At 40.1% G+C, this 51,285-nt stretch overlaps 2 protein-coding genes across 2 annotated transcripts; one reads left to right on the plus strand and one right to left on the minus strand.

Annotated features, from left to right (window-relative positions):
• Positions 1 to 8,855: 8,855 nt before the first annotated feature.
• myl9b (myosin, light chain 9b, regulatory) lies at positions 8,856 to 23,059 on the plus strand. The gene is made up of 4 exons (XM_079582230.1): positions 8,856 to 8,987; positions 16,694 to 16,889; positions 18,995 to 19,156; positions 22,500 to 23,059. The coding sequence occupies exons 2-4, from the start codon at positions 16,706 to 16,708 to the stop codon at positions 22,673 to 22,675; spliced, it is 522 nt and encodes a 173-aa protein (XP_079438356.1). The 5' UTR covers positions 8,856 to 8,987; positions 16,694 to 16,705; the 3' UTR covers positions 22,676 to 23,059.
• Positions 23,060 to 33,780: 10,721 nt separating this feature from the next.
• Positions 33,781 to 44,107, minus strand: tgif2 (TGFB-induced factor homeobox 2; the record flags this gene model as incomplete). Its single annotated transcript, XM_079582378.1, has 4 exons — positions 44,005 to 44,107; positions 36,558 to 36,784; positions 35,884 to 36,453; positions 33,781 to 34,275 (listed from the first exon to the last, which is right to left on the minus strand). Exons 1-4 carry the CDS (start codon positions 44,021 to 44,023, stop codon positions 33,781 to 33,783), a joined length of 1,311 nt encoding a protein of 436 aa, XP_079438504.1. The 5' UTR covers positions 44,024 to 44,107.
• Between the last annotated feature and the right edge of the window lie 7,178 nt (positions 44,108 to 51,285).

The raw sequence follows: 51,285 nt of genomic DNA on the forward strand, positions 1-51,285 counted from the left end.
CTTTCTGTAGCGGTTCCAGAAACAAGAAACAACAGGTTCTTCGCTCACCTCAACCCTTTAAAACACGTTCAATAGGGTTCCTTTCTTCTGGGGCCAGGACTCCCCTGAAAATGAGGTCCTGAAATATCTTTTTCATAGTCGCTTCAGTTCTGTCGGTCTTTTGTGTTGGAAACTAAGCTTTCAAACTAAGCTTTCAAACGATCCCTCCCTGGTCCTTTTGCGTCCTTGGGGAGGTGCGGAGCACATGTTCTGATTGTTTTTAATGAATAGATAATCATATTATAATATAACAATGAAAATCAAAGTAAAATAAAAACAAGCGTTCTCCATATCCAAAGTGTGTCCAAACGGATTTGGAAAAAATGCAAAAGTTCAGTCCCTGGTCACATCATATTGTGTATGAATCACACTGATACTGGAGTCATATTCCATTAAGAGGCTACAAATGGTCCAAAACGCAGCGGCCCGCTTGCTGACCGGCACCTGGCGACGTGAGCACATTACACCTGTGCTCGCCCGTCTGCACTGGCTTCCTGTCTGTCACAGAATCAATTTTAAGATTCTTTTAATTGTTTTTAAATGTTTAAATGGCTTGGCACCTTTGTATCTGTCTGAGCTACTCTCTGTCCATGCCCCGTCCAGAGCACTTTGCTCAGCTGACCTGCTCCTTCTGGATGTGCCCAAAACACACATGAAAACCAGAGGAGACAGAGCTTTTTCTGCTGCTGCCCCCCGACTGTGGAACGGTCTGCCCCTCAACATCCGTTTGGCCCAGACTCTAAGCAGTTTAAAACCCACCTCTTTACACAGGCTTTTTAATATGTTCAACTTTCTCCATTGTATTTTTGTTTAAATTGATTTTGACGTAAAGTTTATTATGCCTTGTTTATATTTGTATTCATAGTTTTTATCATCTGTTTGTGTTGTGAAGCACTTTGGGCAGCCGTGGTTGTTGTAAATGTGCTATAGAAATAACCTTGACCTTGACCTATTTAGACTCTGGAGTCAGAATGGAGACTAATGCTAATGCTACACTTGGCTACACAGCAACATTAACATTTAGGTGCTTAACAAATGAAAATGAAGCTTCTCTGTTGCTTGCGCACAAGAGGCGACACTGGTGCAGGTGGTAGAGCGGGTCTCCTCATGGTCAAAAGGTTGGGATTTGAAACACAGCTCCTGAAGATGCTCACTGTGGTTGTGTCCTTGTGCAAGACACTTCACCCGCCTTGCCTCCAGTGTCTGTGTACACTGGTGTATGAATGAGAGTGAGGGGTTGCTTTGCTGTAAAGCGCTTTGGGCCTAATGGAGGTAGAAAAGTTTTTAAGTTGAGACCATTTGCCATTGCATCTTTACATGGAAAGACCCAGGCTTTGCGTCTTGGATGAACTTCAGGGATCAACACAGACACAGACAGCAGCAAGTTGACCATCAAGGGTCTTTTTTTTCACCGCAGGACCTTTCACTAAAGTACATAATGCAGTCCGAGTGGTTAAAATAGGGCTGCTCGATTATTGAAGAAATAATAAAAACGATTATTTTTGTCATAATTGAAATCACGATTATTCAAACGATTATTTGCTGCCTTTAAAAAAAAATGTCTTTCTTTTCTTTTATTTATACATTTATTAATTAAAAAAACTATGCTGAATATTTTCTGTTTTCTGAACAGTCGTAAAAGTACAAATGATTTTCAAGTTTGCCTCGATTAAGGAGAGGTCTCTGTTTCACACCTGCCCCCTGCTGGCCAGCCCTCACACCTGCGCAAGCAAACTGAGCAGCGCGGCCTGATGACATCATCACACAGCGCTGTTTGTTTTTATCAGGCAAAAGCACGAGCCACAGCACGTGAAAAGCAAAGGGAAAATAATCCCAGCGCCATGAAAAATGCAAGTCTTTGAAAAAAATAAAATAAAAAATAAAAAGATTTATTTCAATTATGCTAATTTTGCAATCGTTTAGCGTAATAATCGAAATTGTAATCAAATTTCGATTAATTGCACAGCCCTAGGTTAAAAGTGCCCCAGCTCTGAATGGATGCTGGGTCGGAATTAATCAGAATACAGAAAGGCAAACATTGAAAACATTTGGTTACTCATTCCGCCGCGCGTAAATCTCTAAGTGACAAAAGCCGCATGTTGCAATACAAAAGTGCAACACATTTGAACACATTTAAACTTCAATAGAGTTCGGGAATGTGACGTCATATCGCTAAGCATTATGGGATTAGCAGCCATTGTAAACTAATGGAGATTTTAAAAGTTAAAATACTGGAGTTATTGTTCACATTAAAACACTTGGACACCGCAGTGAGTTAAACGGAGTCGTTCCACTGGTTTTTTCTCCACTTTTTATACTGTTTTTAGCTAATGTTAGTCTATGGAAATGTATGCTAACAGCTGCAAAGATGGCGGATCTCCATGGTAACTGTGGACATTCCCGAACTCTATTACTTATCTTGTACTGCGTCTTCAAAATCGTTTATTTTATCTCATTTTTATGGCACATTCTTTGTGTATACCGCATCATTTTAAGTTATTTTTCCATTTTTTGTGTCCTTTTGGGTCAACATCAAAACGTAAATAGAGCAAAGAGCAAAAGAAAAAGACAGGCTAAAGAGATCATTCAAAAAGCGACAAGATAAAAAAAATAAAAAACGTACTTCAAAATAGAGAACGTACAGCTTGTTTGCATGACGTGCTTTTCTCCGGACTACTTTACGTGATAACTATGTCATAAACAACAGGCTGTGGGTACATGTGAGCCAAGAAAAGGCTTAAATCCGTGCCAAATTCCTTCTTTTGACAATACTGGCGCTTTATCGAGTCCCAACAACAACACGTTCAAACCTGTCACCGCCGCTTTACAACTTCCGCACTTCATTTTAACATGGCAAAAGCGGATCCAACTCCACCAGTCCAAACTTACTCAAAAACATCTCTGCCTTGTTCATTTTAAGACTGGATCTGACCTTTTTTTTTACTTAAAAAGACTGAGAAAGCAGGACGCGTAGCTTACTCTGCTTCAAAAAGGACGAACTGAAGTGATCGCAACAACAAAATCATCGACTTAAAAATAAAAAAAAGTGCTACATCTTTAGCACGCGCTAGATAGATATGTGTGGGTTTTCTTTACTTTTATGGCGATTTAATGGTTTAAAAACGGGCTTACCGTTCGCGTTAACTTTCAGGGCTGGATTCTGTAGAAAACAATTGATGCTCCGTCGCTTCCTGGTCTGACGCACAGGCCAACTGTCATTCACCTCGACAGCCAATCACGTGCGAGGGGGGAAGGATTACGGGCCAATTGTGTTTGAGCAAAGGGTGTAAGTCCCGCCTTTGTGTCAAAAGTAAACAAAAGCGTAGAATACCTGTTTGTACCTGTTTTTGGGGGCGATGTAAGTCTGTTATTATTAATTCTATTATTAATTTATATCATGTATAAAAATTTCAGATTTTTTTACGGTCTCATGAGAAATGTGCACCCCCAGGGACACTTTTGCAGTCGAACATATTTATGCTAAATTATGTAAGACATGTGGCCAGCGGCTGCTACTGGAGGCTGACATATTTTAGAACTGTCATGTCAGTGAATTATTGACATTTACTTACCATGAACATATTTAAAGCCACGCAAAATGTGGAATTTCATCCAATAAATGAAATTGAAATACTAGCGTTTATTTTATGATAGATATTTTCATCACTGAAAAATCCCTCATTAAAGGAATAGGCCACCGTTTTTACATACTGAGATATGTTCTTACCTTAGCGAACTACTCCTGGTATTATTACGCCCACTTTCAGCCCACTGAGCCATGTCCAGGAGAGTTTGATTTACTTTCTCTACCATTAGAGGGAGCTGTTGGGATGCAACAAACAGTGTAGAGTCATCAGCATGAAGCAGACCAACATTTACAGGGCCTGGTTTGCTTGATGACTGAGTTTCACCAGCAGGGGTGGACTGGGACTGAAAAACAGCCCTGGAGTCTGACCAGCCTGGCCCAAATTAACGTAATTGTGACACTTCCACAAATACATATTTCAACCTCTTACCACCCGCCTAAACCAAATGCATTCTGTCCTCTTTTGGCTGTGTAACACCTCATTTGAAAGCTAAGACCCACAAAACGGACCTTCTTCCTCGAGCTGTTGCTTTGTTGTGTCACCTTTTGTATGTTTTTTTTCTTCTTTTTTTTTTCATTTTTGTCACATTTTGGTTGAGCTTTTTGTCACTTTTTGTAGAATTTTTGTATTTTTTTTGTTGAGTTTTTGTCACATTTTTGTTGAGTTTTTGTCACATTTTTGTTGAATTTTTGTCATTCTTTGGTTGAGTTTTTGTTACATTTTTGTCACATTTTTGTTGATTTTTTGTTGAATTTTTGTTGAGCTTTTTGTAATTTTTTTTTTTAGTTTTTGTCACTCTTTGGTTGAGTTTTTGTTACATTTTTGTTGAGTTTTTGTCACATTTTTGTTGAGTTTTTGTCACATTTTTGTAGAATTTTTGTCACTCTTTGGTTGAGTTTTTGTTACATTTTTGTTACCTTTTTGTTGTGTTTTTGTCACATTTTTGTTGAATTTTTGTCACTCTGGTTGACTTTTTAATTATTTTTCTATCATTTTTTGTTGTGTGTTTTTGTCCGTGTTTTTCTCATGTTTTCATCCTCTTTTTCTCGCTATTTTGATGCTTTTCTTTTTAGCTTTTAGATTTGGGTAAAGCTCGGTTGAGGCGGGACTGGTGGCCCTCGAGCCAGTGGCCCTTCTGTGCTCTTCCAGAATGGACATATGGCCAGTCCGCCCCTGCCACCAGGAATCATTCATGAACAGTACAAACAAAGTGGGAGCCAGCGCGCTTCCTTGAGGCACGCCTGATCGGACAGGACGCATTTCTGAAAAAACATGGTTGATTTCAGTAAGGTCATTTACAATCCAACTAAAAAGATTTAAACAGATTCCATACGATGGGAGCTTTTGAATTATTGCAGGATGCGGTATGGAATCAAACGGAGCTGCCAGGTCTAAAAAAAAGCACAGCATGATTTTCACTACGTTTCATGTTATTGAAAATGGCCGATCTGTGTCACGTGTGCTGGTGTCCAGGCTTTGGGCATAACAGTTTGAATAGAATGTGCAGAGGTTTTGCTAAATATTCGTGGCAGTTTATCAAAACCATGTTGGTTATTCCATCTGGTCCATCTGGATCAGTAGATTTTGAGGGATCCAGCATGGCTAATGCATTAATGCCTTAATTTGTACATTTTTGTCAAACTGGACGTTGGAGAGATCTTTGGATGTGCTGAGTAGTAGAGGTGGGAACAAGATGTTAGACTTGGGCTTTTGTCCTTCAAACGTAAAATAGTTGTAAAGAGATGTTGCTTTTGTAAGGTTACAAGAGGCAGAAGCAGGGGCGGACTGGCCATATGTCCATTCTGGAAGAGCGCAGAAGGGCCACTGGCTCTCGGGCCACCAGTCTGGCCTCTTAATTTTAATAATAATGCATCGGTTTTATATAGCGCTTTTCTGGACACTCAAAGACGCTTTACATTGCACTGTTCATTCACTTCAATACTTGGTGGTGGTAAGCTACTATTGTAGTCACAGCTGCCCTGGGGTAGACTGACGGAAGCGAGGCAACCAGTCTGCGCCATCGGCCCCTCCGACCACGACCAACCACTCACTCACTCACTACATTCGCTAGGCTTCCTGGTGTTACTAAACGGTCTCCCATCCAAGTACCGACCAGGCCCTTCCCTGCTTAGCTTCCAAGGTCTGACGGGATTGGGCAGAGCAAAGGCGGTATGGCCACAATTTTCTCCTTAACCCCCCACCTTAACCGAGCTTTACCCAAATCTACAAGCTCAAAAGAGAAGCATTGAAATAGCGACAAAAACGAGGTTGAAAAGCAACAAAAAAGTGACAAAAACGTTCCGAAAACATGACGACGTAGCAATGAAAAAAGCGATGGAAAAGGAATAAAAAGCGTTAAAAAAAAAGTTACAAAATCACGCCAAAAAGCCACAAAAAAGTAATGAAAACGCAACAAAAAACAACATAACATGTGACAAAAACACAGCGATCACTTTTGTAGGCTTGGCTTTCAAATTAATCGTTACACCGTTGCCGTTTTTCAGTCCCAGTCCGCCTCTGGGCAGAAGCATCTGTATTGTAGGGATGGGATCAGTTACTTAGTACACACATCAAGCTTTCTCACCAATTTGTGCCATTTTTTGGAAGTATTAACTGAGTGTGCCATTTTATGCCATTGTTTTGTTGACATCCTTCCTTTTTGTTTCTTGCAGATGTACTTGAACTTTTCCGATATATGTTGTGAATGCCTGTGAGGTTTTAGAGAGCGTACAGTCTTTCCAAGCTCTTTCTTAGATTTGAGTTCGGCATAGGTTTTATCACGACATAAAAAGTTTTTCATGAAAGTCTGAGTGACTGGTATTATCTTAGCTCATACATTCAAAAGCGAGAAATAGGTTCCAATGAAACTTTCCCAGTCGTTCTCAATAGAATCACTGTTAAGTAAAGATTTCCCGTCCACATTATTAAAGATCATTGAGTTCTGTACAATTTGTTACATGACGAGTGAGTCCAGTGGATCGAGTTGCACTGCTGAGTTGATTATTATTCGGCAGGCAGAGAGATAAGTACGGTAGAATGATCCGAATAGCAGGTGGTACTAGTGCTCTGTCAAATTGAATGAATGAAGGACTAGTAGTAAAAACTCGGGCCAGGCAGGATTGTGATGTCGGGGTGATTCTGGTGGGGACATCAACCATTTCATTCATATTGAAGTCAGACAAAAAATCATCAAAATGCGCTGTTGTGATACTACAAATGTGTTTGGAAAGTTTGGGATGAGTTTGGACCACCATTTAATTTACTGGCTCCCTCTTTTTTTTCCATTATCATTCATTAATTGGAATACTTCATCATCATCATCATCAACCTTTATTGCAGACTCGAGGTCCAGTTAAAAACAAAAACAAAAATAAACACACAACATTTAGAGCAGACAACTGTACCAGTGTCGCCACAGTTCAGACTGGCAGCGCGTGGCACTGACTTTGATGTTTGTCAAGCTCATAATGATCGTATTGGCACAGCTGTTGAGCCGACAAATAAATCTGTACATTAAATTTCTCAAAACAGCATGAAAAGTTCTGATGCAGAAACGAATAAGTGGCTGGCCCTCTCCCATCGAGGTCTTTTCAGCAAAATTCTTAGACAGTCGTTATATGCCACGTTAAGTTTTCGTATGCTCGAACGTTTATAGTTTGACCACAGTTGTGCCGTACTTGATAAAGATATTTCATAATTGCAATATTTGATAAGCGTCATAGTTGATTATTATTGTTATATTTGGTAATTGCGATATTTGATAATAGAAGTATTTATATTACTATTATTGGACACTGACAGGAAGTGACACATATAGAGGTAAACATTTTTAAAGGGACTATACAGAGTTTAAAAATGCATTTAATAAAAATTCATATATAACAGTATTTTCCTCTCCTACACGTCCTAATGTGTAGAGACCTGTTCACCACCATTGCCTCTAAACTCCTGCACTGTCACTCAAAAAGTTGTTACTTCGGGTCTGAAGCGCCGTCATGCACGAGCTTAAGATAAGATAAGATAATCCTTTATAGATACAGACGGGATCTCTGGAATCACCCATATATGGTCATTTTTGAAAACAGTTAAAGCAGTACTAAGTAACTCTTCCCCCTAGAGGCCATAAGCGCAACTGCAGGTGTAGTAGCAAGTTACGATTTTTTAATTTATTAATTGTCTTGGAGAGTAAATACTACGCTGACAGGAAAGGCGAAGGGAGAGAGGGTTACTATGCATCCAATTATACAACGGAAATATTTTTTTTCACTTAAACTTGGCTGTAAATACTGTTTAAAGTGACGTTAGCCCGCAGTTAGCTTTGCCCGTTAGCCTGTTAGCTTCTTCTTCGTGATTCCATTAGTGTGTATTGCTTTCTCCGGACCGGTGGCAGTCAAGTTGCAAACATGGTTTTCTGGCCAGAGACACCAGGGGGAGATGAAAGACCCTCCAATCATCCCATAAACACTTGTATTACCCCCACAGGGACTACGGAGAGGATTTATTAAGGTAAATAAGTTACTTAGTACTGCTTTAAGGGGGAAAACAATTTTGAAAAAATGTAAATTTTCTCTAATTATTCAAAAACTACTTTAACAAACGCTGAAATATGAACATAGTTTTCTACTAAATAAAGATACAAAGACATGGGGCGGAGCAAAGTGGTTCAACAGCCCATAAATACATAAATAACGGAGAATGCTAACTTGATGCTACATGTTAGCATCGGGCTAATGCTAACGGTTAGCATGAAATAAGACGATGATTATTACTTGATTATTACTTACGACATCTAACCATATTACCGAAGGATTCAAACCTGTCATATAGGCTACACTTTAAAGATAAGAGGCTTTATTGTAAAGTAAACGAGCAGCCAAGGAATGTAGCGGATATCTTTATTGCCCCATTTCCCCATCCTCCTCATGTCTATTTATGGAAATCCATAGGCCTATTCTGTATAACTGCATCTCTCTCCCTCTCCCTCTCTCTCTCACGCTCGTTCCTCCAGCGCGTGTGTTTGGCGTCGCCTTCTCTAAATAAGGCAGAATAATCGTGCCTCCTGTTGCCTCCTTAGACAATCCCCCTCCTCCCTCCAGACATCCCCGGGCCGAGGCGAGAGGAGCGGGCCCACGGCGGCCGGAGCGCATTCCTTCACCTTGTATGGAGAAGCGCTCCGAGGTTCGGTCAGCCTTTGTGTCGGACAGAGGAGGCTCTCCATTGGCCCGGGCGCGCGGAGTGGGAGGGGACCAAAGCGGAATTCTCTAAACAAACTTTCGCGAGTGCAGACGGCCCAGCTCCTGCGCCACGGCTGCTGCGTCTGGACTGAGGGAGTTTGACAAGTCTCTGTTGTCTGTGCTGAAGGTAAGGCTGTTCTCTCTGATCGTAGCCCGGATTTCACCCGGTTTTAGGCGACAAGAGAGGAGAAGAGGTGAGGAATGATTTGGAATGAGGGGAGAGAGGATGGAGAGAGATGACATTTTCTACATAGATTTTGGCAACAACAAAAAAAATACAAACAACAACAAAGAAACCATAGTGTGTTTTCATGTCTGAGAATTTAAGTTGATGACATTTCATGCATCCACGAGACTACTACTACTGCTACTACTACTACTACAGGGCTACTATTTCTACTTAGGCGAGACACTGCAGGTGAATAGGGGAAAAAATGTATATTCACAGATATAAATTTGAAGCTTTTGCTGTCGATCACTGGCATAATTGTGAGAAAAAAATACATGGCAAGTTTTCTGTCATTTTATCTTTTCATATAAGAACAAGGTGTTTTATGCCTAAAAATGCCCCAAATTTCCCATCTTTTCGGCGACGAAATCTGAATAATTTATAAAGCTACATTCAAATGTATGGTTTCATTTTATTGATGAATGAGTTACCAAGACTTTTTCAGAGGGGATTTTGGATTTCTTGTTTAGTTTTAAAATAAGCTGTTTTTTAGTGTAAAAAATTGTAAAAATAAAATTTTCGCCTTATTTTTTGACATTTAAAACTCAATAAATGGGGCTTAGGGATTAGATAATAAAAAATCCCTCTGAAAAAATCTTCCAAATATTGTTCAGTCCAAGGCTGGAAAATTTGAAGTCTTTAGGTCCGACTGACGTGGACATAGTGTCGCCACAATGACAGAAAAATGTGTTTTGAGAAAAAGGCCCTTGAAATTGCATTCTCCCATATAAGTCTATGGGGGAACATTGAATCAGCGCAATGTTTAAACATGTTATTGTGAAGATTAGGCATATTTTCTGTTTCCGGGTGAAAGCTTATATGTTCAGAGACCAATTTGGCCCAAAACCTGAAAACTGAAAAAATTTAGTTTTGCCTGTAGTGTCTCCCCTTAAAATATCCAAAGTCTGAAGTTTTCCGTGGGACAGAATGGGAATATATATATAGGGATAAACAGGGAATTAACATAGTCCAACATATGGAGGTGAGGGACAGGAGGGTGTTAGCCAAGGACAACACCTCCCACCCACTGCACGGGACTGTAGAAGAGCTGAGCAGCTCTCTCAGTGGAAGACTGAGACACCCTCAGTGCAGGACAGAGCGCTACCGCAAAGCCTTCATCCCCACGGCTGTCAGACTGTGCAATAAGACTGTGAAGTAACATGTGCAATAATCTCTGTATCAGCTGCACTTTATTCCCTGTACCAGCATCACTTATTGGCATCCTGCACTAGGACTGTAACTTTACACCCCGATATTTTACTTATGTGACCTGTTCTAGTTTTTATGTAGTAGTAGTAGTAGTAGTTTATTCGGTCAGTTCATTCCTTTAAACGTAAATACATTTCCAATTCTTTGTGTACAACACGACCGAAAGGGTTTAGGCTGAAGTGAAAACTTATAACGCCTAACCCAGTTTACAGACTTCCACGAGAGAAAAAACAAAACAAAACACAAACATTAATAACGAACAATATCAAGTGTTAAACAGAAGAGAAAAAAACATGTATCTGAAGTTAGTAACATAAATTTCAATATTCCAACAAATATGTATACATACATTTGTTTTAAGTTAATTTAGTTGAAACCAAATCATGTCATCATTATTATTTTGTATTTCTTTTTCTTACTTTATTCATCCTAAGCTTATATAGTCTTGAATTTTAGTCGCTTTAAACAACTTTTTGAAAGCTTTGACTGTTTGGGACAGTTTTAACTGATCTTCCAGGTCGTTCCACAGATTAACACCTCTTACAGAAATAAATCCACTCTTTTTATTCTTTTTAGCTTTTGCTTTTTTGAAAATAGCAGTTCCTCGGAGGTTATACTGACTTTTCCTGTGTTCGAAAAGCTTTATCCTATTTTTATTGTTGTTGCTCACCTATTGTTGTATTTCTGCTTTGCTTGTTGTTCATGGGATTCCTCGTGTTTATTCTATTTAACTGGTTGCACATTTTCCTGTCTGTTTTTGCACAACTCTGAGTGATCTTCTTGAACGCCGACTGTAACAAGTGAATTTCTCCATTGTGAGATCAATAAAGGATTATCTTATCTTATCTTATTTTCATAGAGATACAGTGGGGCAAAAAAAGTATTTGGTCATAGACTTCCTAGTCCCATTATGTTCCCTTTCCAGAAGAAGAATAGCATTTTGTCCTCCGGTTTTCTGAGGGTTTCTACAGTAAAATGTGAATACAGAGAGTGGACATGATGAGGAATAATGATCCAGTGAGAGTTTGGCATCACATCACACGGCTTTGTTATAATCTTTCCCCCTGCACTTTGCTCAATGTGTTTTGTCAAGTGCTCTATAAATAAAGTTGGATCGGATTGGATTTCCAAAAGGAGCACATATGGCATTCTGTATGAGCACATGTAGAGGCAACTGTGTCCTCAAATTGCAATATTTAATGATTGCGATATTTAATAATTGTGATCTTCGATAATTAATAATTGATCATCGTAATATTTGATATACGATATTTGTTAATCGTGATATTTGATAGTTGCGATATTTGATAATCACAATATTTGACAATCGCGATATTTGGTAATCGAGACATTTTGATAATTGCAATATTTGAAAATTGCAGTGTTTGATGATTGGAATACTTGATAATAGGAATATTTGATAATTGCAATCTGATAATCGTAATATTGGATAATTGTTTTATTTGGTAATTGCGATATTTGATAATCGTAATATTTGATCATTGTTATATTTGATCATTGTTATATTTGATAATTGCGATATTTGATAATCACAATATTTGACAATCGCGATATTTGGTAATCGAGACATTTTAATAATAGCAATGTTTGATAATTGCAGTGTTTGATGATTGGAATACTTGATAATAGAAATATTTAATAATTGCAATCTTTGATAATCGTAATATTTGATCATTGTTATATTTGGCAATTGCGATATTTGATAATCACAATATTTGACAATCGCGATATTTGGTAATCGAGACATTTTAATAATTGCAATATTTGAAAATTGCCATGTTTGATGATTGGAATACTTGATAATAGAAATATTTAATAATTGCAATCTTTGATAATCGGAATATTTGATAATTGTTATATTTGGCAATTGCGATATTTGATAATAGCAATGTTTGATAATTACAGTTTTTGATGATTAGAATACTTGATAATAGAGATATTCAATAATTGCAAATTTGATAACTGAACTTTAATATCGCAATATATTGGTCCATTGAACTCTCACATTCTCTTTTTTTTGGTTTCTCTAAAAATAAGGCCAAAATGTATTTTAACAAAGAACAAAACGTGACTAAAAGTACCCATGTGTTTTAGCTTCAGATTGTGATATTGATATTGTCTCACCTGATGTTGCAATAACAATACTTTGGCGATGTACTACTGCTCATGACTAATCCACTGCTCCTGGTGTTACTGTTGTTACGAGCTGTTGAGACATGCCCTTTGCAAACTTACTTATTCACTGATAATAGCAATGTCACTAATAAGATCAGGGACAACAGTTGTGGATGTTCCTTTTGGATATGGGCGAATGGAGACGGGCTCCTTACTCCTGCTGAGGGAGGCGCTCACTCCGTTCTACCGTCGGGACATTTACAGTGCATTGAAATGAAATGACGTAACCCTGAACTGTGCTATCAGGGAGCTAACCGGAGCTCTCAGGGAACACAGGGCCTTTGTCAGTCACAAACAAATGGCGTTGGCAGAGAAGGAGAAGTGTGATACTGCAAACACAGACAGCAGGGAAATACTGTATGACAGGGGCGGGACTGGGACTGGGAAAACAGCCCCGGACTCTGGTCAGCCTGGCCCAAATTAGCGTAAATGCGACACTTCCACAAATACATATGTTAAACCTCTGACCGAGAGCATTTTCTCCAGTTCGACTTTACCCAAATCTAAAGGCTTCTTGACTGGAGAGCAACACTGTAACGCCTCATTTGAAAGCTAAAATCTAGAAAAGCCATGGTAGCTTTTTGTCACGTTGTTGCTGCATTTTTGTCATGTTTTTGTTGCTTTTTCATTACTTTTTTGTGGCTTTTTGGCGTGTTTTCGTTACTTTTTTGTCACTTTTCTGTCACTTTTTTGTCACTTTTTCGGTGTGTTTCCGTCTCTTGTTTTTCGGGTTTTTTTTTCATGTTTTTGTTGCTTTTTCATTACTTTTTTTGTGGCTTTTTGGCGTGTTTTCGTTACTTTTTTGTCACTTTTCTGTCACTTTTTTGTCACTTTTTCGGTGTGTTTTCGTCTCTTGTTTTTCGGGGGGGTTTTTTCGTGTTATTGTTGTTTTCTCATCGCTTTTTTCATTGCTTTGCCGTCACGTTTTCGTCACATTTTGTTGTGTTTTTGTCACTTTTTTGTTGCTTTTCCAGCACATTTTTGTTCTTGGATGCTTTTCTTTTAAGCTTTTAGATTTGGGTAAAGCTCGGTTACGCCCAGGTGTAAGGGTATGAGAATGGACATATGGCCAGTCCGCCCCTGCTGTATGATGGTTTCTGTTATGAACGATAAGGTGTGCATGTTTTTGATGACGTTGCTTGGAAACGAACACAGTTTAGCTTTTCATTATGTAGGAGCCTACTTTTGGATGTGACTAAACTGGAATCATCCAAAGGGATTAGTCATAGATATGTTGACCTAGTTTACTCCTGCTTCAGTCCTGGTCTAGTCCTGGTTTAGTCCCGGTTTAGTCCCAGTTTAGTCCCGGTTTCATCCTGGTTTTAATTCCTAGTTTCGCCCAGTTTAAGTCCTGGTTTGCACCTGGTTTGTTCTTATTCCATGCTCAAGTGTTTTTGAGCTCCATGATCTTCCAGGGACCGCCTTTGTGCCATTGAAACAGAATGTTATCAGAGGAACTGACCTTTTCCGGGCTCCATATTATTGTTCCTAGTTTCAGACTTCTTCTAAATCTGGCACCAAACTCAGTGTATTTATCTAGGGAATTTGGCTTCATGTAATTGTAGCTTTCTCGACACGGTGGCGTAGCAGCTTACTTCCTCCCAGCAAAAAGGTCTACTGTTTAATCCCGGGCCTGGAGGGAGTGTGGAGTTTGGAAGTTGATTGTCCCTGAGTCTGCAGGTGTTGGTATCCTCTGGGTGCTTGGAAAGATCTTTAGATGCAGCTCTGTAGAGAACAGTTTTCTTCATGAAATCATCAATGTCAATTCCACTATTATGATTATGCACAGAGTTTGATCAAAATAAGTGCCCACTGTGTATCTTCGATTTAGATTGAGCCATGACAGAGTGGAACATTAATTGAACAGCCAGAACAGCTCTTGCAGCTTTGTTTTGATCATCATGTAACTTTCAGAGGGTTCTGAGAGGCAGAGTACAACACTTAAAGGCACACCGTGTAGAATTTTGCTTATAAATAAAATAGAAATACTCGCATTTGTTTTATGGTAGATCATTCATCATTGAAAAATTACCTCATAAATTATTATTTAGTTTTTATTTTATTATTATTGCTATTATCATTTTGTTTGATTTGATTGCATCTACTCTGCTGTTTTCTGTTCTGTTTTTCTTGGACATTTTGAGGACCCCCATGAAAACGAGATGATTCATCTCTTGGGGCTGATCCTCTAATAAAATGTTCATAAATAAATAAATGTACAAACAAACATGTGTTTTTGCTCAGCTCTCCTATATAAGACATGACTGTAACTTTATCAGGAGTGGGTAAGTCTCCAGCTCGTCTCCATGGAGATGTGACTAAAGTCAGTGGAATTTGAGATTAAAATACGTCCTCATCTAAACCCATTCTTTGATTATTCCCTGCAGTAATAGTATTTTTCTGTGTCGAGCTGGTCAATAGGAGCATGTTTTGCACTAATGGCAACCGTATAGTCCTAAATGTTACGCAGTGTCACTTTAAGAACAATATGGTGACATTGTTTTGACACAGCAATGGCACGTCCAAACTGTATTTCTAAACAAGGCTATATATAAAATTAGCACATACTTACAACACACTCCAGAGCAGCAGGCGGCGCTGTGTGCAGGTGTACGGTCAATGCCGCTGACTCACCGCAAGGAAGAATCTTTGTCCCTGTTGTTTTGCCTCACATGCAGGTGGGACAAGTTCAAATCAACAGCACCAAACATTAAAATGACTGGTGCTTTCGGCTTAGCGATGGGATTCATGGCTCTTTAATGGGAGCCGATGGGAACAACCAACTCTCTCAGTCGATTTTCCCGTTTATTTTTTATTTGTCGGTTAACGATTATTTATTGAGAGAAGATATGACCCTAAAGAAAGTGAGGTTTGTTTCATGGCGAGGGTTTAAGCTAACAGTTGCATTATTGAAGGATTACATTTTGTTTTTGTCTTGTCTCAGTGTCTCTGAGAGTGAATGTCTGGTGGTGATCATTGAACTGTTTGGTTTGGAGCAGTATCCAAACACACGCCGCAGAAACCCCATGTATGGCACTGGGGCAGAAACACAGGCTGACAGGGCCGTTATTACTGCGCAGATAAGCAACACAACCCAGAGCTGTTTTACATGGAGCGCTCTCTTTATATGGACAGGCTTTGAATACTGCGCTCGGACGGAGATGTATCATATATGAGCGGGAGGAGGGGCGGGAGCGCAGAAACAAGCTTGTAAACATGAGTGAATGCAATTTGTCTTCTCGCCGTGTGAGTGTTTGGCACGTCCATGAGCACTAATGTCTTCAGAACTTCAGAACATGTTTGTAGAGATCTAAACTACAGGGTTAGCGGCTTTTACACTGAATGGAGACGCCTGAGGATTCCAGATGCAGAGGACAGTTTATCACTAAACACTGGAGACCTAACTACAAATGCAGTGTTGTGTAACATTGTATACACTGTGGACACATCCTGCAAAATAAAATAAAATAAAGTCAAATAGGGCTGCTCGATTATTGAAAAAATAATAATCACGATTATTTTTGTCATAATTGAAATCACGATTATTCAAACGATTATTTGTTGCCTTTAAAAAAAAGTATATCTTTATTTTATTTATTTATTAATCAAAACACTATGATGATATTTTATGTTTTTCTGGACAGTCATAAAAGTACAAATGATTTCAAGTACGCGTTGATTAAGGAGAGGTCCCTGTTTCACACCTGCCCCCTGCTGGCCGGCCCTCACACCTGCGCAAGCAAACTGAGCAGCGCGGCCTGATGACATCATCACACAGCAGTGTTTGTTTTTATGTTATATATATATTAAAAGCTTGAGCCATGGGACGTGAAAAGCGAAGGAAAAATAATCCCAGCGGCCTGAAATAACGCAAGTCTGTTTTACAAGAAAAAATTGAAAAAAAATTGAAAAAGAAAAAAATAATATTGAGCAAAAAATATATATATTATAATCGATTTTTTGCGATTATGCTAATTTTGTAATCGTTCACTGTTGTAATCGAAATCGTTATCGAATTTCGATTAATTGCACAGCCCTAAAGTCAAATTAGTTGGGTAAAAGTTTAGGTAGCACTGGTCAAACAAAAGTCCAATACAAGTAAAAGTAGCGCAGTAAAACTACTACTTAAGTTAAAGTACGGAAGTATTTGCCTGTAAAAATTCAAGTGAATGAATATGAATGTCCTCTTTTGCCCACAGTAAACCGCCATCATGTCGAGCAAACGCGCCAAGGGGAAGACCACGAAGAAGCGCCCGCAGCGCGCCACCTCCAACGTGTTCGCCATGTTCGACCAGTCCCAGATCCAGGAGTTTAAAGAGGCTTTCAACATGATCGACCAGAACAGAGACGGCTTCATCGACAAGGAGGACCTGCACGACATGCTCGCCTCGCTGGGTATGTACTACTACTGCTACTACTACTACTACTGCTACTACTACTACTACTACTACTGTTGTGGCCACTACAACTACTGATCATTGACTATAAATAACGAATCCGGAGGTTCCTTGCTCTAAGTCAGGGGTGTCCAAAGTGCGGCCCGGGGGCCAAATGCGGCCCTCAGACCAATTTTTGGTGGCCCTCTGCCTTTTTGCTGAATCGGGACACATCATCAGAGATAGTCCTTTTTATTTGAAATGTAATAATTCCACACAATTCTAACCTAACAACTAACCTTTTACTGTGAGACTGAGCTGGCATGAAGGTTTTGAGCAGAAACAAAGGTGTGGGGCGCAATTTAAACCTCTGCTAGTCAAAGGTTTTGCGGCACTGACCACCGATCTATGGCCCTTCACCCTGTGTACGCTTCAGTATGCGGCCCCACAGGAAAAAAGTTTGGACACAGACTTGTCATTCTGATGTTGTTCCTTTCATAATTCATAGCTTTATATTTATGAATGAAGTTATTTAATAATGAAGTTGGATACAAAAACCATGACAACAACGTTACTATCATAGAATTCTTACCTGTCACCTGCCTCAACTTTAAAGTATTGCTGGGTTTCAGGTGACATCACAGCGTTCTAAAGACCCATGACATTATAAAGAGGCAAAATTACTTTATATTTGAGGACATTTTTGGTCTTGTACAGGGAGATCATGTACCCAATGACTGATATTAATGATAATTGTTGTAATTCATAAATTTTCTTTATAGATACCACTTGTGAAAGTGTAATAGAGTTAATAAGAAACACTGGCTCCTGCCCCCACTAGGTCCTGTGACATCCAGTGTTAAATTTGACAACATATTTTATTTTAGTTTTAGTCTTAGTCTTTTGACTAAAATGTAATTTAATTTTAGTTGAGATTTAGTCAAAAAAATCTTTTCAATTTTAGTCTAGTTTTAGTCGCCTAAAATTGCATGTAAATTTAGTCGACAAAAATTAAGACTAATTTAGTCGTCTTTGAATTTATAATATTCATTATAATCATATTTAATCTTGTTCCTCTGCTTCATGGAGCTGCTCCACATGAACAAAGCTCAGACCTGTTCATTTGGCAGTGAATTTAAATGATCTGAGGCTCTTTCAGACGCTCAATAGAAGTTTGGATGATTTTAGTCTCTCCATTTTAATTTAGTCTTATTTTAGTCGAATAAAATATCTGGACATAGTTTTAGTCTCATAAGAAACTTTTAATTTAGTTTTAGTCCAATTTTAGTCGTCAAAAATATCACTTTGACTAAAATTAAGACTAAATATTACAGTCGACAAAATTAACACTGGCGACATCATCACAATCGAGAACCTGGAACTCAGCGATCGGCTCTTTAGAATGTTATGATGTACGGTTAAGAATTCCATCATAGTAACTATGCTAACCGTCAAAATGTTGATTTCTTTCATTTGGGTTTTTGGCTGATATATCCATCATTACTGGAAGAATCCACACAAAGCGGATACGCTCACAAAGTTCAGGGTCTTCTCTGTCAGCACGTATGAACTAAGGTGAAATTATTTTCCTATAAAAGTGTCCAAAAGTGGTGACAATATTCAAAAACATTTGTGTTATGTTGTTCAGTAGAAAGGACTTCCAGCCACTAGATGAATGTGGCAGGTTTGTGAATCCAATCAATATCAATTAAGGATCAATTTCAACATTTGTCAATTTTCCTTTTGGACATTTCTTCCAAAAACGGTTCTCTCATAGAGCTGTACTGGCCCCTGCCCTCCATCTGACACTACCAAATTCTAGAACGTGAACCCAACCTATTAGCTTAATAAACAAGCAAAAAAAGACAACACCTCTCACACGTGTTCTAGACTAATTGTTGTGAATCCGCTGCAAACAGCAGAGGGCGCTGTGACTGTTCTGGAGGCACTGTGCCCCTTTGGTCAGTAGCTTTAGTGGATGATATGCCTCCCTTATCCTTTTGTATTTCACATGCCTCTGCTTTACTGACAAGTCCCAAAGAGATCGTTCTGTGACTGGTGGTCTATTGCTGCTTCTCTGTCGTATACAAGGTGTCTGACTGTGACTGTGTTGTGTGAGTGCAGGTAAGAACCCCTCAGATGAGTACTTGGAGGGCATGATGAGCGAGGCCCCGGGCCCCATCAACTTCACCATGTTCCTGACCATGTTCGGGGAACGGCTCAACGGCACCGACCCGGAGGACGTCATCCGGAACGCCTTCGCCTGCTTCGACGAGGAGGGCTCCGGTCAGTCTGCTGCGGGAACACACACACATGCAACAACAAGTGCTAAAGTTAAGGCGCCATACGTAGACCACAACCCTCCTCTCCCTCGCCCCTCATGAGGAAATACTGAAATACTCTACGACTGAGCCCGAGCGTTTCCAGACCCTCCCGTAGATCCCGATTGTTCACTTGAGTTCATTAGACGCTCGTCTCGGTCGGAGTTCATAGCGAGACAGAGTTGAGACATTCTTCTTCTTCTTCTTCTTCTTCTTCTTCTTCTTCTTCTTCTTCTTCTTCTTCTTCTTCTTCTTCTTCTTCTTCCCCTCCTTCTCCTCCTCCTCCTCCTCCAGCTCCTTCTTCTCCTTCTCCTCCTCCTCCTTCTTCTTCTTCTTCTTCTCCTTCTTCTTCTTCTTCTCCTCCTCCTCCTCCTTCTTCTTCTTCTTCTTCTTCTTCTCCTCCTCCTCCTCCTTCTTCTTCTTCTTCTTCTTCTCCTCCTCCTCCTCCTTCTTCTTCTTCTCCTCCTCCTCCTCCTTCTTCTTCTCCTTCTTCTCCTCCTCCTTCTTCTCCTCCTCCTTCTTCTTCTTCTCCTTCTTCTTCTTCTTCTTCTTCTTCTCCTTCTTCTTCTTCTTCTTCTTCTTCTTCTTCTTCTTCTTCTCCTCCTCCTCCTCCTTCTTCTTCTCCTTCTTCTCCTCCTCCTTCTTCTCCTCCTCCTTCTTCTCCTCCTCCTTCTTCTTCTTCTCCTTCTTCTTCTTCTTCTTCTTCTTCTCCTTCTTCTCCTCCTCCTCCTCCTCCTCCTCCTCCTCCTCCTCCTTCTTCTTCTTCTTCTTCTTCTTCTCTTCTCTTCTCTGGCCTGTTACACCGGGACAGTCCAAGTTTTGAAGCCTGTGCCCATCTCCCCTTAGATTTCTCCAAAACCATTGATCTGTCCCAGTTTAATACATGGTCTGTCCCACTTGTCCCAGTTTTTCACCAGTGCAACACCGGAAGCAGCGTTGTTTTTACTTGAAACTGACTTCTGGTCATGTTTGATGCACGCATGACATTAAGGTTCCAAAGCTCAAAAGTCCATGGACAGTTCTACCATTCATTTTGGGGAGAGTCCATTGTGTCCTGGTTTTTATTGTGGAATATCTGGTCACCCTAGATGAGAACATGGCGGATCGCCGATGCTAACACTGCTAACCCTGACCTTCTGACACAACTGTTGCATTTTAAATGTAGATGGTGACAAATGAAGTTTAACGTCTTAACCCCCGCCTTAACCAAGCTCATTTTCTCCAGTTCGGCTTTACCCAAATCTAAAAGCTTCTCCGTTGGAGAGTTTTACAGCCTCTAGGCCAGTGTTAATTTCGTCGACTAAAATATTTAGTCTTAATTTTAGTCAAAGTGATGTTTTTGACGACTAAAATTGGACAAAAACTAAATTAAAAGTTTTTTCATGAGACTAAAACTATGACTAAAATGTCCTGATGTTTTAGTCGACTAAAATAAGACTAAAAAAAAATGAAAGGGAGAGACTAAAATCATCCAAGCTTCAATTCATAGTCTGAAAGAGCCTCAGATCATGTAAATTCTCTGCTAAAGGATCAGCTCTGAGCTTTGTTCATGTGGAAGCAGCTCCATGAAGCAGAAGAGCTTTATTAAATATGATTATAATACATATTATAAAAGCAAAGCCGACTAAATTAGTCTTAAATTTAGTCGACTAAAACTAGACTAAAATTGAAAAGATTTTTTTGACTAAATCTAAAATCGACTAAAATTAAACTACATTTTAGTCAAAAGAATAAAACTAAATTAAAATATGTTGTCAAAATGAACACTGCTCTAGGCCAGTGCACTGCCTCATTTGAAAGCCTACAAAACCTACAGACCTACAAAACTGATAATAAAATAATATTTTTTGTTGAGTTATCGTCACTCTCGTCATTACTTTTTTGCTTTTTCACCGCTTTTTGTTGCGTTTTAGTAACTTTTTTTGTTGCGTTGTGTTTTTTTTAACTTTTTTTTTTATCACTAACTAATTACTAAACTAAGCTATTTTTTGGTCATTTTTATCACGTTTTTGTCACTCTTTTGGAACTTTTTGTTTTTTCGTTTTCATCCTCATTATCATTGCTCTGTTGATGCTTTTTGTGAAGAACTTTTAGATTTGGGTAATCGCCGAACTGGAGAAAATGTGTTGGGTTAGGGTGGGGGTCAGGGCTGGACTGGCACAAAAAATCGGCCCGGGGTCATATTCAATGCAATAGTCGAGGTGATGAGCAAAACAATAAACCCTTGGCTTGAACTAAAACAGTATAAGCTACAAATCGAGGACAATAGTTGCATTTTGTTTCTGCCGAATTCAAGCTAACACCTCACAGCACTCAACACTGTAATCTTGTCATTTATAACTTGACGGAACTTTTGTAAAATGACTTAACAATCTTAAAATGGGCGTTCCGTTAATGAAGTTCCACTCGCGACTGCAACACAAATAAACTTCTCAAAACCAACCAAATGATCCCACTGTAGATGAAGATGAAAAGGTAAAACTCACCACAGAGTTACAGAGGTGTGGAGTGAGAATAGAAGTCCCAAAAAGGCCAAACATTGTAAATCCTTTCAATGGAAACTAGAAGATTTACAAACTGCACTGACGACGAGGGGCAAGACAGAGTCACCTGACAACTCCCAGCATGCACTTCTTTGCGAACATTTGTCTAAAATGTATAAAAAAATAGAGGTCTAAGGTTCTGTGGGTCCTGGAGGGAGTTACAATAAACTATTTCCTCTTATATTCACAATGTGAGGGGCATGAGTGTTATGTCCCAGAGGCCCATTGCTCATTATACAAGATTATCTGGGAACCATGACTCAAGAAAGCGTGTCACTAGAGGGGTATAAAAGGCGTCACATCCCTCTAGTGGAGAAGTTGTGTAATTACATAAATGTAATGATAGAGATTCTGAAGGCTTTTGTTAATTGTGGGCCGGTGTCAGGTATTATGGGCCTTATTTCGGTGTGATTGGCCTATCCGGCCCGAAAGTGCGTCGGCCCACCGGGAAAACTCCCGAATCTCCCGATGGCCAGTCCAGCCCTGGTGGGGGTTAAGGGGTTAATCTGCTATAGGAAAATAAACTTATTGCCGCAGCTTTAAACAGCTCAGTGCTACCTCCACGGCACTGCCAGGAAATGGATCGATAAGCGCTCACAGTGCTTTTCGATCAAACGAGTGTGAAACATCTATTTAAGCTTGTCCGGACCAATCACGACGGGATTAGACCAGATTTTCCACATTACTGACCATGAAGGTGGTGGGTTCGAGTCCAGAAGAAGAGATTTCTCTCCTCTTAAAAAAAAAAAACGTTTTCTTTGGCAGGAGTCATCCACGAGGACCACCTGAGGGAGCTGCTGACCACCATGGGGGACCGCTTCACGGACGAGGAGGTGGACGAGCTGTTCAGGGAGGCGCCCATCGACAAGAAGGGCAACTTCAACTACGCCGAGTTCACGCGGATCCTCAAGCACGGCGCCAAAGACAAGGACGACGAGTGAGGAGAGCCCGGAACGGCGCCCCCTGGAGTCGCTGCACTCGGGCGCAGCTGCAGATTCACAAACCTCACATGCGCATAAGCCCGGCGCGTTTCCAAACAGCGCCGTCTGTCTAACCGAGAGCCTTCAAACCCACAAACCGCTTAAGCTCACCCTTAATTCTACCCGAACCTTTGACAGTGAAGGTTTGATTTAAATTCAAAATCAGCGCACAAAAAGAGTATGTTTTAGGTTGTTTTCTACAGTAGGAATAGATAGAAACAGCTAGACAATCAGTGAAATCTTTCAATCATTCAATTGGCGGTCCGCGGGCCAGATCCGGCCCACCAAGTAATCTTGTCGGGCCCAAATTTCAGAGGGGGGTAGAGTAGCCAAAACATTTACTAAAGTAAGAGAAATGACACTTTAAAAATCACATCTTCTCAAGCAGAAGTAAAAAGAAGTGGCCCAAATAAATGCTTGAATTTCAATTTTAGTAACAATATTCTGACAAAAATGATCAAATTACTTTTTCCATATACAATAAAGGCTTGCTTTGAATATAAACATATCTTCCTTTCGTCTGGAGAACTGGTGAGATTTATTCAGATTCAGACAAAGTTGCAGGTTTTGCTGTGTTTGTCTATGGAACTCTCAACCGTTTTGATCAGTTGGCTGTGGTTCAAGCTCATTTCTAACATCCCAGCTTGTGAAAAATATATTTAACTGTGATCCTCTTGTGTGTACTAATTCCTGTTGAAGGTGCACTGCAAAAAGTACCCTAATAAAAGGGGAAAAAATCTTAAAATAAGACGTTTTGTCTTGTTTTAAGGAAAAAATTCTGCCAATGGGGTCAGCATTTTTTTCTTGCCAAGAATTCTTTTTTCTAGAATATTTTTCTTATCATAAAACAAGAAAGAAACACTAAATTTAAGCAAATAAATCGCTAGAATTAAGCAAAATGTCATCAGGAAATGGAATAATTTAAGGAAAACATTCTTATTTAGTGAAAAATTGTGGGTATTTTACTTTAATGTTGCTTGATTTAAGTAAAATTTTCTAAATTACACACATTTTTTAACAAAATGTTCTTAATAAATACTAATATTTATACCCATCTCCATGATGTGGAGCCAGGCTGATGGTCAGAATCTGGAGGATTGAGGCTGGAGGATTCCCCTATTGTACATGTTTTTAGTGGTAGACTCAGGGAGAACATGCTCCACACAGAAAGGCCCCGTCCTGGTGGGAATTGAACCCAGGACCTGTGACCTGTGAAGCTGAGGCTCTAACCGCTGTGCCACCGAGCCGCCCACTTTAAAGAATGGAATGTATTATCTCTCTGTGAGAATCAGTTCTTACATTAAGAGTGGTTGTGTCTTATTTTTTCTTAAAATAAGAAAAAATATTCTTTGTCTAAAACTGAAGAAGATTCAAAAAGTTTTTCCTTCTCGTTACAAGAAAAATTAGCATGTTTGTTTTTAGCAAATACGTATATCTGAACAAGAAATGGCTAGATTTTATTTCCTAAAATAAGATTTTTTTTCAAGAAAACTTTGCTCGGCAAAACATTATTACTTTTTAGGGAAAAAATAAAAACTTATTTCTTAAAGTAAGACATTTTTTACTTGCTTAGAATCCACTTTTTGCAGTGTGCCAACACAATGGACGAGACTGCCAGCAGAATCCGATCGAAAAGGGTTATTCTTTTGGGATGGAGGAACAGTTGGGGGTTACTTGCTTGGGCTGGAGGTATGGTGGGCCGTATGGGGAAGCACAGAGCGAGGATAAATCAAGAAGTGAGAACATTTCAGAAGTAGCAAGAAAGTTGAAGGGGATTGTTTTGTGTCACCTGGAAAGTGGGATGGCCGTGGGCTTTCGCTGAACGAAGGTGGATTACTCGACTCTGGGTGGTGCCAGGTAGAGGCTGAAGGAGGTCCAAAACAGGTGGGGAAAAGTGGGAGGGACCTAAAGGAGGGCGAGTAGAGGATTTGAGCCCTTTTTCCCCCAATGGCCGTGTTTGACAAGCGTATATCAACCAAAAGTCGGGCATGACGCAAACAGATTGAGAACCATCGTTGTCGTTTTCGATCATCCCTCGGTCCAGACTCTACACGCAAGGTTTTCTGGTTCTATGTGAAATATTTGACCGATATCGAAAGAAATTGAACGGTTCCCTAGCCCTACGCGGGAGATTGTAGCAGGTAGCAAAGTTCCTAGACGGTCCAGGAGTGGGTACCTGGCAAATTACGAGTCCGAAAAATGACAAAATCATGCGAAAACTGGGAGTAATCCACGCTCACCACAATTGGAGAAACACTACTATGAAAAAAATACAGTAAAACATAGAAATGATTCAGTCTTTCAGGCCGGCGCTGTTTCGAAAACCCAGGGTCCCCACGTCTGCGGCGCTTGTGAATCTGGGGCTGCGAATCCGGACTCAGACAAACGTCCCTCTGCTGCCCCCCAGAGCCTCTGCGCACACACTGCACACATACGCCCTCTGCTAGAAAAAAAAACATTTAAGACATGCATGGTATTGAAAGTGCTGACAGTTATTGATGACAGTGGTTTTGGTTGAAATATTTTGCTGTAAGAATATGATTTTCTTTTTTTTTTTTACATATATTTATTCCCTCCATTTTCATTACGCTCCTCATCTATTATCATTATTATTGTCATCATTATCAACTATTTATCAACTGCTATGTTTCCCGAAGCAACAAAGAGTCATTTTTATGCAACAGTCTTTGAGATACTGTCTTTATTACGAGCAAAGTCCTATAAATATATGAATAAAACCACACAATGTTTCGAGTCTCATGTGTTCATTATAGGCACGGTGTCCATTGTATCCAGTTTCATAAAAGCGGTGATGTTTTTGTTGTTCATTTATGAAACTTAAACTGGGCCCATGGTCAGTTTTCTTGGAAGGAGTTACACAAATCAAATATACTTGTTTCAACAAAGCTTGACTTCATTCTAGATTACCTTTGACCTTTGTGAGACATGAATAAATGTGTTTTAGTCATGTAAATTTATGAACAGTGTTAATTTTGACAACATATTTTATTTTAGTTTTAGTCTTTGTCTTTTGACTAAAAAGTAATTTAATTTCAAGATGTCAAGATTTAGTCAAAAAAAAGTTTCAATTTTAGTCTAGTTTTAGTCGACTAAAATAGGTTGTGTTCATGTGACATCACAACATTCTAAAGAGCCCATAGTTTAACATTGAGGTGGAGGTCAACTGACGGTAACTATGGTAACGGTGGTAACTGACAAAATGCATATTTTTATGTCTTTGTTTTTTGGCTCATATCTCAGTCATTGCTGGAGGAATCCACATGAAACAAAAACTGTCACAAAGTTCATCGTCTCCTCTGTCGGCTCATATGAACTAATGTACAATTATTATCTCTAAAAAATGTCAAAAAGTGGTGACAATATGCGAAAACATGACCATGATGTTGTCCAATAGAAAGGACTTTCAAAATAAAAATAATATCACAGGTTTGTGAATCCAATCACGATCAAAAACTGAAGAGGAAAAACATTTGTCAATTTTCGTTTTGAAGATTTCTAACAAAAACTGCATTTCTCCCATAGAGTTGTACTGGCCCTGCCCTCCACCTGACATTATGACATCATCACATTCTAGATCGTGAACGCCACCTATGTCAATTTAGTCGACTAAAATTAAGACTAATTTAGTCGACTTTGCATTTATAATATTCATTATAATCATATTTCATGGAGCTGCTCCACATGAATAAAGCACAAACCTGTTCATTTGGCAGAGAATTTACATGATCTGAGGCTCTTTCAGACGGTCAATAGAAGTTTGGATGATTTTAGTCTCTCCTTTTCATTTTTATTTAGTCTAATTTTAGTCGACTAAAATATCTGGACATTTTAGTCATAGTTTTAGTCTCATGAGAAACTTTTAATTTGGTTTTAGTCCAATTTTAGTCGTCAAAAATAACACTTTGACTAAAATTAAGAGCAGTAACAAAGCTTTACTACCTGAATCAAACCATGAAAGTTGTGTAGGTAGTTGAGAAGACAAAGACAATGCACTAAACCATAGGTGTCAAACTCTGGCAATGTAATTATATTTGGCCCGCGAGGCTATACCAAATGACTACTCGAGCTGGCCCACCGGCATTATACTTTTTTTTTCAGATTGTGCATATCTGGACTATTAAGTTACATAGTGTATAGTAATAAGTGTTGCTTGTTCCATATTCAATGTTAAAGCAAATCTTGTTTGGGTCCATATTAAAAGGTTCATTTGTTCAATGGTGGCCCGCGACTTTGTTCAAGTTTTACATTTTGGCCCACTGTGTATTTGAGTTTGACACCCCTGCACTAAAGGTTGTTGGGAGGGACGAGAGGAGCAGCTGATGAAGACAAACTATCGTCTGGATCCTGCTTCAGCCTGAGCCGCCAAAATCCTATTAACACGCCAAAAATGTGCCGCATTTTCCCTCTCTCTTGCAACAATGACCTACGTGTCTTATTTTATTTCATGAAAAACGGATGAGTCACATGTTTAAAGCGCTGCACGGCCCATGTGTGTTGACGAGGCACACGGATGCGTTGGCCTTTAGTTTTATCTTGTAAACTAGTGGTGCAGGTCCAACATGGTTCTGCACCCCTACTGTGTTTAAGAAGTACATTTACACAGCTAACGTTGGCCTGCATAATTATAGACCTAATATTCACCTTAAAGTGAGCTTCCTAAAAGGACATCTTTGGTCGTTTTTAGTCACACAAAAAGACCAAAGATGTTGTTAGCATTTGGCCTCTCCCAATGTATTCCTATAGCTCCAAACGGGGTGAAGTTGGAAACCACGCTCTTTCACGGGCACAAAGACCAGACAGGTACGTATCAACTCGTCTAATCTCTACTTTTCGAGCCTGAACAGCGGCTCATTCATTTCCATTATTCGAGTGTAACCAAGGCCGTGGGAACCCAGGGTGCTGAGGGCGCTGCAGCACCCCCTGGTGGATAGTTTGTGAACTGCAGGCAATATTAACCCCCTCCCACCTGAACCGAGCACATTTTCTCCAGCTTTACCCCAGTCCAAAAGCTTCTGGAAAAAAGGTGTGAAAATAGCAACAAAACTGAGACGAAAACAAGGATGAAAATGTGAAAAAAGTGAGAAAACTTTGACGAAAAAGTGACAAAAAATGTACAAAAAATGACAAAAATGGACAAAAATTTGACAAAAAAGTGAGAAAAATTTGACGAAAAAATGGACGAAAAAGTGATAAGAATTTGACAAAAAAAAAAACGAATCATTTGACGAAAAAGTGACAAAAAATTTACGAAAAATGACAAAAATGGACAAAAAATTGAGAAAAATTTGACGAAAAATTGAGAACAAATGGACAAAAAAGTCACGAAAAAGTCACGAAAATTTGACAAAAATGAGACGACTGCCCAACAAAAAAAGTGATGAAAAAAAATCTGATGTGAGGAAAAAGATCCATTTAGTTTTGTAGCTCTTTCAAATGAGGTGTTACAGTGCTGCCCTCTGCTGTCCTGTATTGCACCCGTATTGCAATTACAAAAGTAGTAAATATTTATGAATAATCAAAAATATCACCTAAAAGAAGTGTTAGTTGGAAAGATTTAAACTTCGGCTGGTTCGAATTAAGATGGAGACATTATGGTGCACATTCCGGTCAGGTTGTTCCAGGCAGGGTAAGAGTTGACTCCCACCACGAAAGACATCAACAAGACGTTTTCCTACTTCAACCTGGGCCTTACAGGCGATGAGAGGGAGGAGAGGTGCAACTTTAATAATTAACTGAGCCCATTTTCTCCAGTTTGGCATTACCCAAAATCTGAAAAGCTTGTCGACTGGAGCGTACAGCGCGGTCTCACTCTTTCATTGTATTTTTTTCACGGCTTTGGCACGTTTTTGTGGCCTTTATGCAGCGTTTGTGTCGTCTGTCGTGTTGCTTTTTCATTATCTTTCGCGTTTTTTTCCACGCTATTTAGATTTGGGAAAAGTCAAACCGAAGCGCATTTTACCTAGTTTGGCAATACCCAAATATCGTCAAATCTTAAAGTTTCTTGAGTGGAGTTTACAGCCTATAGGCCAGTGTAAGAGACCTATACTGGTCCAAACTTTTTTTTGTCGCATTGCACGTTGTTGCCGCGCTTCTTCCACGTTTTGTCGCATTGTCAATACATTTCTCTTTTTGTCTCTTTTTTGTGGCTTTTTCGTGTTTTTTGTTACGCTTTTGGTCGCGTATTTGCAAGGCCATGGGAACCCAGGGTGCTGAGGGTGCTGCAGCATCCCCTGGTGGGTGGGTTGTGCACTGCAGGCAATAATAACAAATAGGAAATAAGCTCAGAAAAAGCATTTTTAGGGGCAATCATGTCCCTCTGCGCTCCCTCACCAAATGTTCCCATGGCTCTGTGTCATCGTAGTGTTTTTGTCGCTTTTTTGTCATGTTTTTGTTGTGTTTTTGGAGGCGAATGAGCTACGTTCTTCTAGTTTGCGAAAATATGTGTGGAACAGCTTGATACCATCTAACCTCACGCCTGTTTGGAGCTATTGGAATATGCTGGGAGAGGACAAATAGCAGACAGTTACACATCAACTCGTCTAAGCTCAGGTAAGAACATATCTCAGTATGTAAACACGGTGGCCTGTTCCTTAAAGGACATTGGGCTAGTGGTGCCTAATCTTAATACATCGACGTTCCCACCACTTCTATTACTTCTATAAGACTAAAACCCACATTTTCCAGGGAACAATACTGAGTAACTGCTTGAGCGTAAATGTCTGACTTATGTTTCAGTTTTAACTTGAAAATTCTAATATTTCCAAAGAAAATAAACTGTGTATTTCTGAAAGGGAGCACAAAACACAAAATACACTTATTTTAGGTCGACGTGAAGCTTTTGTGACTTCAAACTTTACTCACATTGGACACAAGTAACTTTCTTTTTTAACTCCAGAAAGATGACATATTTCACTACAACATTATTCAAGTAGAAGTAAAAAGTGCCGAATGATAGAACTACTTTAATAAAACAGAATCTCACTTATGTTTGAGAGTTTCTTCCACATATTATTATTACAAAAGTTTATCGTTTCTGCCAGAATTTCCGTAATCAAAACACGCCAGACTGATGTACAAAAAGGTTTTTTTTATTGTCTGAAGAATACAAAACAGATTTGAGGCGTATATTGCACTGTTTCTATTGAGAAGTTTGATCATAAAAAAAAAAAAGAGACATCCATGGATTTAAGGCACAACACTCAGTCCTATACTGCAACGAACTGACCATGACGTTTGGATTTGGCTAAAGACGCTTCAGAACTTCATGCCAACGCTACAAGAAAACAATTATTTACACACATTATTCAGTCAAATGAACAACCGCAGTTCATAAACGGGCTAGCTGACATGATTCGGCCACTAGAGGCGCTGTGGCAGTAATCGGACATCCACCGCTGAGGTATACGGAAAAACAGTTGTCTTTATAAAAACAATACTGGCCAAAACGACGGGGGGGAAAAGTCCCTTCGCGAGCAGAAACGTGGACTGGATTGTGCTTAGGAAACCGCTAGTCATTAGAGTTTTAGAAAGATGAGTGAAAGTAGCACAAACGGAGCACAACGAAGTCAGTTCTTCCCCATGGATTTTTTACTGAAATTGTGAAGAGTTTAAGGCTAGACGCTGCAGGTGAGTAGAAAATAAGATAATGCATAAAAATGACCGATATTTCTGTAAAAATCTGCAATATTTCATCTTTTTTTTTTGATGCAAAGTTCAATAAGTCAAGCATGAACTAGATATTAAAGATTCCCAGTGAAAAACCTTCAGATATGATTAAGTCCCAGCCAGGAAAGTGTGGAGGACTTTCTGCATCTCTAAAGGGAGATTTTGTTGTAAAATACATTAAAAAAACATTTTGACTTTTGTAGTGTCTGCACATGCGCCTCTATGTTTCTCCCGTCTTTAGACTCCCACAAAGGAAATGACCATATTTGGATTACAGCTACATCGGAGTCTGAATAAGCGTGGAAAAAGTCCATAGCGGTCGCGGTTGTAGTCACTACCTGGAATTCAAAACGTCCCAAAAACAAGCAAGGGTGAGTTTGGTCTTTGTCATATTCTGACATTAAAAATAAGATGTTAAAGTTAAACTAAGACGTTCATACCTGAAGGGAGAAAACTAGCAAAAAAATAATAATCTATGGACTATTGAGCTGAACAAAAATGACTACGGTTCATAAAACCCTGGACAGTTGTTTTAACACAGTAAATGACTGATGCTTATTATAGATACTGGAATGTTTTAGCAAAGATACAGACTGTGTGTTTGGAATTGGCCATCGATAGTCATATTAAAGCCATGGGGAATTTTTTTTCCCCCCATTTCTCCACCATTACTTTAACAAATGCTCAATTAAGAATATATTTTTCTGCTAAATAAAGATACAGAGACATGGTGAGGAGCAATGTGGTTCAACAGCCCATAAATACTTGCTATAAATGCTAACCAGGAAGTGTATGTTCCCCCACTTCTATTGACGGGGGTACGGCATCATTTAAAAAAATAAAAACAAATGCTTGCCATTTAGCCAACTCTTTTAGAACTACAATTAGGCTATAAGTTTCAATATGTCCTGTGAACAGAAGCATTTCCACATGCGCTAATCAAAGGCTAAAAGCCAATAAACACTGGTGAACATTATTTATGCTATGTCCTTTTTTTTTTAAATCGCATTTGTATCTTGTGCATAATGATGTTCCTCGTTTGCCTTTTGCTAATAAAAAAGTAATTTAGCCTTTCGTTTGTAGCCAACTCTCTGCTGAACAATGAAACAATACTTAGACGGAACACCCGAGCAGGGGAACGTAGGGTTGACCCGCAGGAAGCTAACGAACCTAGCGTTAGCTTCATGCTACGTTAGCGGCAAGTGCAGCTTTTCGCTTCTACTGAACAATTTGCTGTGAAAAAAAACTTTATTTGTGTGGATATGTTTATAGTCTGCTAGAAAAAGGCTAAAAAAGAGTGAAAAAATCCATGGGGAAAATGAATGGTAACCGACTGTTGTGCTCCATGATAAAAACCAAAGAAAAAAAAGGCATCAGTTTCATGGAAACTACAAGAACATGGCGCTCAAATCGATCAAATAAAAATAATAAAAATAAAAAAAAGAGTTGAAACACAGGGCTGCTACAACTGCTTAGAAACGCTGAGGTTACTTTGTTCATAGAAAATACAATTCTGACACTTCAAGCGAGACGTTTTAGAGAAAAGTTTCCAGATTGATCTGTGGGAAGGAGGCGGAGGTTTGGAGCTGCCAGGAGGAAGACCAGAGACAGGAGAGGACTCGAACATCAAAATGCACTGACCGAGATGGAAATCCTCCCAAAGAAACAACATGTAAACAGCAGATCATTTAAAAAGAAAAAAAAACTGTATTAAACACATGACATTATGAAACATTCGGAACTCTGAAATAAACTTTTTGGTTTACATTTACATCGTCTTTTCAAAATCACTGGTTTTTAAATGCAGGACCGACCAGAAGGTGCGAGTTTGTGGAAAGAATACATTTGATAGAGTTTTGGGAGAAAGACTAGTTTTCTCTACATTCACTGTTACTGAAGCTGCTGGTGCTAAGTGACGGAGACTTGGAGACATGAGAACGGTCACAAAAACCTTAAAAAAATGATTGTGTCTTTAGTAAAATGGTTGATTGTTGGTCAAAAGGTCAAATCATAGAAGCATTTTTTGGCTAAAGTATAAGACATTCCTACATGGGCTGCGACAGAGGCCGTTAAAATGATAAGAACATTTTGGCGAAACAAATGTTTATCAAAATCTTACAAAAATGTCTAAAAAAAAAAAAGGGGGGGAAAAATTCACCGCATCGAAAGAAAGTTTTTTTCGTACATTCATTCAATTCATCGGATAAAGCTGCCCCGTGTTTGAACGTCCAAGGGTCAAAGTTGAAACGATACGGAAATGAATGTTTTGAAGTAATTCCCATTTGTGATCGTTTTAGTCTAGTTTGTGCCGACAAACCTCAAAAGGTCTGAGTCTAGTTTTGGTCAATTTCATTAAAGGAACAGGCCACCCTTTTTTACACACCGAGATATGTTCTTCCCTGAGCTTAGACGAGTTGATACGTACCTGTCTGGTCTCCGTGTGTGCCCTCAGTCACGCATTATGACTAAAGATATTGCTAGCATTTGGCCTCTCCCAGTATATCCCTATAGCTCCAAACGGGGGTGACGTTGGACGCTACCACGCTCTTCCGCGGGCACAAAGACCAGACAGGTATCAACTCGTCTAATCTCAGGTAAGAACATCTCACAGTATGAAAGGACTGTTTGCAAAAGACCAAAGCTGTTGTTAGCATTAGCATCTCCCAGCATATTCCTATGGCTCCAAACGGGGGTGACGTTGGAAGCTACCATGCTCTACAACAGGCAAACACACAGACCAGACTGGTACACGTCAACTCGTCTAAGCTCAGGTAAGAACATATCCATATCACAGTATGGAAATGCGGTGGCCTGTTCCTTTAGTAGTATTTGTGTTTTGGATACAGACGTGTCCTCCTTGTGAGCCGGGCTTTTCCTACAGCGGCCGCTCTGATAATTTGCTTCCAGGTTAATGCTTAACGTTCACACTGTTCAGCTTTTCATTGGGGGAAAAGCTCCCGATAAAAGAAAAGTCTGTTCCGCGGCTCCGACAAACCGACTTCGAAACCTCACAAAGTTCTCGTCATGTTTTAGTCACTTTTCAGCTCGTCGCCGCTTTGTTATCATCATTAAAAAGAAGAAAAAAAAAAGATGTGAAAACAACACGGATGGAAACAAACAGAACCAAAATAGTAACAAACCTGAATATTTCTTAAAGAGATTTTAAAAATACATTTATCCAGCTTTTAGGATTCCCCCAAAAAATGAAAAGTGAGTTGTCTACATTCAGTTGTTCTCTGCTGCGGAAATGTGCTGGTGCCAAAAGTTAAAAAGCGTCTCCAAAAAAAGTCCGTAAGCCTGAAGTCGGCTCCGAAGGCGTGTCCTCAGTACATTCCACTATTTACAAAGTCTTTCCGCTGAAGGACGCCGACGCGCGCTCTTCAGTTGACGATCTCCTGGTGCAGGCTGTGCTTGTTGGGGGCCCACACGGCGGCGATGGGCGCCTGCACCACCTTGAGCGCCCCGTTCTGCCGGCCGTCCGGGTGCACCACGCCCCACACGCTGGCCTGTCTGTTCGAAGCCTGCGTGACCATGCGCACGGGCGCCACGGTCACGGCGTGGCCCGCGCTCGCCGCCGCCGACGGGCAGGAGACGGTGTATTTGTGGACGGGGAGGAACACGGGGAGGCTCAGGGGCGCGGAGACCAGGGCCACGGTGGGAGCGGGCTTGGAGGGGGCGCCTGAGGGAGGGAGGGGGGGCGGCGAGTCCGAGCTGGCGCTGGCTTTGTCTTTCTCCAGGGCGCTCCAGATGACTTTGGTGAGCGTGGGGGCGGCCAGGGCCAGCGGCGAGGGGGGCGGGGCGTGGGCTGGCATCGTGGGGACGGGCGGAGACATGGCCTTCTCCATCAAGATCTGAGCCTGGGACGGGGCCAGCACCTGCAGCAAAGGAACACCAACAAGTTTAGTACTTTCTTACCCGAGTCATGTGCGTTTTCTCAAGAAGACAAAGAAAAAAATGCAACAAAAAAGATACATCGTTATGGAATCGATATCGAGAAAGCAAGATATAAACAATATAGATTTTCATCAATAAAGATGTATATATCTGGCATGAATATTGAGATATGAAATTGGCTTGTTGCACGGTATGGCTATGCTAGTTCCTACTTCCTGTCTGTTTTCTTTTCCTGGAATAATAATCATATTGTCTAAAGATTATGTTGTGGGCAGTGAGTTCCCGGTAGATGATCATTTACTGTGTGTTCAAATCTTGATGTAATGAGTTCAGATCGGAGACACCTGTGATCATAAAGGATTGGTAGTTTGTCTTGAAGCTAAAGGCTAACATGCTATGAATAAAAGGCACTATTTCAAATTGTATAACGCATGAAATTAATGTTAGCCTTTAGCCTTCACACTGTACAGCAACTCGTTCACCTGCAGGAAGTGATCATCAACCAGGAACTCACTGTCCGCCACAGATTCTTTAGGAAATACGATGATTTGAATTGGTCTAAGCCAGGGGTCACCAACGTGGTGCCCGCGGGCACCCAGGGGCCCTTTGGGGCATGTCCAGTAGCCCTTGGGACTTTTTCTAAAGTGTAAAACACTTCATTTTCTTGAATCTAATTCTTAAAATTACAGTTATTTCGGTTCTTGTGACTCAGTATGAGTTTAAAATAAAGCTATTTTAATATAATATGGGGTCAATATCCTATAAGTGAACAGTGTACGTTTAAGTCTTTAGGATTTGTTTTTATCTGGTAGCCCTTGAACAACTTAATGCTCTTAAAGTAGCCCTCAGCTGAAATAAGGTTGGTGACCCCTGGTCTAAGCTAATCTTAATGGAAATTAATACGAACAGGAAGTACTAGCGCCCACAACCTCAGCTCAGAGGAACTAGCGTAGCCACATTGTGCAACAAGCCAATTGTGTCCATATCGTTCAGTCCTGATTGGATTGGTGTGTCACGTTTTTCGCATGTGATCGGTAAAGGCAGGAGCAGTTCAAGATGTGTGTTTGTGAAGGCACCGATCTCGCCAGAACTGAGCTTGCAGACAAACTGCCTGTAAGTCAAAAGTACAAATTATAGGTACTTCTACTTTACTCAATGATGAATACTTTATACTTTCTACGTTTTAGAGCCTGTATGTGTCCTCTCTCTCTTTCTCCCCCTTTAAATTGGGTTAAAAGTCATTTTAATTTTTAAGTATTTTACAAATGCAATGAAAAAAAAAATCTATGTAAAAAACACTGCAAATAAATAAGAAAACGCAACAATAAAGAGAGTCAAAAAAGCTGTAAAAAGCAACACAATACGTAAAAAACAGACAAAAAAACAGCAAAAAAACAAAACAAAACTGCAAAACTAACAACAAAAATGCAGTGGTAATGCAACAAAAAAGTTTGGATTCGTTTTGTAAGTCTTAGCTTTCAAATGAGGCTGTGAGCTCCAGTCAAGGAGCTTTTAGATTTGGGTGATGCTGAACTGGAGAGACTGTGCTGGGTGAAAGAGGACGTGTGAGCGAAGTCGCCGTGACTCACCTGCTGACTGTCCTCAGGAGGTGGCGTGGATCCCATGTTTCTGCTCTCCTCCAAATCCTTGTGCCGCTTCTTCTCCTCCTCCTCCTCCTCCTCCTTCCTCTTCTGGCTCTCCTGCTCGGCCGCCCTCTGCAGCGCCGCGTCCACCAGCAGCCTCAGGTCGCTGAAGTCGTGCGAGGGCAGCAGCTCCGGCGGCGTGGGCGGCGGCGTGTTGAAGACGTGGTTTTGGTTTTGCTGCTGCTGCTGCTGCTCCTCCTCCGCCTCCCTCAGCAGACTCTGCGTGTCCAGCCTCAGCAGCGCCTCTTTGCCCCGGAAGCCGCTGAGGATGGCGGCGGCCGTGTTCCCCAGCGCGGCCAGGTCCAGCGTGGGGCCGGAGCGGATGACGGAGGCCCGGGGGAGCTGGGGGCAGGACGGGGAGGCGGAGGTGGGGTGGAGGAGGCGCTCCGGAGACGCGCAGGGCTCGGCTTTGAGGCCCACTTTGCGGGAGATGGTGAACTTGGTGGGGTCTTTGCCGTCCTTGCGCAGCAGGTCAGGCAGGAGGCGCCGGCGAGCGTTGATGAACCAGTTACAGATCTGAGAGAAAGAGAAAAAAGAATAAAATCAGCGTTATAGCTCCATGACTTTTCCAGAATATTTGGCTCATTTAATGTTTGATTATTTTGGCTCGCCGCGCTCACCTGCAGCACGGAGAGGTTGGTGCGCGCCGACAGGCTGAGCTTCTCCTGCTCCGACGGGTAGGCGTTGAAGCGGTGGTCGTAGAGCCAGTCCCGGAGGATCTGCACGGCCTCTTTGGGCAGGTTCCCGCGGCGCTTGCGCTTGGCGGCCGCCCCCGACAGGTCCAGGGGGAAGCCGTCGTCGCTGTCCGAGAGCGCGGAGGAGACGGAGGCGTCCTCGTGGTCCGGGCCTGGGGGCAGAGAGGGGAGACGAGTGAGATCACTGAGAGACTGAGGGGCAGAAGAGCAACCAGAGGAGAAGAAATGTGGCTTTTGTCATCGCCGTTTTATTCGTTTTGTTCAAGTGCCACCTGACCTAGATCTAGGACTGGGTACTTTGTAATGTATGTTAAATAGAACCATAAAACAGATTAATAGTGTTAATTTATTACTTTATTTCTTTTACATTTAGATCTTTTTGCGGTGAAACAACCAAGAAACATCCCTTTAACACTTTTACACTTTTCTTATTATTATTATATTATATATTATTATATACTGGTAGTAGCTAACCCTTTTTCCCCCCCAATACCAGACTAGTATCGTTTAAAGGTAGCTCTACCCAAATCAAGATGAAATTAGGACTTTTGGCCAATATCTCCACAATCCACATGGGCATGAACTAGGGCTGCTCGATTATTGAAAAAATAATAATCACGATTATTTTTGTCATAATTGAAATCACGATTATTCAAACGATTATTTGTTGCCTTTAAAAAGAAAAAGTGTATCATTATTTTATTCATTTATTTATCAAAACACTACATTTAATGTTTTCTTGGCCGGTCGTAAAAGTACAAATGATTTCAAGTTTGCCTTGATTAAAGAGAGGTCCCCGTTTCACACCTGCCCCCTGCTGGCCGGCCCTCACACCTGCGCAAGCAAACTGAGCAGCGCGGCCTGATGACATCATCACACAGCGCCGTTTGTCAGACAAAAGCACGAGCCATGGCACGAGAAAAGCGAAGGGAAAATAATCCCAGCGGCCTGAAATAACGCAAGTCTGCTTTGCAAAAAAAAAAAATGGCCAAAGAATTTTTTTTGTTGAAAAAAAAAATATATATATATATATATAGAAATAATCGATTTTTTGCGATTATGCTAATTTTGTAATAGTTTACTGTTGTAATCGAAATCGTTATCGAATTTCAATTAATTGCACAGCCCTAGCATGACCTGTAGATTATAGACGGCGGTACAGATATCTTGTCTGGTTGGGACAATATTAAAAAATAAAAGCGTGATGTTGGCGAGTACCAAGGACTTTCTACAATTAAAAGGAATATGGCAGGTAACTGATTATGGCATCATCAAATTCTAGAACAGTAACACTACTTGGATGATGGAGGGCAGAGACCGATACACATCTATGGGACAGAAAGAGATTTGGAAAGAAATCAGACTGAGAATTGTCTCGGATCCACAAACCTGTCATATTCATCTCTTATACCTGAAAGCCTTTTCTACCGCCCATCACGCAAATGTTTTGGAATACTGTCACCACTTTTGGACACCTTTCAGAGAAAGTAATCGGATCAAAGTTAGAACGTACTGACACAGAAAACACTGAACGCGATGACCATTTTTGTTTCCTGCAAATTGTCCCAGGAATGACATTTGAGATGAGATTTTCGCCAAAAAGCCCAAACAAGAAATCGGCAGATTGACAGCAACCACAATCGATTGTGTCTGTAGAAAGAGTTTCCCGTCTTTGCGGTCAGAGTGAGGAAGATGGGAGCAAAAGTGATGCAAAATTGTTGTTCGGAAGGAAAATGTGCAGACTTACAATATTGAGTTTATCTCCAATGTCAAGAAATGGAGGAAAAATATGGTTCAAAAACAGGAAACAGGAAAATTATTTTGGGCAATGCATGTTTAGCAGCACATTTTACATGTTTCTAATTGCTATGTTGCTATACCATAGTTAGAGATTGGCTTACAAGTTACCCTTAATGGAGCTGTGTGTTAGTAAAACAGCAATAGATACACGGCATCTCGTCATAGAAGGGGGCGTGGCTTCGCCGAGGGGGAAAATAGAATCTTTAGAGAAACACAATTTTCCACTATTTTTTGCCATTTTCTGGTGGAATATCAACTTATTTATCACATATAAATAAAGTCAAGTGTAAATTGGGCCCATATGGATATTTTCTCACAGCAGATTGTTCAGTAGAAGTGAAAAAACGGCAGTTGTAGCAAGCGCTAGCTAACCGCTAGCATTAGCCCGATGCTAACATGTAGCATCAAGTTAGCATTCTCCGTTATTCATGTATTTATGGGCTGTTGAACCACTTTGCTCCTCCCCATGTCTTTGTATCATTATTTAGTAGAAACTATATTCATAATTCACCGTTTGTTACAGTAGTTTTTGAAAAATGTGAGAAAATTGTCATTTTTGCAAAATTGTTTTCCCCTTAACTGTTTTCAAAAATGACCATATATGGGCGATTCCAGAGATCTATATTCAAGCAATTAACACAAATATTTCCACATATCCTGCAGCCCTCGATGAAAGGATTCAAAACACCAACAGCAAAACAGATCACATTTCAGTGAACAAACCTATCTGCAAAAATCCATGTTCCTTCCCTCTTTTCAGCCAATGTGGAGCTGGAGATGTTCCCCTAGGTGCTGCCATTAGCATAAGCCTAATTCATTTAGCGCCATCCCTCCGACAGTAACACAGCAGGGGTGGGGGGCAGAGGAGAGCTGTTCTTATGGAAATCACAGACGCCTCATTGTTTTCTGCCAAAGTCTCCACGTGTCGAGGTGCGCACGAGAGAAAGCAACAACACTCTTCTGCTCAAGAGGCCACTGCGTACGATTACACAGTGTCAGATGCCCTTCCGTCCCATTGGGGCTGCGCAGTGTATTGCCAAATGTTGCAATATCCATAATCACCAGACATTCTCGCTGAGAAATTTTTTTCAGAATCTAAATTCAACATTTATCCCCATAGTGTGCAGCCCTTGTCTTGAATATGACAATATACCATAGCAGGGTTTATACAGGCATTTTGAATCCAACTTAGTGCCAGTGTTAATTTTGACAACATATTTTATTTTAGTTTTAGTCTTAGTCTTTTGACTAAAATGTAATTTAATTTTAGTCGAGATTTAGTCGACTAAAATTGCATGTCAATTTAGTCGACTAAATTTAACACTAATTTAGTCGACTTTGCATTGATAATATTCATTATAATCATATTTAATCTTGTTCCTCTGCTTCATGGAGCTGCTTCCACGTGAATAAAGCACAAACCTGTTCATTTGGCAGTGAATTTACATGATCTGAGGCTCTTTCAGACGGTCAATAGAAGTTTGGATGATTTTAGTCTCTCCTTTTTTCATTTTTATTTAGTCTTATTTAAGTCGACTAAAATAGTCATAGTTTTAGTCTCATGAGAAACTTTTAATTTAGTTTTAGTCCAATTTTAGTCGTCAAAAATATCACTTTGACTAAAATTAAGACTAAATATTTTAGTCGACGAAGTTAACACTGCTTAATGCCTTGATTTTGGCACAATGTAACTTAAATGACAGGGTTTCCAAAGAGCATTAAAAGGTAGTGGAAATAGTACCAGTCAGAGAGGAGCAGCATTAGTAGCACTCCTTCCGACAGTTGAAGTAATAGACGCAGTATTTGTTTTTGGTGATTAGCCTGGCCCCGGGGTCGTCTTTACCCCAGAGCGAGCGCCTCTCTTTGGGGGCAGAGGTGTAACCCGAGCCCCCTCTGCTCCGCCGGCTCTCTCCACAAAGAGGGATTAATGTGTGTGTGAGTGTGTGCGCATATCATCAGCATCACAGCACCCCAGCCAACAGCGCTGACAGAGAGGGGCAGCGAAACAGGCCACAAGACGTCATTTATCAAAGGGTCACCGCAAAATAACGCGCCCCGAGTGGAAATGCACTATCTGGCGGACATACGAGTCTACCGCTTGCTGAAATAGGAGGGGAGATTGAAACATTCAGGACACAAGAGGCAAAACAATCCACATTCCAACCACTAGGGGCACCGCAATTTGCATCAATCACACGCACTGACATTGTCAAACGATAGAGCTCACACTAAAAAGGCCCGACACCCGATTCTGTCCCTGTCATTTTAAACGATTAACTCCAAAATCATTTATAAATGTACAAATGCACTAATAACATCACAATTCTTTATTTTTTTTGTGAGTTTATAAGCATATTTCACAGCTTTTAAGGAGCAACACTGTCACGCGGTAACCTAGCTAACAACAACACCAGCTGCTAGTTCACCTGTACACACATGACGCTACATGACATTGCTTCAACAAATGAGCACGTGTTGGTGTGCTTTGTCCTATTCATGGCATTTATATCATTTTAGTGGTTTCTTTATCATTAACGTGTTATAAAGATGAAGTTAAGCGGCCACTGGATGTGTATCCGACCGCACAAAAAGCAGAAATTTGACTGAATACAAGCTAGCATGTAGCTCAGAGGAAAAGCTAAAGTAACATTTCAAAAGGTCTGTACATACATTAATGATTTCTAATAGAGTTCGGGAATGTGATGTCATATCGCTGAGCATCATGGGATTAGCAACAATTGTAAACTAATGGAGATTTTAAACGTTAAAATGGAGTTATTGTTCACATTAAAACACTTGGACACCGCAGTGAGTTAGATGTATTTACCAGCAGTAACTCAGCAGCTAGCGGAGTTGTTCCACGGCTATTTTCTCCACTTCTTATACTGTTTTTAGCTAATGGAATGTATGCTAACAGCTGCAAAGATGGCGGATCTCCATGGTAACTGTGGAATTTCTCGAACTCTATTAGGCTTTGACATCACTTAAATGTTTGACAACAGCCGAAAACATCCGGAGTGTTCATCATTTGTGATGGCTAATGCTAACGGCTACAGGAATAATACATAGAGTAGGCTAACGTAAAAGGTTACCGGATTAGCCGACTTGCTAATAACTGTCCGCATACGTAAGGATCAAACACAGCGTCTCCTGTTATTTCTATGGTCTGACTAATGGAACAATGTGGGACAAAAACTTCGACATTAAGCATTAGCGTAGCATTTTTCTTATACACAAGCTCACGAACTGGCAAAACCAGACAGCGAAGATGAATCAATCACTCAAGAGCAGCGCCCTTCATATAAAAAAAAAGGCATAAATAACTGGTCGCCTTGACCCCACTTAAAGCCCAAAACAGGGGAGCCATCACTTTGGCCATTGACAGGGAGGTGCTGAAACAAACACCCGACATTCCAGCCACAGGGGGCATCGCATTTACATCCACTCATCTCAGTGAACACAATGACTTCCTGCAGAGACAGAGCCCGAAATGTGGAAAACAAAACAGATTTAAAAAAAAAGAACTTCTGATGCTGTTGTTGGGATGTTTTAGTGTGTTCAGCGGAGAGTATGGAATGTCAAAAACAGGAGGAAAGCAGCCCAAAACTTAAAATACAAATCATGCAGGGTTTAGAAAGCTGCAAAAAGTATTAAATCGAGGTTGAATGGACAGAGCACATAAACTCGTCCAGGAGCAGCAACATCAGAGGCAATGTTGCAAAAATAAATAAAAACAATAGATGTAAAGGAAAAATAATTCTAGGTATAGACCGGCCTACGCAACAAGACTACTCTGGCATTGAAACCCCCAGATTTCTCTCCTCACTCACTGTCGCGTGTCCCCGTTTGGCACCTCGGCCCGACGTTTGGAAGCCCCAGACATGCAAACACACGGGCAAATGCTTGAGTCTGTTTACAGCTATTTATGGGGAGGATTCTGCAGAGAACAACAACAACAACAATCTACATCCAAAAGGTTTGAGTCCTAAGACATACAGCGTAACTCCACAAACGTCAATTAGTTTACAGCGTCCTCACTCCGCCACGAAAGCTGAGACATGTGTATAAGTTTAAAGACTTTTTAAAGAAGCTAAATGTTGTGTTTCTTTGGTATACAATTGTAAAAAAGACCTTCGGGCTATGAAAATCCATTCAAAAACCTTTTTAAATGGATGATGAACTAGCTACAAGCCGCGTCGGGGTCCAAACGTGGAAAAAAAAGTATTATTAGCATTGACTTTTTGAGTCAGTCAGTCACGGCGCCGGCTAATCAGCTACGCGCTAACTCACATACATGAAACATACAAGGTAAAGATTTGGCTAACGTTATAAACCGCGACATTATAAAACTAAGTTTCAAGTATTGATTGTTTCTGGTAAAACACCCGTGCAAGTGTCGGTAGCTAGCACATAGCTGATTAGCCGGCGTCGCGCCATTAAACTCTTAATAATTGACTTTTACGAAAAGTTGACGCTAAAAATAAATGAGGATTTTTTTGTGACCGGGAGTGGGCGGGACTATGGAGCCCTGTGCTCTCTGAAAGTTGTAATAAATGCTTATAAACGCAACACCGTGATGAGATCGGACGTTACAAATGTTAGGACACAACCGTTTAACCCCTTGCCTTGACTGGGTGAAGGTACGGCTTTACCCCAATCTAAAAGCTTCTTGAAAAAAACGCAACAAAAGTAATAGAAAAGTGAAAAAAGTGCTGAAAACACAACAAAAAAAGGCAAAAATGTCAAAGGCGCGGAAAAAATATCACTTAAGATGAATTTTGTAGGTCTTAGCTTTCAAATGAGGCGTCCCACTGAGGCTGTAACCTTTCAGATTTGGGTAAAGCTGAACTGGAGAAATGCACTTGGGTTTAGGCGGGGGTTACGAGGTTACGCACGCTCCTTCTTCCATTGTTTGTAAATAATAATAATTTAATTAAAAAAACGGGTATAGCGCCTTTACGCGGTCAACACGCAGGCCTACGTAGCCCATCAACAACTGTTATCAATTTAAACCATCCTCGCTACCCTTTAAAGAAAAGAAAAACCCAACACCTGGTCACAATTTAGGGGGAAACCTTCAACAAGCGTAACTTCTCTTTTCTTTTTCTTTTTTTTTGAAGTTCGCGACGTCTCAGTGTTTTTTTGTTGACATCACAATGACAAACTCTTTGTCCGCGAGAGGAATAACGTCATGCGCCGGAGCAACACGATTCACTCACGCGCAAAGTGAACAAAACCAAAACACACAAAAAAGACGAGAGATGTTGGAAGATCGAAGAGCACACAAAGAGCGAGCAGGGGAAGAAGAAGAAGAAGAAGAAGCGGAGTGCGTGCACGTCCCGCATGTCCTCCCCTCCGCCAGATGGACAACACGCCACCAAAATTAGCCCCCCAGACTTTAGCCGTACGCGTGTCCCTCCAAATTCAAACCCAAACACGCATCTGTGCACAATGAAAAACACGCCGACGGGGAAAGGCAAGGGACGCGGGGTTACGCTAACGACACGCGGCGATCTAAATGACGGGGAAATAAGATCGGTTTTGTTTTTTCTTTGTGTTAAACGCGGCTCACCTCGTTTGAAGGCTTTCATTGTGCGGCTGTTGATGGCTGGGCTTGGACTCGGCGCAGCAGCTGTCCAAGTTACCTCTGCTACCAAAAAAAAACAGCGTGCTCGGGAGCCAGATCGTCGCCTCCTCTCGCTCTCTTGTCAAGAGAAGCAAAAACACGTCGCGTTTTCTCCCGTAAAAAAAAAAAATTCTCTCGGGGGAATCGTGTGTTAAAAGCGGGGTTTTTTTTTGGTTTAAAAGGAACGGGCTCCTTCCATCACGCGTGGTGGAAATGTTTCGCGTTTGTTGCTCTTCTTTGCCTCTCCTTTTTACCTGCACTCTCCGCCGCTCTTGACAGACGCAGACGAGTTTCGCCCCGCCCCCCTCGGTTACCCGGCGGGCCAATCGGCGCGCGCGGGCCCGCCCCTCCGAGCGCGCTTGGACCAATCAGAGGGCGGCTCCTCCGGACAGATCCAGCGTTGTGAGTGACTGACGCGACGAGTCCCTTTCATTCAAAAAAAAAGAAAAGATATCGCTCATTCAATATTTTTTTTTTTTTTTTTTTTTTTTACACACAAACATTACAGTTACGAAGGAGAACGAGAGCGTTACCGTAAGTTTGACGTAAGTTTGGAGCCCATACCGCTGAGCCCGTACCGCTGCGTTTACATAACTGAGGGAATGTCAACGTTACATAAATCAGAAAACGTGGGAAGAACGTAGCGTAAACGAAAAAATGAATAAAAAATACAAGGAAGGAAAAACGTTGCCTATATAACATGTATCCTAATAAAAATATAGTTACGCGATAATTTAACTAAATAAGCATAGCTAAAATTAAAATAAACAGATGAATAAATAATAGCCTATTGCAGTGGTTCTGGTTTGATGTGGAGAATCAACATCGGGACCCGAGTAAAAATAACTTTTCCAACTTTTTCAAACATCTTGCAGTTGGAATCTGCTATACTATTGTATTTCCCTGCACATAATGTTTGTACCAAGGGTGCAATACTTAATAATTTTAAGGGGGAGACACAACAGGCACATTTTTAATTTTTAAATGTTCAGGTTTTGGGCCGGAGGGGTCTCGTTACATATAAACATTGACCTGGGAACAAACAAAGACCTAATCTTCAGAATAGCATGTTTAATTATTACACTGTTTCAATGTTTCTCTACAGTTTTGTATGAAAAGTGGGGGTTCGTTTCTCCACATCAGCCTTGGACTGAACAATGTTTTTGAAAGTCTGATTTATTGAGTTTTGAATGCCAAAAGACAAGGCGAAATTTAAATCTTTACAGATTTTTCCACTGAAAAACAGTACAATCCCCAGTAGTGAATGTAACTATAATAAAGGAAGGGAGTGAGAGAGAAAGAAAGAGAGAAAGAAGAAAGAAAGAAAGAAAGAAAGAAAGAAAGAAAGAAAGAAAGAAAGAAAGAAAGGAGGGAGGGAGATATACAGTATTTACTACTTTTCCAGTAAAAAAAACTTATTTCAAAATTAAACGAGATCCACAATCACCAAAGAAAAAGTATTTGTTACTATTATATCAACAAAACAAAAGCATATTAAACCTGGCCTGATCCATTTTTCTGATTTCATCACTGAAAACAAGGGAAATTTAGGGCACTTTTAGGCTTAAAAGGCATTATTTGATAAGAAAACATAAAATGACAGAAATCTTGCAACACCTTTTCCCCTCATATTTATACAGCAGAAGTTCCACATTTTTTTGTCACACATTTTTTTCCAAAGAAGCTTTTCAATTCAAAACCAAACTGGAGAAAATGTGCTCAGTCCAGGAGGGAGGGAGAGAAAGAAACAAGAAGGAAGGAAGGATTGAAGGGAGGGAGAAAGAAAGAAAGAAAGAAAGAAAGAAAGAAAGAAAGAAAGAAAGAAAGAAAGAAAGAAAGAAAGAAAGAAAGAAAGAAAGAAAGTTTCTCCATTGAGTCCAGGTTAGTTTTGAATATCAACATTTCCCTTCATTCCCCTGTTTGTTTGAATGTTTCTGAATTATACCTTTAATATATAGTATATAGGCTTTACAAAGCATTATATTGGACTTGCTGTCACCTGTAGAAACATGTATTTTCTTGTAAATGTTTGTATCATGTATTTGAGCTGCAACATCCTTTCATTTTGAGATGATTGGTTTAGGAGCACAGTGGCTTTGTCCCGTGGACGTGTCGGACTGAAGGCGCTGACGGGGCCGTTGGGGGGCCCTCGCGGTCCTCAGGTGTGTCTCTGTTCAGATGCGGATTGGTATCTGTGCAGATGCAGATGAGGTCGTAGAGTCTGACAGCTCTGCGCTCAGCCGCTCCCCGACCCATTCAGCCAAACGACCCGGGCCTGTGTGTGCAAAACAGGCCCATACGTGGAGAGGATCCGAGGCGGACGTTACAGAGCTTAGAGACATAGAAACTCTCACCGGGAAACAAAAAAATCATCCTCACAAGAACATGTTTGACTGATGCACTGATTCAATGTTTCATCATTAACGTGTTATAAAGATGAAGTTAAGTGGCCACTGGATGCGAATCCGACCCCGCAAAAAGCAGAAATTTGACTGAATACAAGCTAGCATGTAGCTCAGAGGAAAAGCTAATCTGTATCTAAAGTAACATTTCAAAAGGTCTGTACATACATTAATGATTTCTAATAGAGTTCGGGAATGTGATGTCATATCGCTAAGCATCATGGGATTAGCAACAATTGTAAAATACTGGAGTTATTGTTCACATTAAAACACTTGGACACCGCAGTGAGTTTGATGTATTTATCAGCAGTAACTCAGCAGCTAACGGAGCTATTTTCTCCACTTCTTACACTGTTTTTTTTAGCTAATGTTAGTCAATGGAAATGTATGCTAACAGCTGCAAAGATGGCGGATCTCCATGGCAACTGTGGAATTTCCCGAACTCTATTAGGCTTTGACATCACTTAAATGTTTGACAACAGCCGAAAACATCCGGATTGTTTATAATTTGTGATGGCTAATGCTAACGGCTACAGGAAAAATACATTGAGTAGGCTAACGTAAAAGCTTACTGGATTAGCCGGCTTGCTAATAACTGTCCGCATACGTTAGGATCAAACACAGCGTCTCCTGTTATTTCTATGGTCATTAGCGTAGCATTTTTCTTATACACAAGCTCACGAACTGGCACCTGGAAACAAAAAATTGACTGACGCACTGATTCAATGTTTCTCCGTAGGTTTTCATGAGAGTCATTTTCTCCAAATGAGACGAAATTTTGAATTTGGATTTTTTTTTCACCAATAAATAGCCAGTAGTAGTAACTCAATACACGTATTTACACGTATTTATTTTCACGTAGTATGTAATTATGATGCTTTTGAGTTAATGTATTCAGGTACAGTTCATTTGAGGGTGTTTAGAAAATCCTGAAATCAAACATTACGGCACAAAAGAAAGAAGGAAAGAAAGAAAGAAGAGAGAGAGAAATAAAAATGAGAGAGAGAGAAAGAAGAAGGAAAGAAAAGGAAGGGAGAGAGAGAGAAAGAAAGACAGAAAGAAAGAAAGAAAGAAAGAAAGAAAGAAGAGAGAAAAATAAAGATGAGAGAGAGAGAAAAAGAAAGACAGAAACAAAGAAGAGAGAGAAAGAAAGATGAGAAAGAAAGAAGAGAGAGAAAGAAAGATGAGAGAAAGAAAGAAAGATGAGAGAGAGAAAGAAAGATGAGAGAGAGAAAGAAAGATGAGAAAGAAAGAAGAGAGAGAAAGAAAGATGAGAGAGAGAAAGAAAGATGAGAAAGAAAGAAGAGAGAGAAAGAAAGATGAGAAAGAAAGAAAGATGAGAGAGAGAAAGAAAGAAATATAGAAAGAAAGAAGGAAAGAAAAGGAAGGGAGGGAGAGAGAAAGAAAGAAAGAAAGACAGAAACAAAGAAGAGAGAGAAAGAAAGATGAGAGAAAGAAAGAAAGAAAGATGAGAGAGAGAAAGAAAGATGAGAGAGAGAAAGAAAGATGAGAGAGAGAAAGAAAGAAATATAGAAAGAAAGAAGGAAAGAAAAGGAAGGGAGGGAGAGAGAAAGAAAGAAAGACAGAAACAAAGAAGAGAGAGAAAGAAAGAAAGATGAGAGAAAGAAAGAAAGATGAGAGAAAGAAAGAAAGATGAGAGAGAGAAAGAAAGATGAGAAAGAAAGAAAGATGAGAGAGAGAAAGAAAGATGAGAAAGAAAGAAGAGAGAGAAAGAAAGATGAGAAAGAAAGAAAGATGAGAGAGAGAAAGAAAGATGAGAGAGAGAAAGAAAGATGAGAGAGAGAAAGAAAGATGAGAGAGAGAAAGAAAGATGAGAGAGAGAAAGAAGGAAAGAAAGAAAGAAAGAAAGAATCAAAACCAAAGCTTATGTCCATGTTATTCTTGGGTGTGGCATTTGCGAGGAGCTTTCTGCATTCCCCCTTAGCTGTAAATAAGTTCATAACCGGCGAGTTTTCAATCATGCGCCACTTTTATGCATGAATATAATGTGGAAGTATTGTAAATACTCAAAATACAGTACTCAAAATAACAGAATACGATGCAAAATACATTTCCAGGCTAGTATTCAGTATTCTGACAACTGTATTTCCCGGACTATAGGACGTGAAGTTTGTTGTTTTCACACTGACGTCCGCTAGAGGGCGCTCTAGGCCTGTGCACCAGTGTAGAGCTGGATCATGACTCATCTCCAAGTGCCCACTCAGTATTGATGGATTAATGTGATTTGATGAACGGCTTGTTGATCGAGCTAAAGAGGAGCAGCTAACGTTAGCGACTGTTCATCCCCTTAGCGGTTTACTTCAGTGGGTTTCGTTCTGTGTCTCTGACTGTTTTCATTCATTCGTGATGAGTTCAAAGACACGCCGTCCGCTCTGTTGACGTGGGCTCTACACAAATGAGTAAAAACAGGTTCAAAAGCTGATTGTAAACTAGTTTTGGTTGGGTTTTCAAGGGATTCAATGTAATTACAGCATTCAAGTGTTTAGCAGGTCCACTTTGTCGCTGATAAGAACATTAAAGGTACATTATGTAACTTTTTATGTGGGAAAAAAGCTAATATTTGTGCTTATTTGACCTCTCAGTGAAACAGTATCTGCACCTCCTTACTTTCCATCACAGTTTCGCTCCAGGATCAATTCTTATTAAGGTTTCTGGTAGTTCTTTGTTTGCTAATCTCCATGGTTACAAATACTTTCCATCCAGAAACCCTTCAAGAGCACGTGGCACATTGGACACAAGTTTTGCTGAAACATAATAAACACAATTATATTTCAGATTTTGCTAAAGATTGTACCCGCTTCCTGTAGTTTGGCCATTTTTGTGATGTTTATATAGTTCCACTTCCTTGTTGGACACTGACAGGAAGTGACATAGATGGAGGCAAACTGTTTTGAAATGTCGCTGCTGGACCCAGTGACTGATATTTTGTAATTCATACCTTTTCTTTTTAGATGTGACTTGTGAAAGTGTAATGCAGTTAATGGGAAAAAACTGGCTCCGCCCCCCACATGGGAGCGTGACATCATCGCATTGTAGAACCTGCAACCCAGCAATAATGGGATTTATCTGATTGTCTTTGTAAACATCTGATCACACGGAAATATTACATCTACTCTGGATTTTCTTTAGTCATGCTTAGGGGCGGACTGGCCACACCGAGCTTTACCCGAATCTAAAAGCTTGAAAGAAAAGCATCCAAAAACAAAAATGTGCTGGAAAAGCAACAAAAAAGTGACAAAAAAGTGACAAAAACACAACGAAATGTGACGAAAACGTGACGACAAAGCAACAATAACATGAAAAAAAAAACACCCGAAAAACAAGAGACGAAAAAGTGACAAAAACGCGCCAAAAAGCCACAAAAAAGTAATGAAAAAACAACAATAACATGAAAAAAAAAAACACCCGAAAAACAAGAGACGAAAACACAACCAAAAAGTGACAAAAACGCGCCAAAAAGCCACAAAAAAAGTCATGAAAAAGCAACAAAAACATGACAAAAATGCAGCGACAACGTGACAAAAAGTTACCGTCACTTTTCTAGATTTGAGCTTTCAAATGAGGCGTTACAGTGTTGCTCTCCAGTCAAGAAGCCTTTGGATTTGGGTAAAGCCGAACTGGAGAAAATGCTCTCGGTTAAGGCGGGGGGTCAGAGGTTAACATTTTTATCTAATTTCTAGCCTGATTTATTGAGTTTTGAATGTTAAAAAACAAGACCAATTTTTACATTTTTTATAGATTTTTCATCCAAAATCCCCCGGGGAAAAAGTCTTTGTAACTAATATTCAACAAAATGAAACCATAAATTTCAAACCATTATTCAGTTTTCGTCGCCATAAAAATGCAACATTTTAGGCATTTTTAGGCATAAAACACCTTATTTCTATATGAAGAAATGACAGAAAACTTGCAATACATTTTTTCTTCATATTTATGCCAGTAATCTACAGCAAATTGATATCTTTAAAGCCACACGACTTTACTAGGAGTGGGTGCGTCTCCAGCTCGTTTCCATGGAGATGTGACTAAAGTCAGCAGAATTTGAGATTTAATTTAGATTTTATTATTATTAAACAGGTATGGTCCTCATCCAAATCCATTCTTTGATTTCTCACTGCAGAAATAGCCTTTTCTGTGTTGACCTGGGCAGTAGAAAAATGTTTTGTACAGATGGCAAAAGTATAGTCAAAAATGTTACGTTTAAATGATAAAAAATAACTATTTACCTGCAGTTATCCAGAGTGTTGCTGATTTCTATAGAGAATCGATAGAATCATTTTAACCATTTTGCATTGAACATACCTTATATTTGAGCAGCAGCAGCTTCGTGGTTGTATAAGCCACTGGTTCTCAACCTTTCGGAGCCGCGACCCCCATTATAACAGTTAATTAGGATCGTGACCCCCACCCGGGTCAGACCATGGGAAAAACAGGGACAATAACCCCTTAACTCCCACCTGAACCGAGCACATTTTCTCCAGTTTGGCTTTACCCCAGTCCAAAAGCTTCTGGAAAAAAGCTGTGAAAATGGCGACAGAACTGAGACGAAATAAAGGGTGGAAATGTGACAAAAAAGTGACGAAAAATTTATTAAAAAAATGAGGAAAAAATTGAAAAAATGTGACCAAAAAAATGACAAAAAAATAACAAAAAATTGACCAAAAAAATGACAAAAATGTGACAAAAAATATGACGAAAAAATGACAAAAAAATGACAAAAAAATGACAAAAAAATATGACGAAAAAATGACAAAATGTGACAAAAAAATGACAAAAAATTGATTAAAAAATGACAAAAAAATGA

Source organism: Gobius niger (genome assembly GCF_951799975.1).
Source record: "Gobius niger genome assembly, chromosome: 24".
Taxonomy (NCBI): Eukaryota; Metazoa; Chordata; class Actinopteri; order Gobiiformes; family Gobiidae; genus Gobius; species Gobius niger.

Bases quoted from the DNA above. Each gene is read 5' to 3' on its own strand.
- myl9b (XM_079582230.1), top strand. From the start codon at position 16,706: ATGTCGAGCAAACGCGCCAAGGGGAAGACCACGAAGAAGCGCCCGCAG. The intron at 16,890-18,994 runs GTATGTACTACT...GTGTGAGTGCAG, and splicing joins CGACATGCTCGCCTCGCTGG to GTAAGAACCCCTCAGATGAG. The intron at 19,157-22,499 runs GTCAGTCTGCTG...TTTCTTTGGCAG, and splicing joins CTTCGACGAGGAGGGCTCCG to GAGTCATCCACGAGGACCAC.